Source organism: Carassius gibelio, chromosome B13, assembly GCF_023724105.1.
Source record: "Carassius gibelio isolate Cgi1373 ecotype wild population from Czech Republic chromosome B13, carGib1.2-hapl.c, whole genome shotgun sequence".
Lineage (NCBI taxonomy): Eukaryota > Metazoa > Chordata > Actinopteri > Cypriniformes > Cyprinidae > Carassius > Carassius gibelio.
The window spans coordinates 21,253,499-21,307,011 of NC_068408.1; the positions used below are offsets into that span (position 1 = coordinate 21,253,499).

The window sequence follows — 53,513 nt, forward strand, 5'->3', positions numbered from 1 at the left end:
TGAGTTCCCACCAGACTACATAATTATGTAATGTTAGATAATTAACATAACGATTCAGGTGAAGTTGGAGTGGTGGAAGGCGTTATTTTGTGTCCTTGTGTTGTGATGGACAGGATCACATGAAAATGCTCGTCCCAAACAAAATCCCCATTATTCCTTGCCATTTTGGGAACAATGGGATTATAAACTACACAAAACACTGCAATAATAGTTTCTAAGAAAACATTTCTCTGAGCTAAATGGTGTAAATATGAATAGATAAAACAAAGGAGATTTAATGGATGAAGAACACACACTCAGCAGTTATCTAATATCAATCTTTATTTAAACCAAACAAATGAACAAACAAAAATGTGTACATATAAAGAGCAAGCGTAATATTAAAATATCAATTAATTTTGATAAAGTTTGACGATGAAATGAAGGCAATTGAGTGCAAATCTTTAATAGAAATCTAAAATTAAAATAAAATAAAATAAAAAATTCTGATCGGGGTTTTCCAGAAGATGCTGGTTAATCATGTAATTTCCAGTTATTCTTTAAAAAAGTACTTAAAGTCACAACTGTCACTGCATGCCAATACAAAAAGATCAGAAATCCTGATGGAGACACCTCATATGATAGTGTTGGGAAGTGTTTTATGGCAAACTCATAAGATACTTCAAAATATAGACTATAAACAACACCAAGGCATTTTCACTATAAGAATTTAGAAATTGTGAAAATATCAGTAGGGTAATGTATATTGTGAAGTGGTTCAAGAATCACGTTAATATTACTACAACGTCTAAACTATTACTGTTAAAGTAGATATCATCATGTAAAAATGTACATGAAAAGGTAAGTGTCGTTTGCCTATATGTGCAATACTCGCAGACACAATATCAGAGTTTGCCTTCCCAGTATTTTCCAGCATGATATGGTGTATCAATCATGCCTGATGTACAAACGGTTTAGAATAAGTTCTATAATACTCAAGGATAAGTGTCTGTTTAAATTCCTAGCCCTAAGAAAGAAAATAGTAATAGCACGCAATCCTTGTTTTAGTAGACACAACTAATTATAGCCAGAAGTTACACTTTATAATAGGCAGTCTCCATCTGTAGTCCAGTGCGGGACTCTAGCTCCAGCAGTTGTGCTTTGAAAATATTGTGTATGTGCACAAACGCCTCTAATAATTTAAAGTCTGCAGAAAGTCAGACAGGGCTTGGAGATATTAGGAAGTCCTTGTCCCCAGGCTGATTGACAGGCAGACATGTTTGAAGTTCAGTAGCAGTCATTCCTCACAAGCCTCAGCCAGATGGTGAGAAGAGAGAGTTTTCAGCCGCAGAGCGTGTAATGAATAATTTTCACATGAATGAGAGATTCACAGTGGTCACTGCAATCTTTTTAGAATATGCATTCACAGGCTTCTGGGCTATATCAAAGTGGAGGGCATGATAACAAATCAATACAACTCTCTCTAGATTTGAAATGGATCATCAAAGCATCCAAAACCACTGAGTATGTTGTGCTCATTACACGGTTCTCATTACACGGCCAATAAACATAAACAGTAAATATACATAAATATTTGACACAGAAAGCTGCGATTTAACTTTCTGAGCTCAAATATTTATGTGGACCTGGCAATCAGTTTCCCACATTGCTGTGCTTGTTTAAATCTGTATCACTTTGTGATATTTACATCTCACACATTACATTAATTTTATATTTTACATCCATTTATTTGATAAGTATCTGAGTATTAAGTGAAGTAACCTAATCAGCTGTCAATAAAGCTAAATATTAGAGCAATACTGGTTAGCTGACTGTACCTTACTTACTTGAGATCCAGGAACTGTGTGTTTTTTTTAATACATTTATATTGAATTATATTCTGTACATTCATATTCTCAGATGAATTGCGCTCATAGGATCCATTTTTGTTGTGCCATTGAAATTCTACTCATTTTCAGTATATTCTCAGACATAGAGGATACTTTCTGCATCATGAAAGAAAAACTAGGCCTTCAAGTCTGAAGGCAATGTAAGATTGCTAAAGCCCCTTTCCAAAGATAAAATGTGTCATGAGTCTGATCTTAAAAAGTACAGAAGACTTTCAAAAGTCTTTTTAAAGCCATGAATGTGTTATAAAGGGTGTTCAGATATCGCATTGTGTTGCTCGTCAGTATTTGTGTCTTTCTAAGTGTGAAAATTTTGTGAGAACCAAGACTTGTGATAATGGCAGACTTGTGACAACGTATTTGTTGAATTTCAGTCACGCTCAGCTGCCCCTGATGTTTCCAGGCTGCTGCACTTGACTTCATCTGAGGGAGGGGAATGCATGCAAGTCATTTATAAAAATAACTTCTCTAAACTGAATCACATATAAGCAGAATTCAGGCAGCATATATTCAGATGGTACTCTTGAGATTATTGCTCATTGCAGTGTTATTAAAATGAATTATTATAAAATTATTATAAAATTATTAAAATGAATTATTCTCTCACACACCTGTACTCTGGCTGTGTGATATCTGGGTTTGGCTGGAAGGGTCTGTGCTTCTCAGGTCATCTGGGGGCCAACGTAACTCTCCGCTCTCCACCTCTCCCTCTGTGGGCTCCACTACGATGGAGGGCACTCGCTTGAACACCTTGGGGTGGCGTTCCTGTGTATCTGGGAAAATCTGAAAATAAATGAGGGTAGATTTTGATTGTCATGTTGAATGTTCCATTTACAGTAAGTTTATTGACTTAAAGGAACAGTACAGCCCAATACTTTAACTATATTATCACATTCACCTACATTTGGGTCTAAGCCTGCATGACTTTCTCTTTTTTTCCATGCAACACAAAATGGAATGAAGAATAACTAGGGTGTTTTCATTAAATTAAACTGAAAGTGAACCAGGGCTGTCAAGCAACAAAGTGACGAAATAACACCAACAACTATTATTGTATTTGTCACACCAAGCTATTGTATGACTTCAGAAGACTTGGAATATAGCAGAAAATAAAATAGACATTACACACACACACACACTGTATGTATATATATATATTTGAAGCTGAAGGTGAAATGACCAGTGAAAAGATTAGATACCAACCTGAAAGGAAACGCCTTGGTCTTCTAGACTGTGTTCTGGGTTGTTCATTATATCTGTCATTCTAATGGGGAAACAAAACACAAATCAACCTAAAATGCAATTTTCACTTCATTATTTATATACTTAGTTTTCACTGAAATATACAAATAAAGACCTACAGATGATTCAAATAAGAAGACTGAAGTATTTTTGGCGACCAAAATGTATATAGACAGAAATTATATAGAGCCTAAACTACAGTTTAAAAGTTGGCATCATTAAAATAATGTGTTTAAAGCCTCTTTTGCTCACTAACACTGCATTTATTTAATAATAATAAATATATATAAAGATATTAATATTGGAAAATATTATTATAATTTAAAAGCAGCTTACTTCTATTTGAATATATGTTAAAATGTAATTTATTACTATGATGCAAAGTCAGATTTTTAGCATTCAGTGTCATAAGATCCTTCAGAAATATGATCCTTTTGATCAATTTAATATGACCTTGCAGAATAAACTAAAATCTTACGGACCCCGCTAAACCCTCAATGGTTTATAACACGTGCACAGCAATAAACATCAGCAACACTGAAGGAACAGGTCACCTCAATACTAACAAAATAACATTTCATTCCAGTCTATTTTTCTTCCATGAAACACAAAAGGAGATCTTTCCATGTTTTGCTCATCGTGATCATTAATTTTGTGTTTCATAGAAAGAGAAGAACACACGGTGGAACCAGGTGAGTAAATAATGAGATTATTTTAATTGTGCCTAAACTATTCCATTAACAAAAAAGACACACTGATCTAAATTCGTGCTCCAACAAGTCAGTTGCAGCATTTGCATGTTTGTTTAAGTCTGTGATCCCTGAAAAAAATCCCTTCCTGACTCTTGTTCAGACTGTCATGGTTTTAACAGCATGCACACAACCAAACACGCCACCTAAACTTTGCTCCAGGCTGCGGTGTGACAGTGACAACACTGGTGTGTGCAGGTGGGAATGCAAATGTGAAGCTTGGTAAAATAATGAAACAGGCCTCCATCATACTCATTCAGCTGATGGTGGTCTGAAGGACTCGACCCTGTTTGCAGTCTGTTGAACACACAGAAGTCATAGTCGAATGCTGAAGGATAATAAAACTGTGAACACATAAGCCGACACACTAGCACACCCACGCTCACGCACACTCACAAATCCCGTTCAATTATTCAACAGTTAAAGACTAGATAGTACAAAGGCCTATTAAAACTATTCGTGTTATTTTGACAATGAGACCCAAATTGATCAAATTGGAGTGCCCAGTGTGGTTATCATTAACTGAAAATAGTTTTTATTACTTGAAATAAATTTGAAATAAACAAAACCTTAATATTAGATGAAAAACTTAATGGTTCAGAGCTTAAACTCAGAGCTAAAAAATGTTGTGACTAACTGAAATAAAATAAGTTTAAGGTGAAGTAATAAAATGAGTAAAACTGAAATAGTAACTAAAGCTACAGTATATAGAAATGTTTGCTCACACAACAAAATAGTAAAAAATTACAAAAGCACATTTTTTTAAAACAAACTAAAATTAAGATGACTACATAAATATGAATCAAAGTACTACAATAGTATTACAAATTAAACAATGTTAAAACAACACTATGAAAAGCAGATATAAATTAGAGAAGTCATTAACTGTAGAGAAAAAGAGGAACCTTTTGCACTGATGGGCAAGCTCTGAGTGAACTGTGAAGATGTTCTTGCTAAAGTTTGTTTCTGGCTATATAACAGCATTTTAAAGTTTTTAGATGAGAATGGAAGTAAAGAGAAAGTGTGAAAGAGAATATTTAACAGATTTCTGTGGAGTGGAAAGATGTTACCAGGGAAGCGCTATTAGGAGCATGCTGAGTCTAATTGTTTGAGTGGTATTTTGCAAAGAATGGTGAGGCTGTTGAATGCAGTGTGTTTTATGTCTATATTATGGTGTCATTAGAACAACACTGATAGATACTCTTAATGCTGTCCTTTAATTATGGCTTTGTTAGGGTGCATATTAAGGCAGCTCAACTCACTGCCTTTAAAACAGACAAACATGCCATAAAGCATATTACAATGTTCCTTGATCACTTCACCAGTTGTAAATGTTTTAAATCCTGAAAGCCTCTCTTTTCCTTCATGACTGTAATCTTTCATGAATAATAAAAATAAAACAGTCACTCTAAGTGAACTCACAAAAGGCCTAGACATGATTTGGCATGTATGGTGACGTCTGTGCTTTGCAAAAAATCATCTGGCAACCAGAGGCCTTTGGCACTGTATTACAATTATTTCAAAGTAATTCTTGTAAATTCCGCCCTTGCTTATGGGCATTGATACAAGCGCACACACACATTTGTTTCTGTGAACTGTGGGGACTTTCCATAGGCTTCTATTACTGACCAAACTATATTTTCTATCCCCTAACTCTAAACCTACCCCTTACAGAAAACCTGTTTGCATTGTTAAACTTTCATATAAACACAATTTAATTTAAAAAAATACAAAAATCCATTGTGTCAAAAAAATCAGGTTTTACTATACTTGTGGGGACATTTGGTCCCCACAACGTAGCATAATGAACACACGTGTGTACACACACATACACTCTAGACCTCATGCATCAAGGTAAATTAGACTAGACCTAACATACAACAACCAAGAGGTGTGGAGATTGTTGTGGGAAATATGATGCCATATTTATATTTTATGGTCAGTCCATGACTTTATTCAAAATACAGTGCCTTTTATTTTTTGAGCTATTATGTTTACATATTTTTTATATTTCCATATATATTTATAAACAAGCAAATAGACTTGACTTTTTTTTTAACCAATTTAGCCATAATTATACATTAAGTGTCATGGCACTTTTATGAATAAGTTGTTTACAATACAAAACCATAGTAACAGGACTGAATATTTAAAATCGCCCCCTACTGACAATCCTCATCCTTAAAGAGTTCAAATCCTTGGATGACTGTCATTATGTCAGAGCTATTAATTTATTTTGATGAAATTGGACATCATTGTGATAATTATTAGAGTTTAGTTAGAATGCAACAGTGTTGATGCATAAACTGGGGGAAAATTTGAATCAAATCTAACAAATATATAATTAGAAAACATTAGCTTTTCTTTTAATATTCATTTGATAATACAATAAAGAGAAGTGAGAAGTTAAGGGCTGGGACAGACCAAAAGGAATTTACTTGAAGAAAAACAACAGGTGAACATGTCTATTACAACACATATTTAAAAGTTAACTCATGTTTTCTCTGTTACAGTAGAGTAATTCATTTTGGGACACACAAAGCTCCCATATAATACAATTATTTTAAGGTTTCATATAGCCTATTTTAAGTGTGACTAATATGTAACTCCATCAAGGCAAATGCATATACAAAATCTTAAAAAAAAAAAAAAAGCTGCCACATTGAATAGTCGCAGATATATTAATCAATACAACAGCCATATAAGCCATTAAAAGGATGTAGACACTAATTAATGATTCAGTTCTTCTGTAAATTTGTTGTCGAATCTTAAGTGTTTAAACAATTGACATTATATAATATGATTTTAATAATACTCTAAGCTATTTTGTTTTCACCCTTCATACTAAAACTATAACGGACCACAAATTTTATATATGACATACCTTTATTCTGTCCGCTTCTGTTCTTGAAGCCCGAGAAATGTTATTATATTGAGTATATCCTCCAGTTAAACTCGTACAGCTTCCGTTTTCATCAGTCCGTCCAGATCGAGCGCGCATCTGACCTGCAGCGGAAACTTACTGTTGAATGCTGTCATAGTGCTTGTGCTCATCCTGCCAACGTCATTCATTTACATGTTGAGAGCTGCACACATGCAACATCAATCGCCCAACGATTGGTTATGAGAAGCACGCATCCACGTCGTCATCACAGCTTGCTTGTTCATGTAATTTTGGCATCTCATATTCCAGATGATGATTATTACGCAAGTGTTTGGGTGAGTTCAGAGACATGTACCACTGAAGCTGATTATTAGAAGCGACAGAGTACACAGAAAAGGCTTAAAACTTCCTCAGAAAGATGCTTAGCCTATACTTCATGTTACTGGTTGATGATGTTATAGTAAAGCTATAGCGTGCTTTAATGCATATTAGAGCAAGGATGGTTAAAGAAAGGTGAACACTAGAAATCTCACGTTGTTGGTTATAGATCGCTAATGCCCCCTGCTGCTGGAAGTAATTATTGACCATTACTACCCCCCCTCCCCCCACCATGGTGTTTGTTTGTTTAAATATATTACGTTTTCTTTGATCTTTAACGAGTTTTTGCTAATATTCCAAGAAGTAAATTGTGCCTTTGTTAAGATTTGTTTGAAATTACTTTAAATAGAAATTGCTGAAAATACACAATATTACAAAATATTATAGTTTTTTATGCTCTATTTAGTATTTTTTTATGAAAATCTGTGTATTATGAAAATACGCCCACAATTATTTAACTTGTTTTTAACCGTGTATTATCAGTCATATTTGGTCGTTTCCATCATAAATGCCGAAAAAGAAGAGAAAAAAACAAGTATAATAATATTGTTTGTTCCATAAGATGGAATAAATGTGATTTTGTGCTTTTGTCCCCTGACTCAAAATGTGTACCCCTTACAAATGAGTGTAATAAACAGAACTTTTAATTATTAGTAAGAATCTGACTATTACATAACTACTGTAGCACAGAATACATCATTGTGTAAATCCAATATCTGAGCAACCACAAGAATGCACACAGATTAAAGGGCATTGCCTCTCCAGGAGAACACACTGTATATCACTCAGTGGCAATGGACACAGTGTTTCCTTTTTTTTTTACCCTAAAGTACTAGGAGTCTAACTGTGCATAGTCCCCCTTCCCCAGTACTTATAAAAACAACTACTATAGAAATATTCACAGACTCAATAAATGAGCTTGTGGTGAAAATTATGTATTTCTAGGCAAGTGCATGCAATGGGTTCCCTAACAGGCACAGGCTTACCATTAACAGAAATAAAGTTACAGAGCCATGCCACATTCAGCAAAAAAAGTGTACCCTCTTGTAACGTGTAACTATTTCTTGGCTCTCTAGTGATCTGTTTTAAGTATTATTATGTATAGTAGCCTATTACAGTAGCCTAATTACTAATGCAAGGAAATCGCATTTCCTATAAGAATTTGTAAAGACCATGGGGTCTGTCTCTCAGACTGCTCAAAATGCTTTATTATTTCTGTTCACATTCACACAATAAATCAGAGACATGGAGCATTATTCCACTTTTTATTTATTGTGCAGCAACCAGATAAAGTGTTTCTCTTAACATTAATTTGATTACTTTGACTATATATGTTAAAAGAAAAGAAGAAGAGGAAAATTATTTGTATTTTAAAATATGCATTGTGTGTCTTGCAATCCATTGATTCCATCATACCATAGGTGCAAATGCTTTTGGGTGATTAAAACATATTTACATAATATTTTCTATTTTTTTCTCAAGGCTGCAGGAACAGATTTTATAGGCGATTATATATTTTCCACAAAATAAATAACCTTAAAGAAACATGTGCCTCAATATGTGATACAGTCAACAGTCTTTAATAGCCACATCAATTTTATAATTAATTTTATTTGTGAATATATCTGTTTAATGGTGTTCGCTTGATTACCAAGTTTGTACTATAAACAATATTCCCAAGATATCATTTTTACAATAAAGCACACTGACAACCCACACAGCTATTATTCCGTTTACATACATATTTTTTTTCCAGTGGGTATAGATATTTTAAAAGTCTTTTAAGCTTAAAATCTCTGTTAGCTAAACAATACTTTGTGATAAGTATCAGCGCTCTTTTGCTTAACAGCATTACAATGCAGCTGGCTTATATGATTATTTAAGAGAGCACTGAAACATACATTCAAAAGCATAAAATCTAACCATCAAGATCTCATGTTCATTTCCCATTCTCATCAGTAGAGGAATCCATATGTCTTAGAGATGTTTCAGAGCTCACTACCATGACTTCTTCACTGTCAAAAAACCTCATTTTCTCAATTTGTACCGTATCTTTTAGTCTACGAATTGAGGAAGCCGTCTCATCAGAAATGGGTTCTGCAGAATCTCCTTCAAATACACGTGTTCTCTGTGTCACAAGTATTTTCTCTTTGTCATCATGTAAAGTTTCTTTCACCACATGCCTTTCCACCAATGTGCGCGTCCCACTTTGCACTCTGGTTTCCTCCACTGTCAACACTGAGTCTGAGCCTAGTGTTACTTGTAAAGGCGAGGTGTAAATTTCATGCACGTCTAAATTAGTAAAGATTGAGGCTTGCTGTGTTTCTGGTATAGCTTGTATGTTCGATGTGATGACGTGAATTTCCCCTGACATCTGTTTCAGAGTGTCCAATGAGGCTGAGGACATATCAGATGAGAAAGGGATGTTGACTTTCTCTGGCTGGTGAGGCTCCATTGATATCAGTTCACATCTGGCTGTGGAAGTAACAACATCGCTTTGTAAATCATTGAGCCCAATGGTGGCAGTGGGTTCAGCATATTTCACTTTAACTTTTGTAGGTGAGGACTGTGACAGACCAATCTGCTCAGTGGTTACTGCAGAACTGATATCTGCAAAAGCTTCAGATGACTTCAGTGACAGTGTCGGGCTGAGGTTGTCCTCCACAGCCTCACTGAGCGAGTTCTTCTCAGGTTCCTCGTGTTCTTTGCTTGATTCTTTCACAACATCCTCAAGCTTCTCAACCTCTTCAGGCGGTTGGATTATTTCTTTCTCAACTGTTTTTGACGTTTTGGTTGGAGAAGAAAATGAGAACTTGAACCAGCTCCCTTTCTCAGTTTTTGCTTGTTCTTTGCTAACAGTTGCTTTCTGCTCTGCTGAAGCCTCCAGATGAATTTCACTTTCTTCAATCTTAGCGTCAACCAGCTTATCACTTTCATCTGAAGACTGGCTGAATCCTAATTTTGGAAATTTAAATTTATACTTTGATTTCTCCGGAGTTCCTTTGTCCTTATGTTTTGCTGCTTCCTCAGCTTTTGCCCCATCCTCCTGATCTTGCTTAACAGATGGTTTGTCTTTTTGTGCTTCCGTTTCCTCTATTGTTGGAACATTAAATTCAACTTCAAAGCCCCTGAGAACATCCTCAAGTGTAGGCATTGTAAATTTAGGTGATTTTCCAGCCCCTTGATTATCATCTTTGGGTTCTATTTTAGCATCTGGAGCACTCACTTTGGTGGTAGTGTCACCTTCTCCTTCCTGAGATTTTGTTCTTGAAATGCTGATCTTTGGCATTTTTATAGTAGGAAGCTTGAATTTACTTGGGGAACTTTTGTCCCCATCCAGTTTTTTAGTAGTAGCCTCTGTAGGCTGTTCAGTGGTATCTTTAATTTCACCCTCTCTATTTGTTTCTTTAGACACTTGTACAGGCTTGTCTTCAGTATTTAGGTCAGTGTCTGGTACATCTACTTCTGAAACTTTCACTTTTGCATCAGATTTTTTTTGAGCCGAAGTTCCAAATTTTGGCATTTTAAAAGTAGGCAATTTGAATTTACTCGGAGAACCTGAAACAACTGCATCATCTTTCAACTCTATCTCTACCTCTTTTTTTCCAAGGCTGGAACTTCCCTCTAAAGCCATGTCTGCTTTTGGGAGACTTGCATCTTCTGCTGCGACCTTTATTTCTGGTGCAGGGATCCCAATTTCAGGTGTTTCTGTCTTTACATCTTTTGAAGTCAAAGTCACCTCAGGACCTTTTACTTTGGGTAACGAAATCCCAAATTTGGGAAGTTTAAATTGAATTTCCTGTCCTTCTTGATTAAGTTCTTTTTCTTTTATATTAATATCAATAGACGGGGTTTCAATCTCTGCAGTTTTGCCTTTGATGTCACATGATACATCAACCTTTGATGTCTCTATCTCATAATCTACAGAACTAACATTAATTTCCTTGGTTTTAGAATCACCCTTTGCTGCATCACTAGGGACCTTTGGAGTGGAAACTCCAAATTTGGGTAACTTTATTGTTTGGAGTTTGTATTTTGTTGGAGAGCCAAATTGTGGACTTGTTATTTCAGTTTTGCCCTCTGTCTCACTTTCTCCTATTTCTCTAGTGCCCTCTGGCAAGGATGTATCTGCTGCCATTTCACTGGCTTGAATATCTTGGGCCTTGCCATCTGATTTTGAAAATCCAATTTTTGGAAATCCAAAGCTTGTTTTCTTCATTTTTATACTAAGTCCCCTAGAACTTATATCTGTTAAATCTGCAGGTTCCTCAACCACAACATCTTTTACTGTAACAGATTCTTTAACATCAATTTGAGAAACCTCTGCTTTTGAAACACTTATGTCAATTTCTGGACATTTCGATGCTGGTAGAGAAATTCCAAACTGTGGTAGTTTAATTTTACTTTCTTCTACTTCAAGTTCAGCACCTTTAGTCTCCACATCCACTTCCACTGATCCTTTGGGTAACTTTAGCTCTTTCTTATCTATAGATAGTATATCCCCTGACATTTTCACTTCTGTTTCGGTCAGAGCTTTCTTAAATCCTTGGTCACCATCGGAACCTTTAATTGTTGGAAGAGCAATTCCAAATTTTGGAAGCTTAAATTTTCCCTCTTGTGGATCTTTATTATCTCCCTTAATGTTTATGTCAATGGACGGACTTTCAACTGTTGGTCCTTTCATTTCAACACTTAATACTTCTCCTGAAGTGTCAAACTTCTGATCAGGAAGGCTTACTTCAGGAACATTGATGTCAATGTTTGCTGTAGGTATATCAACTCTGTCCTTTGATGCTTTGGTTCCAAATTTTGGGAAATTGATTGTTGGAAATTTAAATCTTGTTGGAGAGCCAAAAGTTTCCTCCTTCAAATCAGGTTCTTTTTCTGATAATTTAATGTCTGTAGATTGCTCTGAAACATCAACATTTACCACTGATGTGCCCATGTCAGCTTTGGGTAGACTCACATCGATTTCAGGAGCTTTAAGATCTGGTTTTGAAAATCTTGATTTGGGGAGTTTCACTTTCAGCCCCTTGGAGTCAACTTCAACTTGATCTGTTTTCCCCTCAATGGACACATTTTGAATTTCAACACTGGGCTGTTGTACATTTACCTTTTCTTTGCATACAAGGTCAGTCTCTAAGTGTATTTCTTTTCCTTCGATCTCTACCCCCTTTACTTTTGGCATGCCAATTCCAAATTTTGGCAGCTTGAACTTACTTCCCATCCCATCAACATCAATTTCTTTAACCTTAATGTCGACATCAACCAATGCCCCTTTAATGTCTCTGTTTGTTTCTGTGTCAGTGGTTTGTAACTCAACTTTTTCTGGGAGACTGATTTCAGGTTCTTTGATATCTACTTCAACTGCTGGAATATCAGCTGTAGCTTTTGGACGTTTGAGTCCAAACTCTGGTAGGTTGATTGAGGGCAGCTTAAATTTTGTTGTATCTCCTTGTTTCACTTCATCTGTTATGGTAATTTCTGCATCTAGGTCTTTAATAGGTATGTTGCCCTGTTGCATAGACATATCTACCTTTGGCTGACTGACATCCACATCTTGCTCTTTAATATCTGGCTTTGAAAAACCAAATTTTGGAAGTGTAAAGCTTGGCTTCTTCAATTTCACATCAAGCCCTTTCAAGTCAACTTCACCCATATCTGCTTTGCCTTCAATGGATATGTCTTGAATGTCAACATTAGGTTGGGGTAGTATTATTTTTCCTTCTGCTAGATGAACATCAGTTTCTGTAATTCTGGCATGTATTTCTGTCTCTACTTCTTTGACATCTAAGTCAATTTTTGGTATTTGACCTGACACCTTGATGTCTGGTTCATGAGCAGTGATTCCAATTCCTTTAATGTCCTTATCTGCTGATGGTAAACCTACTGTACATTTTGAAGTTTTGACTCCAAATTTTGGTAAGTGCATTTCTGGTAGTTTAAATTTGGTTGGGGAACTAACAATTGTTAGATCTTTTTGTTCAGCCTCTCCTCCAGAAAGTGTAACTTCTGCTGTTTGTACATTTACAGGTACATTGACCTCTTGTATGGACAATTCAGCCTTTGGTGCACTGACATTAACCTCTGGAGTTGAAGTGTCTGGTTTAGAAAACCCAAACTTGGGAAATGAAAAGCTTCGTCTTTTCACTTTTACTTGGAGTCCTTTGGAGTCAACTTCAGGCATGTCTGCACTCCCTTCAACTTCAGTTTCAGCTTTGGGAGGCTGTATTTCTAATTTCATATCAGGTTTAGAAATGTCAGTTTTTATGGTTGTTCCTTCTAATTCTGGATTTGTCACATTAATATCTAATGCTACTTTTGATGACTTAACACCAAATTTCGGGAAGCTTAAAGACGGGAGTTTAAACTTTGTTGGGGATCCAAAAATTGTTGAACCTTTTTGGTCAGACTCCATCTTTGACACTTTAATATCCACATTTGCTTCTTCTAGGTCCATAGTGCCTTCGGGTATGGAGATATCAGTTTCTTGAAAACTTACATCAACTTCAGGGGCTTTTAAATTTGGTTTTGAAACTTCAAATTCAGTTGTAGTCTTCATCTGCATATCTAGACCTTTAGAATCTTGTTCTGTTAGGTGAACCATCCCATCAGTTGTTATCTCAGGTTTTATTACATCAATTTGTTGTACTTCAGTTGTATAATCTAAATTTGATGTACTTAAATCAATCCCTTTTACTCTAGGAAGGCCAATACCGAACTTTGGCATCTTAAACTTTCCCCCCTGTACTCCAAGTTCAGTATCCTCAACATTCAAGTCCACACTTACAGTTTGACCCTCTGTGGCTAGATGAGGTCCCTTTATATCTACTGATGGGGCTTCACCTGATATTTTAATTTGTGTATCTGGACCACTCACTTCAGTTCCTTTAGTAGCTATATCTAAAACTGGCATAGATTTCTCTTCCATTGAAGCTTGTCCTCCAATCATTGGGATATTGATTGAGGGGAGTTGAAATTTTGTTGTGGCACCAAGTGTTGTTGTTTCTTTTTGATCATCCTCAACATTTGATGCAGAGATATTCATGATTTGTTCTTTTATATTCACATCACCTTCTGATTTACAGGTATCAACTTGTGCAAGTCTGACATCAATCTCTGGGGCCTTAATATCTGGTTTAGATAATCCAAATTTTGGAAGTGAAAAGCCTGGTCTACTTATTTTCAGACTTGGGTCTTTTAAATCAACCTCTTGATCAAATTTGCTTTCTAGTTCGGCTTGTGATACTTCTGTTTTAGCTGCTGGTTCCCCAAGTTTTACCTCTGGTAAGGAAATATAGCCTTCTGCCTTTGATGTTTTGGCCTCTGTAAGTGACAGGGTGTAATGATCTCCACTATCTACCTTTGGCTGATCAACACTGATTGAGGGTTTCTTCAACTCTTGACCAGGGACACTATAGTCATTTTTTATGTCTGATGGTTCTACTGATGTGGATTCATCTTCAGTCTCCAAAGTAATTCCCTCACCCCTTAAATCCATTATTTCAGCTTTTACTTTGGCAGATGAACTTCCAAATTTGGGTAGTTTGAAAGTAGGAAGTTTGAACTTGAACTGTGACCCTCTTGTGGTTGAATCATCTTTTAACATCTCTGTTTGAATTTTCAAGTCAGACTTAAGATTCAAATCCATTTCACCAACTTCCATAGATAAATCTCCCCTCTCAACCTTAATCTCTGGTGCTTTAATGTCTTGTTCAGAAAATTCATATTCTGAGCTTGGCATTTTCGTCATTACCTCCATTTCCACAGATGCCCCTGGTTTGTTTGCTGTTCCCTCAGCGCTCTCCTTGTCATATTTTAGTGAAACCTTTGGTTTTTCCACATCTGTTTTTGATGCACCCTTTTTAAATTCTGGTCCCTTTAGCTTTGGAAATGAAAATTCAAATTTAGGCATCATAAATCTACCCCCTTGACTACCAGGATCAGTGTCTTTGGGTTTTATTTCAGCATCCACTGGTAAGGTTTCGAAAGCTGATTTAGATGGTTCTTTATCTTGCATTCCTGAATCTTTATCTTGTGATACAACTACTGATGCTGCCTTTATTTCAGACTGTGCATCATCCTCAGCTTTTGTAGTAGATTCTTCCCCAGTCTTTGAAATGGAAGTATCAAATTTAGGGAGAGAAATAGCTGGAAGCTTGAATTTAGATGGAGAACCAGAAGTACTTTTGTTTTTTAACTGGACTTCAACCTCTGGAGCAGGAAGTGTCACTTCAGTCTCTTTGATCTCAGTGTCAAGCACAGATATTCCTTCTTTTTGAAGACTGGTGTCAGCATCAGGGATCTTAGTGTCAGATTTGGAAAAGCCAAATTTTGGAAAATACATTTTACGTTTCTTAAGTTTGAATTCACTCTCAATTTCTTTAGTCTCCAGGATGACTTCATCTAGTGAACCTGAAGGAAGTTTGACTTCCACCTCAGGTGTCTTGGCTTGCACTTTCAAATCTTCTATAGCTGTCTCTTGATCAAGACCATGGCCTACAAGGCTTATCTTAACCTCTGGTTTAGAAAATGCATGAACTGGAGACAATAATTTTTCAGTGTGTGCATCAATGGCCTTGTCTACCTCTTGGGTAGATACATCAACTTCAGGTTTGTAAACACTGAGAACAATATGTGGGGTTTTCATTTCAGGTAATGTTGGCAGTTCTGCAGATAATTCAGTTTCTGGGACATTAATTTCCATTGTAGGTTCATCTTTGGTGACTTCAGGCATTTGACTGTCAGAGATTGCATCTACTGATTTTGGAAATGAGACCCCAAATTTGGGGAATTTAATTGTAGGAAGTTTAAATTTGGTTGGAGATCTTGGATCTTTCTCAACCTGGACAGACTCTGCATTTGATTCTTTGGGGTCTATAATTGATTCTTCTTTGTTCATACTATCAGCCGACTTGTGGGCTTCAACCTTTGGAAGGTTAATGTCAAATTTAGGCAGTGTAACGGTAACCTCTTGTTCTTTGACCTTTGGTTCTTTAACCTTAACATCTACACTAACAAACTGACCTTCTTTAGTTTCAAATAAATCCTTGACATCACCTGATGGTGCATCATCTTTGAGTTTCAGGCTTATTTGTTTTTCTGGAAGGCTTAGATCAGGTTCTTCAATATCTATATCTACAACTGGCATGTCTTTTACTACCTTAGATGATTTTCCACCAAACTTTGGTAGGCTGAGAGAGGGAAGTTTAAACTTTACTTGTTTACCACTACTTGTTTGATCTTCCTGGTCAGCCTCATCCTTTGAAATTGTTAAATTCACACCAGGCTCTCTTGTTTCCACAGAACCTTCCAGAATTGATAAATCAACCTGTGGAAGACTGACATCAACAGCTGCAGCTTTGATGTCTTGTTTTGAAAACGCACTGGCTGTAATCTCTCCAGCGTCATGGTCAGTCAGACTTGCATCAATATCTGGTTTGGAAAATTGAATTTCTTCAGATGATTTTATTTCTTTTTTCTGAAAACCTTTCATTTCTATCTTAGCCTCAGGCAGAGACAAGTCAACTTCAGGTTTGGATACACTGAGAGTCATTTCCGGGCCTTTCTTGTCAGAGAGTGCTGCTGATTCTACAGATAGTTTAGCTTCTGGCAATTTAACATCCATGGTAGTCTCCTCTGTTCTGACATCAGGCATTTGAATATCGACCTCAACATCAGTTGGCTTGGGAAATGAGACTCCAAATTTGGGAAGATTAATTGTGGGAAGTTTACATTTTGTGGGAGAATCAGTTGAATCCTTGAACTCAGCCTCTATATCTGTGGTCTTACTTTCAACTTCTATTTCTGTCCCACCAGTATCATGTGAAGAGCCCTGTGTGGCTGGTAGAGTTATGTCAGCATCAGCTACTTTAGTATCTGATTTAGAGAATCCAAATTTGGGAAAGGATATTTTCCGTTTCTTCATTTTAGACTCTGCTTCTTTTATTTCAGCTTGTGGGAGTTCAGGTAGCTCCACTTCACTTTTTCTGCTAACCTTGCTGGTTTTTTCAAAATCATCTGGTAACATACTACCTTCTTCTTTCTTCTCTTTTGTCATTGAAATACCAAACTTTATCAGTCTAAATCCACTTTCCTCTTGATCATCCTCAACAGCTTCAACAGCCTGAGGCTTTGAGAGCACTGTTTCCTCCTGCTTTGATTTTCCATCTGCCTTAGGGATTTTTATTTTTGGAACAGAAACACCTATGCTTGGCATTTTTAATTTACTCCAATTTTTGTCTGTTTCTGGATCAGTCTCAGATGTTTTCTTCTCCGAATCTAATACAACTTCTGTTATGTCACTTTCTTGCACTGTAACATCATCTTTTGTAGTGACTTCAGCTGTTCCTTTCATAGATTTCATTCCAATTTTGGGCATTTTAAATTTAGGCAGTTTCTTTTTTTGTGGTGAGGAATCTGTGTCTTTGCTTTTGATTTCTGCCTTCAGTTCCACTTCAACATTTTGTTCTGAGGTTTCCTTAACAAATGCAGTGCAAACGTCATGATGGAGCATTTGCTCACCCTCTATATCATGTGCTTTTTTAGTTTCATCAAATGTTGCTTCTTCAGAAGATCTTTTGATGTCTTCTTCAAGAGTTATTTTTCCATCACTTTTAGATGATGTGGCCTTTATTGGTAATTCAATCGCAATACCTGGGAAGCGAATGTCAGGTGTCATTATTCCAAAACTTGGCATTGATACCTTTGATTTCCTTGATTTCTTTTCATGCACATTTTTGTCAGCTTTGATATCAGTATCAGTATAGTCTTTCACAGCCTTATCTTGAGTGTCTGTATCTTTAGTTATTATGATTTTTTGTGGTAGAACTGATTGTTCAATGGCTTCCATTCCTGGTATTTCAATGTCTTCACGCTTTGGAAGTTTGAATTTTACATCTGGAGGTGTACTTATCTTATCACCCCTCGCTGACTTTTTGCCAAGTTTGGGTTGGTGGTCCTCAAGTTTAATTTTTGATTGGTCTGTTTTGCTCTCAGTTATAACCATTTCATCAAGATGAAATTGTTCAATATTTGGTAATACAAAAGCTTGATCTTTTGTAGCAGCAGGAGAAAGTCTTTGCCTTTCTTTATCCATTGTGTCAGGGAACTTAATGTTTATTTCTGTGCTCATGCTTGAAATTTTGCAAGGGGATCCTTTAGGTGTCATCCCAGTCTTATCCGTCTTCATTTCCATAAATGTGATCTCTCTCTGTACAAGGACTCCAGTGATGTCTCTCTCAGGTAATTTGAAGGCAGGGAATTTTGATACTGCTTCTTTTACATCCTCAACATTAAACTCTTCTGCTTCCCCCCGAGATTTCTTTTTTTCAGCTTTTGAAATATTTATTATCTTCTCAACTTTTTGTTCTTTAATTCTAGGAGATTTAACCTTGGCTTTTGATCCTTTGTCCTCCATGCCAGGAATCTCAATTTCCTCTCGTTTCAGGAGAGGTACTTTGGTTGGTTTTCTCTGTTTTGCAGTTATTGATTCTTGATGGTCGAATTCAGGGGCATCTAGTTTAGGCAGTTTAAAAGTTGATTCAATGTCAGTGCTACCTCCAGTACTCCTGCTTCTTTCCACATCCAGAGCATGTGATTTTGGCTGGGATATAACAGGTGTTGGTGTGATTGGTTTCTTTGTGTCTCTTGAGGACACACCCTCACTTTTTTGAATATCAAAGGTGAAAGTGTCTGATGTAAAGTCTATTCTGTTTACTGCATTTGAAAAATGGCTCTTTGATGTGGCTATGTCTGCCAGTGGTCCTCTAGTTCGAATTCCATAACTTTCTGTTTCTAGAATGTTTCTTTCTTTCTTTTCCTTTTCGCTACCAATTCTTGGTGATTTGCTTATCAGTCCTACCTCTGGCATGTCAAGAGAAACATCAACTTTAGGTATGGTCACAACTGCTTTTCCTGACTCTTGAGTTGTTTGTGAAATCTCTTTATCGCTTGGTTTGCTATCAGAATCAACTTGATGTCCTGCTGGTTCAGTTTTTGGTATTACATTTGGACTGTCCAAAATATTGTCGAATGTTGATGGATCCAAAGTTTTCATTCCACTTGTGGAGGATTTTAATTGGCTCTCTGTTTTTATTTCATATGTATCCTTTCCTGGAATGCTAACCCTTTCTTTTCCATCATCTCCCAGAGAGACTGTAATATCAGTAGTCTTTAATGTGGTATCCACACTGATGAGCTCAAACTTATGCAGTGATTCAGTTGCTGGTAAAGTCGTGAATGTATTTTCATTTATTGTTTTAGCTGAGTCAGCTTCATTCAGTATTTTAGGACTCTCTATCGCATTAGTCACTGGCACTTTCTCTTCCACTATTTTCATAATAATTTGATTATCCAAGCCCTCCATATCATCTGCTGCAAGCGCCTCTTCGTTTTCTTGGGTTTCTTCAACAGATTTGCTCCTGCGGCCTACCATCTGCTTCTTAAGTTTCATTTTGTGCGTCTTTTTCTTGTCTTTTCCATCTGGGGATTTTAGTGGAGACTTAAGTGGAGACTCTGTGTCACTTGTTGGTGGACTTATCTCTAATTTTCTCTGTTCCTCTGCTTCTGATGTGCTGTGAGATCTTTTAAAATTCCGACCTTTGCTGAAGGTAGGAAATTTGGGCCAAGAGATGCGATCATGTTGCTTTTTTGTCTTTTTTCGACCTCTCATCTCTGGTCCTCTTCCTTCTTCTTCTTGCTCAGCCTCCTCACCCTACAAACATTGATGAAGCAGATATAATGTCAATGAAACCTCTGAAAAAGCTTGGCTGTATTTAAGAATATAATGAACAGTATTTTAATTACAATGGTTGTATCTGGCCTCATTGTCTCAGCATCTTCTTTGGTTCTTGGAGGTGGTTTCCGTTTTAGACAGAATGCCACTTTATATGGTTGAGTATGCTCAAGAATCTGGAGGGCTTCTTCATATGACACATTATCAAAATATACTGTAGCACTAAGTATTTGATCTCCTGAAAGTCCAGATGGAAGAACATAAATGAGGTTGCAAGTGAAAAAATGGAGGAAAAAGAAATTTAGCTGTATTCTTGTTTCAGAAATATTCTGGAATGTGCTATAATAAAATTCTCACCTTCTTTCACAGTTAAATGCTTTGAGGCAGGTGACTCTGGTTTTACTTCCTTGATGAAGATGCCGTCCCGTCCTCCACTTACAATCAAACCCTCAGCACAAACTTCTTTCACTGTTTTCACTATGATTTCTGACTGATCACTTTGCATATCCTGAAACAGAATGCAAGTAATTTAGAAACTGATTCATGTTTTCTCAATATTTACGTTCCTGTATTACACTATATAGAACTTTAGGTGTGCCTGACCTCTGTTGGATACATCTTTGCAGAGGAACGCTTGTCAAACAGTGAGCCGAGACCAGTCCTTTTGCTTTTTTTGGAACTCTTGGCGGGTGAGTCATAGAAGTCACCTTCAGCCTGACAAAACAGCATGTGATATATTAAATAGATAATAGTTTGATGATCAAATACAGCATTATACAATTCTGAATAAGGGTTATTATACTGTACATAAATAATATAAGAATCTAAAGTAGCGCTCACTTGTTTTGCGTATTTCTCTGTGGTTGGGAATTCCTCAACAGGAGAGGAACCCTGAGGACGAGGTCTTTCCCTCTCTAAATCTTCAGACTCCTCACATACCTATTATATCAAACACAAGTGAAAGATTAATTAAACATTTAACTAATTTAAAACAGAGAGAAAAGTGTGTATGTTGTATATTTGCTGAATGTGCTTTACTTGAGTGATACTCACTAAATCTTCATCTGTGTCTTGTTCTGGTCCCTTCAGCCTGCGCCCTTCTCCTATTGGGATAAAGAAAAAAAAAATAAAGCAGAATACGCACTTAAGGGTCAAGGTTTGTGAATGCATAGGTTTTACATCTGGCTGCTAAGTGAAAAGCTCACACTATATTTGAATTTGATGTAGGTACATTTTGTTTTCTGTATGTACTGTATGACCAAAATTTTTAAATCCATCCTAAATGTAGAGCCTGTTAGTAATTTATGCAATATATATTTTCTTTATTTGCTGTTTTATAGCTTGTACTTATTGGAGAGTCAGTGAGTGATCTGCTGTATTTTGCCAAACCAAAACTTTTTTATTGACAAAAAAGTCTAAGGCAAAATTTCTGTTTGCAATATTTCCTCACAGATATTCCCACAGGATCCAGAAAGTCTACCTGCTTCTGTTGCTTCCTGTAAATTGAGGCACTCTATTGATCTTAAGGGGTCGGTTTACACTGCCAGCATTAAGACCAACATGGAAACGATATTGGTCCAAAAAAGACAGTGTAAATAATATTGTTATAAATGTCTGCAGATGTGGTATTATTCTAAAAATATTAAAAATATACTCATTTACGGTATAAAGAAATTATTTCCTAACATCATTTTTTAATAGAATTTTAATAATATTATGCAATAGACCGAAATACTTATGTGATACCAGCAGCAACAATGCTTTCATGACCTCTTTTCTTCTGAGAAAGGCATACATTTCCAGCTTCCCATAACAAAATGCACTTAAGGGATCATTTAGGTACAAAAACATTTTCCATAAGCCTTACTCTACCCAGGACATTAACCTGCACTTTCCTTCAAGCACTTATCCAGGCCTCATGTCTAAATGGCATTGAAGCACACTGGAGATCTATGTACAGTATGCATGGTGCATGTAGGTGTTTTTTTTTTTTTTTTTTTTACAATTTCTAATGATCAGACACTAAACATGTGAGTGCACCAATGTATAGACAGCTGGGCAAAAGCAGAGCTATATGTTAATTATCCAGAGTGGAAATAAGTCAAGTAAACAGACTTATTAAAGGGAGGAGAAAACTCTTCCCAAATGTGTTTTGTTGGTGTCAAAGACTTAGAGAACAATCTGACTCAATGGTATTTTGGTAAAAATTAATATGCCATTCATCTATCATTCTGTCATCATGCAGATACCAGCATTGACATGTTAGATGACACACCCTCAATATAAAAAAAAAAAAAAAAAAAATTACGTTTTGTCGACAACACTTAGGCTCTTTAAACCCTGATTTCAAACACAGGTAAAGCAATGACTGAAAGGTGTTAAGCACCCCTTTTGCTTGGTGCAAAGTAACCAGAACCTTGGGTTATGAAGCCATTCTATTTTTAATAATAACGCAATAGAAACTGTTAATTAAACAGGTCATATACTGTGTTTCTTTTCTCAATGATATTGGCAAAACAAATGTTTTTGTCATGATTCTGCCCTCGTGTCCTTGATTTTTCCTAGTCTTGAGGCAGGATCATGACAGACCCGTGTTTTGTGTACAAGCACATGGCCTTGTCTTTGGGCCATGTGCTTGTGTTGTCTCGTTCCCTTGTCTCGTTCCCCGCCCCCCTTGTTATCCTAGTCTTGTCGTGATTGTCCTATCTGTGCCACCTGTCGTGTCTTGATTAGTTCCCCTATTTAGATCTCCTAGTGTGCGCTGTCTTTCGTCGGTTCATTGTTCCTCATTTGTGATTATTTACCAGATTGTGAGTGTCTCTAGATGTGTCTGTATCCCTGAAGTCCTTATATAACCTTGAGTGTTTGTTTGTAGTAGTGTTTAAGAGTTTGTTTATCATGTCAATCCTGTCCTGTTAAGTTGTTTAGTTTCTGGCCTAGCTGTTGTTTTCCCCCTCGTGGGTTTTTGTTTTCCCTTTTTGTTAAATAAATCCTGTGTTTAGTTACTTCCTGTCTGCACCTGAGTTCCTCCTCGCCAAACCCTGACAGTTTTAAGTAACCTGGTGTTCATAGGAGAGCTCAGGGGTGATTGTAACAGTCAGTTTCTAACTGAGGGTTTTGGTTTTAACATACAGTATATAAAGAACAAGCAGAAAAATGAAATATCTGTGGTTTTGAGGTTTGATATGTTGTGGTGCAGATCAACAAGTTTCAACTAAGTGTCTTTTCTGGCTGCTATTGAAGCTAAACAGCCTTAAGATTTTTTATTTTTTTTTTTCACAGTGAATATAACAGGCCCAAACAACAGGCCTTACTTTCTTCAAAAAATTTTTTTTTATTATATATATTTTAATGCTTTCAGGGTCCACATCCCTGGTATAATGAGGATGTTTGTTATGTGGCATATGCAATAATTACTGATATTGCTATTGCTTATATACAGTACTTATTGTTTTTAAAACATGCTGTTTATTTCAGTATGTTTCTGAAATATCTGGAAGTACAAACACTAAAAAGATATGAAAATAGCCTAGATCACAGAATTATGACAAAATTGAATTTAAAACTATAAAACAGTGTTGTGCAATTTTGTATCTAAAAACATCATGTTGCTGCATTGTAGTTACAATGATGCAAAATTCCTCTCCAGGTAAATAAAGGTTAACAATTACAGGTTTGCACCTGATCTGCGGTTACTTGCAGAAATACATGTTTTGCATTACTGTTTTCCAGATAGTAATTCACCTAGTGCATGGCGTGCATTGACAAAACAGTTTGTGGGTATTGTTAGTTTTAGTGGAAAAGATGAAGGGCCCAGCTCTTTTTATTTGTAGGTATGAGACAACCCTGTTTCAGGGCTGTGGTTCAAACTCCTGCTAATGTTATTGTGCTGAAGAACAAACATCTGAATGTGTAACACTGCTTGCACACATTCACAAATGAATATAAATGAGATGTCTTGATATTTTGAAGCAAAGGAATCAGGGCAAAGATTTTGTTGTAAGGTGATTTATGTCCCTCTGTTCTCCGGTGGATGTTGTCTGCATTTGTTTAGTTTAGTTTTGAGTTGAAGGAAATAGTTATGACATTAGTATACAGTGGGAAAAAAATGCAGAATGAAGACAAGATCTCATGCAGTTTATTCATTGTGGTTTTCACCAAAATAAATAAATAAAGACGGCTTTAATGAATAGATCAGTTGATTAAATACAAAGCTGTCAATCACATGATGTTTGTGCAGTATGTGGTTGACTGTGTGTTTCAATACCAGTCCCAAAATTCCTTTTAAACCCACATAATTATAATTTAGCTTAATTGTTGTTATAAAATTATCATGCAACTGATTTAGCAAGCAACAGAACATATACTGTAAAAAAAGTATTTAAGTTCCTCTACTTATAAAGTACAGAAAGTACATGAACACAGATTCTCTTTATAATTTTATGATCCTATGTTATGAAGGACAACACAAAATTGAATTTATTCAAGGTTGTTATATTTAATGCATGTTGTTATCATCATGACTAAATCTACTAACTAGTGTATATTGAGTTAAATACGCGTCTCATTGTGGACAGTCAAGCATATTATAACATTGAAATTTTAGCTTTGTTTATAATATTAAAGTTTATCATATTTAATTTTTCAAGCTTTCTGTAAAGCAAAAAATTAATATGAAGGTTGTGCATATGTTGTCCATTTCAGTTTATTCCTATTCTTGTGGATGTGGACTTGTTGATTAAACAAATGCATCATCAGATTTGAACATTGAGCCTTTAGAATATTGTTCAGAGGCGTGGACACTCACGAGTACATAACATCATCGGCAAACTGAACTATATTTTATTGATGATGTTTGTGTAGATTTTATGCTTGTGTATGCAAATATTCCACTAAAATATGTCATCAAAATTGCTGAAATCACATTTTATAGTACATAAGTTTCCCATTATGTTGAAGTGTAGAAAAGATCTGCATGAAGTTTCCTCAAAAATTATCATTTTATGTTTTACAGGAAAACTAACAACAGTTAGTTACATTTATGATTCATCTTTTTAAAAATGCTAAATTAAATAAATCCAAACCTTTAACACAGTTCTCTAACTAACTCTAACTATACTCTAAATTATTGCAAATGCTGTAGTATGTTATATCATATTTCATTATGTTACAACATAAGTTGTAAAAATCCTGGAATTTCCCAACTGCTGATCTCCTGTATGTAAGCACATCTCCCGTGACCAAGATTACAGGCATTAGAGGTTGTTTTCTGCTCCTATGGCCATACGAGGCCCAGTGCTCTGCTCCTTCAGCACACTAATATGGTTAATTAGCTGCCCAGCAAGATACAGGGAGCAGGAACATCAATTCTGGCCTGCACTCATAACATCATACACAAGCCTCTTTCAGAGTCAAGCGGGAAAGACTTGTTTGTATTCAAAATATAATTGAATTTCAGAGCCGGAGAGGGAAAATAAACTGAAAACAGAATTGGATTTTCTTCCATATTAAGAACATGGGACCAAGTCCCCTCATGTTTCCAATCAATCAGCAGCAATAATCGATGTGTTTTCTGTGTGTGCCAAAGAGATGATGGCTTTAAAATGAAAAGTAAAAAAAAAAAAAGACAAAAATAAAAAATTATAATACCATTTACTAAACTCATGTCATTCCTAAACTGTATGTTTCATAAATAACAAGTTTTTTTAGCTATTTATTTTATTTATTTGATAACAGTTTCATTAAAGCCTTAATGTGTAATGCATTATTAGAGCAGTTTTAATGCATTTATTATGCATTGTAATGCACCTTAAAATACATTGTATGATCTTAAGAATAATTATAACCATAGTTGTAATACATTATAATACTAATCTATTCACTGTTACACCTGCATAATAATGCATATAATGATGAATAATAAAACATGAAAAACTAAACTTCAAATGTTATAACACATTTAACATTGTTTTCAATTATTTATAAAAAAAGATACAATGCATTATAATGTACATTATGAATATTTTTTAGAATGTGCTATACATAAAGGCTTTAATTAAAGTGTTAGCATTTATTTGTTTGTTTACAATGCCTTTAAATAACTCTTAATATTCTCACAGTTAAAAAAAAATACAATATGACATGTACACAATACACAAAAGCTGTTCTTAATTTTTTTCAGTAATGTTCAACTTCAGTCAATTCCGTGAAACCAAACCATGAAAGATGCAAATTCTCTCAAATTCATAATTTATTCATTAGCAGGGGGGCATTAGTGAGATGCTAATAGCTATAACTATTTTTAAGAGCGGACTAAGTGGGTAAAATCAATAAGTATTTTATGGCCTGCTGATGCACTAATATTCTAGAGCTTCTCTATAAATGTGATTTTTAAACTTTTTTTTACTATAAACTTACCTGTATTGTAATGTCTTGTTCAATATAGAGTCATAATGTTTTTTTCTGTATAAGGTAATGCACAGTTTTTACAGGTTTTTATTTCTCTTCTTTTTCCATTGTGCATGTATCAGCTGGCCTATGCACTAATAATTCAGAGGATTCATTCTCATCCACGTCTTGCTCATCATGCTCAGTTGGTGTACTCTGGCCATTATCCAAGTCTCATAAGTCTACATCCTTCACAATGACCTTGAGCCGTGCCCACCAGCGTTTATACTGCCCTACAGAGCCAAACCACAAAGACACCAACTAAAGAGAAAAGTTTTGATTGAATTATCACACTCTGAGAATGTGAGCATAGCAAAGCCAAACACATTTGTCACAGGACAGACTTGATTTGGCTTAAAAACTCAATTTCGACAAAATATACGGTTACTGTGCTTTGCTTATGTATAGCAGTTTAAAATAATGTCGTTTTTAAGTATATTCTCCTGGCACGATAGTCTTGTAAAGTATTCATCTCAGTGTGATCATAATTACATAATTTTCTCAGTTAGCGGAGACTGTGTTGATGAAGTCTCACAAATATTTAGCATCATGGAAACGCTGCATAGCAAGTTCATGTCTGTATAAAACCAGAGCACAAAAACACATTTTGTTTAATTCAATCCTGCCATTCTTGGTTATTTATCTAGTAATTAAGCTGTCATGAAGCCATTGTATTGTGAGATGTATTGGTTGCTCATTGCAGCTTGTAAGATGTCTAGAATATAACTCTTGACTCATTTAGGTCACTCCAAGTGTTTGTTTGTAGAACTAAAGAGGTTCAAGTTCATCTGAAGGTCAAAGAAAAAGAAAACTTTAGATAAAGCTGCTAGTTGAATTAGATGAGACAAGGTGACGAAATGACTTGAGCTGTTTCAAAGTCCTTTGATAATGAAGACAAAAAGAGCACCAACAAATTACTGAATGAAACAACCAAAGACAGCTATAAAACATTAGAAGGCACATAAGATGAATACATATAAGTGTATTTCCAAATATTTGTATATAATTTTGTATTATCTGATTGTTGGTTTACTAATATATCATTTTGTTGTGGAGATATATATTACACATACAGTATATGTGTTTATTAAAGACATTCTTATATATATATATTCTGTTTTTTATTAAACATAGAAATAATTAAAATAAACATATTAAGGAAAACATTTATAAAGATTCTATCAACTTTCATATATCCTTGTAAACAATACTATCCAAATTCGGCAATGCCTAAACGCTCCAAAACCGCACTCTCAACACTGTAAACAAACACACTGCAGATACTGTTGATAAAATACTGCATAACTCTGTTGACACACCTACAGCTAGATAGCCACGCCCCCTTTACTGCAGACACACCCAGATCACCCACAGTGCAGCGTCATCCCAGCAGAGAAATGCAGTGATGCTTGTCAACAAGCTCAGCACCAGTGTCCCACTAACACACACATGCACAGCCCAACTGCATGATTATATTGTCCTGCCACCGGAGGTGCTGAGTGTGGAGATAAAAATAGCACAGAGCATGCAGAGTAAGACCGACACAGAGAGAGAAGGAAAGCTAAAGAGAGAGAGAAAGAGCAAAATAAAGAGTGATGCGCACCCGCAGCTGATGCTTGCCAGTTGGGAAACGCCAGGTGAAAACAGTCACACATGGTGGCTGTCTACTGGGGATCTTGTCCAGGCTGTCAGTACTAGTTTCAGAAGCCTCGCTCTCTTCCTCCAAGGCTGAAGAACCTGCTGCTTCCTTTTCCTCTCAGTCAGTCACTCCAGGTGCAGAGGACAAAATCAAGTCGGAGCCGGTGAACGGTGACATGCGAGGGAGGGACAGAGAGTGCTCCATCCACACTAGTTCGTACTTCACAGGAGTGAGGCTGCACACTCTTCCCTGCCAGAATAAACTCTGTCTTTCTAGCACGCTAAAACAATTAAAGGGGATATGGCTGACTTGGGACGGGGGCTGGCCTAAATAATGCAAATTCCTCCTTCTAAGCATCTAACTCCACCCTTCTGATCACGTTTGACCAATCGCTGCAGAGGTGCTCTGGACCGTCCGACTGCTGATTGGTTCACAACGCAAGAAAAACATTCCAGCTTTATAGGCATGAGGCAGAGATGCATAATTGGATTTGACACCACACAGTACATGTTTTCATGTCTGCTGGGTGACAGAAGGGGAACTGAAGATGCAGTTTGTCAGGTGACTAGACTAATGTGTTTAAGAACAGCTGTGTACCACCTGAGCTGGCTGACACTGACTAACTTCTGATATGTAGTTTTGGCTGATAGTGTTATGTGACATGTTTGGGGGAATGTCTGGTTTCTGCAAGACTCTGTTCTTCTGAGGATGGCCACTAAGACCATGGCTAAATGATTTATGATTTCATGTCTAAGAATAAAAAATGACCTCAGAATGGTACCAGACTGTGACGTCAACCTGAGACAAGTTCAGTGCACCACCCCTCAGACTACAGCAGTCGTATTTATGGCTTTTGTGGATCTAAATCAAACCGGTTTAAAGTTAATTTACCTGTTTTTTTGTTGCACACTGCACATGTGTAGTGCTGTGATATATGTTATGTAGTACATGTACATCCAATTTGCAAACGTGTGTTTATTTATGCTCATGTCTCAAACAGGTAAGTGGAAAATGTGATTATACTAGGTATGTCCCATAATGCTCTTCTGACTTGCATGTCAGCTTTTTTGTTGGCATCAAGGCAGACAAGATAATTATACTCACAGTAGCACCGATAACAGAATTGCAGTGGCTTTCTCTGGTTTGGACTGTGCTGATTGGGACACATGCTTATGTTTTGTACAGAATACATGTAATACACTTGTAAATGAATAAGACAATCAGATTGCTATGTTTAAGGTTCATATAAACAGAAGTTTCAGAATTAGAAAACGGACAGGATTCATTTTGATGAATGCATGCAAACGTATACCTAAAGTCTCAGACAAAAGACAGAAATCTCTTTAAGAATTCAAACATTTATCATCAAATGCTTCTGAGACCAAACTATCTAATATATACTGACCATCTACATTGTAAAACAAGATTTTGTTGTTGTTTCTTTCTTTGTTTTTTTTGTTTAATGAAATTTGAGAAGAAACGTCTATCTCTTTTAGTTCATCGTCTGTATATTCTGGTTCAAAAATGTAAGGCTGCGGGTGCGGATGTAGGTGCAGTGCATTCAGGTTCTACGTTGGCAAAACTATTTTAATGATACCCTTACTACCTTTCTGGGCCTTGATAATGTCAATTACGTTGCTGTCTAAGCAGGGTAAGAAAGCTCTCGCATTTCATCAAAAATATCTTACTTTGTGCTCCAAAGATGCAAAAAGCAATTGAATTCTTGTCTGAATGTCAGATTTATTTACTTACCAGCATCCTGCCTTATTCTTAATGAATGAAATTACTATTTAATAATTCAGCAGGATTATTTTATAATAATAATCCAATAATCTTTGGTATTATTCATACTCAAAACCGTTTGATTCCCATTTAAAGAGGTTTTCTATACATTTTAGTAAAGGTATTACTGTAGCAACAACAAAAGCATAAAGCTTCAGGCATGTTCACATTGCTGATTATATGTGATACATTACTAATTTATCAGTAAAATATTGTGTATGACAAATTAAGTTTGAGTATTTATGTATTGACATACAGTATGTTCCCTATGCATGTATGTATCCTCTTGATGTTCATTCTTATACCTAAGGCCTTGTAAACAGAAGGATCTCTGTTTCATATTCAGTGCAGATATCCATCTCTTTTTGTGTCTGCATCTGAGACATGGAGTGCCAGGATGATACTGCATTAGCCCCTGGCTGCTGCCCAAGAAACTCCACACCAAAATCAATTTAGGCACTTGAGAAAAACAGAATGTGCCCTGCCACCACCTTTGCCTACGCTTCTGCCTCCAAGCTTCTGCAAAGACCTACCCTCTTCTGCCATTATGCACCACAAATTCTGTCAACATTCAAAAGGTAATTAATCCTTCATATGATTTATATAGATATTAATATGCATTTGCTGCCACATTTCCAGTGCTATGAACTAAACTTCTGCTCAAAGAATGGAAAGTTTGAGTATTGGAGGAATCGAAAACAGGAGCAACCTGTTGCTTTGGCTCAATTGACTCTACTGTATGCTTTTAACAATGACAGACACCATTTTTTATCCAACATGAATGAAAACAGTGCTAAATAGCGACTACCCTGTGATTAAAAGTAGTGCTATACGTTTGGCTGCCTGTACCAGGAAGTGGATTGGTATCTTTTTTCCAGTTAGTCTAAAACTCTTGGCGCCACCTCTCCAACAGGACAGTAAATTGATCTAACAAAGTCTCCAGTTCTGGGTCATCCTGTTTGAGGAATGAGTTTTCAAAATTTGCATTCGAAATGTCTATCTGTAGACAGTCTTCTGCATTAAGAAGCTGTAGTTTATCATGGAGAGTATTCAGTGCACGTACAGTAAGAGTCAGTTTGAGAAGTTTTATCCCTCCAAGAAAAAATGCTCTCTTTTCTCAAAGTGACCTCAAAAATAAATTTTGTAAAACACTTTTAAAAACTTGATGTGCCCCAAACTACTCGTCTCAATCTGACAATGAAAACAAAAATTTAAGGCATAAATAATTGTTTTGAGATTTTTAATGTGTGAACTGTGAGGATAGGAAGGTCAGAGTAATTTCCCAAGAATTTAAAGACATGTTTTGATGTTGTAAATTATAGTACATGAATGACATGAAAGTGGAGGGAAGGAGAGAGGGTTTTTTTCATCCAATTTGATATTCTTACAGTATTAAATTCATGTATTATGCTTTGTGAAAGAACACTTACCATACTCATACTTGTTATTTAAAAAATTATACTTTTGAAGAATGTTCTTAAGTGTGAACTGAATTTAATGAACTGAATGTTAATTCAATTAAAATGTATTATAGTTTCATTTTAAAATAAAATTCAATTAGTTGAACTGTAGAGCTCTGTTGAGTAGAACGTAAGTATATTTTTCATTTTTAATATGATTAATTACAATTACTCAGGTGCTAGCAATTTGAAGCTAGCTTTGAAAGCATAAGATCCCACCCTGCCTGCAAATCACTCTCCAAATCCACACCTCCCCCAAAATACATGAACACGCACAGGCAGACCAGAAGATAACCAGGAACATGATGAGAGACGCCATTGGTGGAGCGACACTACAACGCTGTCAGATTACGTCTCATTCACAGGTGAGAAACATCGACTAGTCAATTAGTCAACTTTAATGTTCTGCCATGACGCTCTAATCCTGAAGTCAACTACTTGACTGTCCTAAAGAGGGCGCAACAGGTTAAGAAATCTTTGAAGTCCACACGTACGCTCTGTTTCCAGACAGTTAATATGACAAATAAATGCTTATTTCTAAAGCGCTCCACAAGACCTTTGATTATACTGTTAGGATGCTTGAAATTCTACGTGAGAATGCATGTTTTAAACAGTTTATTGTTCAGGTAAGTTAATCGGGTAAGCTAATCTAATGCGCTGCTGCACTGTAACACACATAGGCTACAAACAGTGGCTCGTACATCACACACACAGAATCATTCAGTAGCGTGGCACGGAAATGATATAATGACCCAAAGGACTGATAAAAATTAGCTGTTATAGGAGCAATATCCATGCAGTGTCATATTCATATTCATATTCCATAGTTGCACACAAGGTGTTCAAATCTTTGCTCAAGGCTTATTTTTTCAATATTAGCGTCATCGCCAACTAGTCGACATCGACTCAACTTTCATCACATAAATGTTCCGAGTGTTAAATCAAGAGTACCATAACATCACAAGTTAATTCAGTGTAAAATATAGATTTTGACCACATGCAGTAATGATAATCATCAAATAGTGATGATTTAATCTTACTCCAAATCCACACATTCAGTATTTCTAACATATGAAGGGAAATTGTGAATTAATTCTAAGTACGGTACATCAGGAACTGATTGGACTGTGAAGAGCAAGTGTTATATTGTATAATGAAGATGAGTATTTGGAGAGGAAGAGTTGAAAAAAGTATAGGTGCTTTCAGCATCTTCCAGCAGTACATGCTGCTGTTTCTGTATGAAACTAATACCCTGTTACTGCATTTGTATGACCCGGCATGTTTTTGCCGAATCTGCAACTCCTCAAGGAAGCACTGAGAGTATGAGCTCTGATGGGCTGCATGCAGCATCCCATCCCACAAGAGACCATGTGATCTGTGAGATACTTTGAGAACAATCATGCATTGCACTGTAGTTGCACTGAGTCTAAAATATGTGTTTTGTTTTGTAAAATATGTGTTTTCAGTTGAGAATCGTATTTGATACATCAGGCTCATATAGTATGATATAAGAGAATTGAGCTACTTGAGGAGATTTATCCAGAGACCCAGACTGGGCAAAAATATGCAATTTGGTGAAGTTGCTAATATTTATAGGGTCAAAAAGTAAGATGATATGTTTGTAAATCAATTAGATCTTTTATAACAGTGTAGCAGAATACTTACATAAAATGCATGTAAATATCTGTTGTCACTCTATATTTCCCAATAATATTTTTTGGAAAGATGATATTTAAACTCTTAGTTTATGGCCCAAGCTCTGGAGGTCAATATATGTAATGTAATGCAGCACAATACAATGATGATTGTAAGATGAAATAAGGATTCAACAAAAGCCTGATGTATCATCTTTATTCTCACATTTTTACATGATTTCCAACTTCTAATTGTTAGTAATTAAGTTAGTTGTAGTTGTTAAGTTTAGATATGGGGTAAGGTTAAGGGATCCATGATCATGCAGAATAAGGCATGTGCTTTATTATAAGTACTAATAAACAGCCAATATTCTAGTAATATGCATGCTAATAAGCAAGTAGTTATAAGTGAATACTGTTCCCTAATCTAAAGTGTTACAAATTTTAAGTTATAATAAAAGGTATAGGCCTTTTATTTGCTAAAACAGTTTTAAGTATCAGTCTAATTGCATGATGTAGATTGTGTACAACAGGTTTTGGTCATGTTGATAATTTAAAGGCCTTAGAAATTAGCATTTGAAATATGATACAGTAGGCTTTATTAAAAGTCATAGGCCTGTTTAAGCCTACGTCATACTCCACTGATCTAATTTATTCCTCATGTGACTTTAGTGTGGCAATTTAATACTTCTACACCTAAATTCCATCAGAAATATGTGTGAGGTAAAACAAACAAACAAAAAATGTTCTGGCCTAATAACTGACAAAAACATACCCTTACTGTCCTGTGCCTGCACTGATAGTTAAAAAAAATGTATGAATCAATCCACTGTTGACTCTTTTTCCTTGAACTTTGAGGACAAGGTTGGGATTCTTGAAATATTTGGTTTGTTTTGGAAATTAGAGCCAGAGAGAGGGCAATTGTTAAATCAAAAAACAATTGAATCATATTAATGAGGGTTTTCTTAAGGTAATTCCAAATGTGCATCAGAATACAGTGATGTATAATGTGTACGAAAAAATATATTTAACTGAGCACAATAAGTCCATTCATTACTGTCTCCCAGACATACCATGGGAAATGTTTCATTTTTAAAAAAAGTTCGCAGTGATCCAGAGGACAACCGAACACTATACTGAGGAAAAAGTGTAGTAGAAAATGCATGATAAATGTTAGGCTAATGATTACTACAGTGTTGTAAATTAGCTAATTATAATTCATTTGAGAGCTAAGTGAATTGCTGAGGGAAAACAGATAGATGTTTGCTTGGGGGAAACCCAGGAGGTTATGTGATGTGTTATTCACTGTAACCAGATGAGCCCATGTGTTTTGAAGAGAATTCACAATGATGTCTGAATTCTTCAAGTCATGTGATCTGGCTACATTTAACTTTCTCACAGGTGTTGATATTAAACAGCATATTTATATTAAGTATTTTCACCGAGGAACTTTTCTTTAATGACATTTAAATTATTGATAAACAGCAGAGTCTGACAAATTATTTCTGGTCGAGAATGACCTGCAGTTGAATGTTTACATCCTTTACTTCCCCTCTACAATTCAAAGACTTGCTTTGCATTAAAAAAATATTTCACCCAAAAACAACAAGACAAAACAAAAATAAATGTTTACTCATCCTCAGGACCATTCAAGATGTAGAGTTTGGTTCTTCATTAGAACAGATTTGAATAAATTTAGCATTACATCAGAATGCTGTCAGAATGAAGAGTTCAAACAGCTGATAAAAACATCACAATAATCCACACCACTCCACTCCAGTCCATCAGTTAATGTCTTGTGAAGTAAAAAGCTTCTAATCTACTTAAAGGGGGGGTGAAATGCTATTTCATGCATACTGAGTTTTTTACACTGTTAAAGAGTTGGATTCCCATTCTAAACATGGACAAAGTTTCAAAAATTAAGTTGTATGTTTTTTCGAGTATGGCTCTGTGTGACGTTAGATGGAGCGGAATTTCCTTATATGGGTCCTAAGGCACTTCTGCCGGAAGAGCGCGCGCTCCCGTATAGCACAACACTGAGAGGCTGAGCACAGCCTGATCAGAGCAAGAGCGTCGCGAAATGTCACAAAAGAAGTGTGTTTTTGGTTGCCAGGGCAAGACAACCCTGCACAGATTACCAAAAGAGAAACAGCATTAAGGGACCAGTGGATGGAGTTTATTTTTACAGAGCATCAACGGAGTTGTGCAAGTGTTTGTGTTTGTTCCCCTGCATTTCGAAGATGCTTGTTTTAAAAACAAGGCCCAATTTGACGCAGGATTTGCACATTGTTTATTTCTTAAGGATAATGCAGTCCCAATGAAAAAGGGTCACGATCGTGTGTTGGAACCGCAGGCGGTGAGTAAAACTGCTTCAAATATCTCTGTGTTGTTAACTTAGCTATCGGCGCGTAAGCACATCAAGTAAACAACATGTGATGTTGTCATCAAATTGCACTTTCCACATGTACAGCTTAAAAAAAAAAAAAAAAAAGACGACATAAGGTGGAACTTAGTCATTTTCCAAAACCGCTCAGCAAATATATAGTTTCAGTATATACCACATAGAGACGCCTTTGCTGATGCTGCTCTTGTTAAATTTCAGCCTCTGGATCTGATTCTGGATCATAAATATACGCTGAATCTGACTGTTAGCAATGGTTTGTTTTGGTTGGTTTTGTCCTCACGGTAATGTCACAGCTTCCAAACGCTCTCAACGCAAAAGCTTACTGGCGCTCGTGATTCTTTAGCTCCGCCCACACGTCACGCCTCCAGCCGGTCGTGTTTTTCCGGGAAAAATCGGTACAGACTATCTTTCTTTTATGAATATAATAAAACTAAAGACTTTTTGGATTTATGAAGGATGCAGTACTACTCTATAGGTACTCAAGATTAACAGGATATTGAGTGAAAACGAGCATTTCACCCCCCCTTTAACAGACATTTTAACTTAAAACCGGTGCCAAAATATTAGTTCAAAAGCCCATCCCATTGTCCTTTTATATTAAAATCCAACATATTTTAACTTGTAAACAGTGCTTGATCTGTGTATATTTCTCTCCTGATGCAGACAAGATCACTTTTTAATTGGTTAAATCAATATTAAGGATAGAGAATCAAGGATTTGACATTAAAAACATCTTAATGATGGATTTGTTTATTATAAATGCATCTTTTTTTGCTTCCCTAGATGTTCATTGATGGACTGGAGTTGTGTGGATTACTCGTGGATCATTGTGATGTTTTTATCAGCTGTTTGGACTCTTATTCTGACGGCACCCATTCACTGCAGAGGATCCATTGGTGAGCAAGTGATGCAATGGAAAATTTCTGAAAATCTGTTCCCATGGAAAAAACAAACTTATCTACATTTCGGATAAACTTTCCAGGTAATTTTTATTTTTGGCTGAACTATTCCTATTGGAAATAAAAACAAAGCCACAAGGAACACTCATTACTCATTCAAGAGCATCGATTGATGCCTTTATACCTGTCTCCCTTCACAGTGAAAGAATTCAATTGTCTGCATGCTTATATCATTCATTGCTTTTAGACTGAGCAGAGACGAGACATGGTGGAGACATGGTGAGGGATACACGCAAGGATGAAGAAGAGACAAGATATTATGCTGTTCACTGATGATATTTTGAATGTTTTTTGAAGCTCTCTTGCATCTTATTTGTACATTTTATGCATTTTAATCCTATATTTCTCATGTTTTGCTGAGTCACATCAGTGCAGAATTGCATATCATCCAAAAATAATTTTGGTGCCAGGCCTGCATTTGTATGCATATTTATTATGAATGAAACATTCTGCAGCCTCTATTTAATAAGTAAGACTTAAACTCAGAAATGATTCATTTTACAGTATAGCAGTTAATACAGTACAGTGCATTCAATTTATGGCTCTATACTGTAAATTGAATGGTGTCATAACTCACTAATAAAAAAAAAAGAAAATGTCATAACTCTCATCAAAACAAATAACCACCAGTACTTCTAGTAAAGTATAAGCACAGTGTTATTTTCTATGCAAAATGGTTTTAGTCTCACTAGAAAAGGAACAATGATGCACAAGAACTGAAGGGGTTTGTTCTTGTGTCACAGTTTATGCTATTGACCATATTTGATGTGCTTTGTGTATGTGTGTTGATCAATGTTTTTATGTTATGTTATGTCTCTTTTGAAGACTCGTGATATACTGTGCAGTTCATTTAGATTACTTTTACTTTATAATGTTTAGATGGAATGGACTTTCAGTGGAGGACAGAAATCTCTCAAGTGTCTTTGAACATATTTTTATTTGTGTTAGGAAGACGAACAAAAGTCTTGTGGGTTTGGATTGACATGAGGGTCAGTAAACATAACACAAGTTTTGGATGGACTATCCCTTTAAAAAAAGCATGTTGAAAAAATAAAAATCTGCATGGCAATGATTATCCTTAAAGGAAAAGTTCTCCCAAAAATGAAAATTCTGTAATCATTTACTCACCCTCATGTTGTTCCAAACCTGCATGAGTTGTTTTCTTATGTGGAATATAAAACAAGATATTTTGAATATTACTGGTAATCAAACAGTTGGTGGTTGCCATTGACTTCCATAGTATTTTTTTCCTACTATGAATGTCAATGGGATCCACTGTTTGATTACCATCAATCTTCAAAATATCTTTTTTTATTTTATTAACATAAGAAAGCAACTCCTACAGGTCTGGAACGACATGATGGTGAGTAAATGACAGAATTTTTGGTTGAACTATCCCTTTAACAATGAGGATAACAAATGACAAACATGAACAAACTCATGAACAAACATGAACAATGCTAGCTGACATTCATACTGGAGTAAGGCAACATCCCACCGGATACTGGCTGAAGATGACAAAGCTGCAGCCAAACTAAAGCAACCTCTGAACTGAATCAGTGCCTGTGAGACCCAGACTCAACTCAAACAGTGGGTTGTGATTGTGAGCTTCTCAAAGCTGGAATTTATGGCAGTATTGCCATTTAAAGACCACTTGTATCCAAGGCCAACGAGCAAAGATGTGTAACCTGATATAAAAAGCACAATACCTTGATTTCAGAACAATATATCAAGAGTTTCATGAACACTAAATGCCAACAACTTTCCCACCAGCTCCAGACACGACTGCTTCATTATGAGGCATTTTGATTGTGATTCGCAGCTCTTTCAGCTCTTTCTTGGCAGTGCAGTAACCCAGTGCACCAGGACATTTAACTTTATGCATCTCTAGTGCAGTGCACTTATCTTGGTCTTTTCAGTAACATGAATAAACTGCAAAATAATATTTATTATTTTAATGAACTGCCCATAAGTTTTACACTAAATTGATTTTAAAATGCTTTAAAATGCCTTACAATTATATCACCACACTATTCATATCTGATGCATGATGAAATCACGTGACAACAATGAAGTGTGCTGCTGAATCAAACAGCTTACATTTCCATAGATTACACATTAACAAACCTGATTAGGCCACATTAATGGATCTTCAAAATGATTTAGGCTAATTTGAGTCACTCCACTGTGTGAATCACTCAGTCAGATTCAGAAAACACATAAGTAAAGGCATACACTGTTTATAAATCATTTTAAACAAACTCACAAAGTTGGTTAAGTTATGGAGCGTTTAAAAAAAAACAATATCTATTGGGTGACTCAGCAGCATCTTGTTTTTTCTTTTTTTTTTTTTTTTTTGATCAGGCAACAGGGATTTAATTTATACTGTATGATCGCCCTCTAGTGGAAAAACACCAACAGTTCATCACGTGGTCAATGCAGGAAGACATGAACGCAAACTACTATCAATGAAGAGTAACAAGAGCAAACAAATGTATAAATATATAAAAATGGTTATTTGTACAATATAAATCATCCTTCTGCTGGTATGTTTTAATTTAATTTAATTATAAGACAGCGATTAATGTAAATACTATTTCGATAAATAGTGACCAAGTAAAGAAGTTTAAAGTATAATGTAATCATTTTTTTGTTAACCTTGTGTTAATTTGGGGCTTTTTGGCCCATTTCCCTCCAGCTCTTCCACAGCAGCAAGCCTTGGCTCTTTCCCTTGGTGACCAGAAATTGAGGTAGTTTACAGCCATTAAACTGGCCTACTCCAGCATCCTTGCCCATAGCAATCAGCATAGTCACATTTCCTGATTGGGAAAACAACACTGATCAATGGAAATAAAGTGGTACAAAACTCATGAAGAAAGCGGTCTGAATTGTATTGTATAATTAACATTTTAAAAAGATCTCAAAAGAGCTGGGAGATTGGTTGTTACCTGTGCGATATGAGGTTAAACATTTTCCTTTCAGACTGTTTATGATATTAGTGGCAGCAACCGCAGCATGGAGTCCAGCATGATACGCCAACTTGGGTTCACTGACATTGGTGCAGTCACCCACAGCATACACATTGTCAAAGCCTTCTACTTGCAGGTGCTTGTTCACCTTCAGAGCACCACTCTCTGTCATACATGCAGCTGAAATATGAGAATATATATATATATATATATATATACACATGCACAGAGAGTGAGAACGAGAGAGTGGGTGAAGAATCAATGTGGATATATAAGGGCACTACTGTAAGTCAATAAACAAGTGTGTGATATCAAACATCATACATATAACATTCTCTAAGCTTTGCAACTGCATAAGTACCAGGGTTCTGTGCTATTAAGAAAAGTTTTGAGAATGCTGAAACCATTCTGATATTTGATAATAATAAAGTACAATTAAACGGAAGTGTAGTTTTTAATAACACATGATCATTCTGTATGCATTATTAGCCCTATGTTATCATGCACACAAAATACGGTGTAGTCTAGAAAACATGCACATATACTAAAAATCAGTTTATGAATTTCATTTGCATATATTTTGTTTAATAAAATACCAATTTTACGGACTATGAAGAATGAACTCTTTTTTTTTTCTCCTAGAAATTCTTTATTAAGAATTTTGTAAAGACATTTGTCTAAATATATAACAGTTGAAATAAAAACATTAAGGGGATAAATATAATAATAATTATTATATAAGTTCTTTTGTTGTGTGACTGTTCGTTTCTTTGAACTGTAATTCAGTTAATTCAATTGGAGATGTAACCAATTATTACTAGGATTAGATATCATCTCATCACAAAAGATATACATATAAAAATCACTTACTCAGACTGGACCTGTATGCTTCAGAGTTGATTTTATTTCCTGTGCAGCAGATGACTAGATCAGCAGTGACCTGCTCATTTTTATTGGTCTTGATCTCCATGTCTTTCCGACACACATTTAATTCCAGCTCATCAAGGTTTGTCACTTTCCGCCCTGCATTCAGGAACATAGGGAAAGTTAGAAATCAAGCACAATTAATTAGAAGTTACATGCGGTCTTAAGCATAGTGCATGTTGTTATATTTTGCATAGTCTAATCCAGATTGTAACATTTTTCATTTCCCTATATTAAATGTAAGGAATATTGTACAATCAGTCAGTCACTGCAATAAACCTCACACACCCAGACATAGTACATAACTACTTAATTAAATAAATCAATATGTGGACATGAAATACTGATTTCAGCTGTTAGCTGTATATTATATTAAAGCATTCATTAAGAAAAATATCCATTAAAATGTAAAATAATAATAATAATTGCATTGATATTACATTAATATTAACACTGAAGTTTTCGACAGCTGTTACCCTAGGAGTTGCATTTGAAAAAAAAAAACTGCTAATAGTATTTTTTATATTGGAGTGCAATTAGCAACTCCAAATAATAATCATCCAATTTCAGCTAATGGTTTTGTTGCTTGTGTTTAAAAATGCAGCGGTTGCCAGTTTGACACGATATGTTTTCCTTTGAGTTCAAATTTTAGAAGTCAAATCATATTAATTCATATTGTTTACTGTAATTCCCTAGATATGTGACCCACATCAGGCATTAGGAATATAATGCAGATGCTAAGCAACCCCAACACGCACAATCATTACCTAGCAAAAGCTCCACCCCCTTATCCAGCAGAACCTGTTTGGCTTGTTCTTTGACAGAAGGCAAAAGATCAGGATCAGCCACCTCCTCACGCGGGTGGATCAGAATCACCTAGATGAAAAAAAAATGTAAGCTCACAATTTGGAATAAGAGTGCAATGTCTATTTTTGAGTGAATGCAGAACTTCACCTTCTTGTCAGTAAATTCAGTCCTGATCTCAGCAGCCATTTCAACGCCGGTGGTTCCACCACCAATAACTACGACCGTGTTTGCTTCCTGGATCTGAAACGTTGGATGAATCTTTAAATAGTTCTAGCTTTTAACAGTCAAGTCTGTGTTGTCAGTTAAGATCATATCACACTGTGGTTATGTTACAGCTCATTAATAATAATAACACAACTCACCTCTTTGACAAAGTCCTCATACTTCTGAATGGCTGCTTGGTAGGTGTCCACAGAATTGTGTTTGCCTGGGAAATGTCCGCTTGTTCCAGTGCACAGAATGAGGTGTGAATAACGTACTTGCTGTAGATTAATATTAGCACTTATTAAAGATCACGTATGCATCATATTTTGTTTTCTTCTGCTGTAACATTAGAATATGTCTTACCTTTCCATTGTCGAGCACAACTGTCTGCGTTTCTGAGTCTATCTGTATGACACGGCCTTGGAGGAAATTCAGTCCAAATGTCTCTTTGTATGGTATGAATGTCTGCTTCGCAAAACCTAGATGAATATACAAAAAACTGCATTGTTGTATTATTCTAACTGTTTTTTGTTTTTTTTTCCCACTTTATTTTGATTTTTTTTTTTCACATAAACAGAGTACATCACACAATTACAGATACCATTGGAATATCACATAAATGTAATCAATTCCGTCTCTTTTGTTCATAGAAAGAACCAAATAGCAAATAGAGACAGAATAAAGTTAATTCTAAGTTATAAAAAAAGGAATAATAAAAAGGAAATATACAATTATGGATCCGTCATATGATGCAACTTACGTCCAAACAGCATTCAGCATGAGAGAATAAAACAATGACATAAGTATAAACAATAAGCAAGAACAGCAACATAAACCAAAAAGTAAAAAGTAAAAAAAAAAAAAAAAAAAAAAAAAAAAAAAGGAGAGATGATGAAATAAATAAAAAAAATGAGAAGCCATATAAAGCTTGGTCATCCAAAGACATATTCAGGTTAATCTTGCGTGTAAGAAGATTCTTTACTGCCAGAGGGGATATAGACAGGTGTTTAAAACCATTTCACTTCCCTACACAATCTAGAAAAGGGCCCCAAATTTTATAAAAGTTGTCAGAAGACCCCTTTATTGTATGCCTAATTTTTTCTAGTTTGATAAAATGAAAGATATCATTAATCCATGAAGAATGAGTGGGAGGTGTAGGTGATTTCCAATTTATTAAAATTAGGCATCTCGCCAGAAGAGTAACAAAAGCTACAAAATCAGTCTTATATTTGGGCATGTCAAGTGAAAGAGAAAGAGTACCAAATAGAGCTGTGACAGGCAAAGGTTGGACATAAATTCTAAGAACTTCAGATAATGTTTTAAAGATCAAAGACCAATATTTGTGTAGAGATGGACAAGACCAAAACATATGCGCAGTAGATGCAGGGGCTTGATGACAGCGATCACACATGGGATCTACCTCAGGATATATTTTAGAAAGTCTAACTTTGGTCCAGTGGCTGCGATGAAGGATTTTACACTGCATCAGACCCTGTCTGGCACAGAATGATGAGGAGTGCACACGACTTAGAATCTTTTCCCATTGTTCTTCTGGAATATTTTCTCCTATGTCTTCCTCCCACTGAGATTTAATAGATGCAAGTGAGCTTTCACGTAAGGAGCAGATTTCTTCATAAAAATGTGAGATCATACCCTTCATAACATGAATAGGTTTGAGGAAGGAGTCAATGGGAGTAACACTAGGGAGACTAGGAAACTGAGGGTGCGTGTCCCGAACAAAACTACGAACTTGCAAATATCTAAAAAAATTGTGTTTGGGCATTGCACAGTTTTCCCGTAATTGCTGGAAAGACGCAAATACATTATCTATATAAAAATCCTTAAATGTTATAATACCTAATGCCGACCACTGAGAAAAAGTCCTATCCATTAATGATGGTAAGAAAGCAAAATTTGCTGCTATAGGTGCAGAAATAGAAGAGGTTTGTAAACCAAAGAGGAGTCTGAATTGCCTCCAGATTCTCAATGTAGTTTTAACGATAATATTTTTGGTGTAGGGAGAAGATGAGCATTTAATGGGAGCATGTACTAAGGCTGCTAGCGAAGTAGGCATACATGAGGTAGCTTCCATGGTAAGCCATACAAATGAATCATGTGAAAAATCTTGATTTAACCAGTATTGCATGACCCTAAGATTTGTAGCCCAGTAATAAAACTGAAAGTTAGGTAAAGCCATTCCCCCAAGTATTTTGGGTCTCTGAAGAAAAGCCTTACGAATTCTGGGGATCTTTTTATTCCAAATAAAACCCAAAATTATAGAATCAATTTGACGAAAAAAGTGTTGAGGAAGGAAAATGGGTATGCACTGAAAATAATAAGAGAATTTTGGAAGAATATTCATTTTAACAGAGTTGATTCTTCCAGCCAAGGACAGGGGAAGCAGTGACCAGCGCTCAAAATCTTTCTCCATCTGTAGAAGCAACTTAGAAAAGTTAAATTTAAAAAGGTCTTTAAATGTATCTGTGATGCAAACTCCAAGATAGGTAAATCTATGATGAGAGATCTTAAATGGAAAATTATGTAAAGGGTAATTCCTAGCAGCAGAGTTCAGTGGAAAAATCTCGCTCTTGCTTAGATTTAATTTATAACCAGAAATTGAACCAAAGGACTTTAAGACACCAAGTTCTAACTGTTTATTTCATTACACTAGGCATCTTAATATTAGCATACCAGCCTGAACTGAGGCACGCAGCGCTGCAACGTTGTGATGAAACGCATCCAGGATGTCAATAAGCATGAAGGGCACTCCGTGATGTTTAAGGTGTTGAGCAGCTGCAATGCCACCAAAACCACCGCCGACAATCACCACATGGACATTCTCATCAATGGACACCTGACCACCCATAATGCTTCACTACTGCGGAGAGAGAGAAAAAACTATTACAATGTCTTAAACTAAATTCAAAAATCTGTTTGATTCTACTAAAATAAGCACACACACACACACACACACACACACACATACAAACATACATATAACAATCTATCAAAAGCTAATGTCTTGTGCTAATTATTTAAAAAAATAAATAAAGTAAAACAGTTATAATGAGGAAGTAATATTACTATTTAAAACTACCACTTCTATTGTAATATATTTTGAAAAAGTATTTTATTCCTTTAATGGCAAGTCTACATTCTTTTAACACCTATTACAATAATCCTTTAGATATCAAAACAGTTGAGCTGCCTAATACTTTCATGTAGGGCTGCCCCCAAATAGTCGACTAAACGTTAGTCGATATGAAGAGGGCTTGGTCGAATACATTTTCATTAGTTGGTTAGTCGCAAAAAAAAAAAAAAAATCACGTGAAAAAATTACGCAATCAGGGGCTGCGCAGACATCAAAGCAACGAGAGATCAACGAGATCTCGTGCCTCGCGGTATACCAAAGCGCACTTGATGAGAAGGAGCATGCAAGAGAAGGATGAACTAAAAATGTACTTGGCAGATAAAACAAAGGTCGATTCGGGACCATTGGCATGGTGGCAAAAAAATTAACATCGATATCCAAAGCTCGCTAAAGCAGCTAAACGCCTCCACTGTATCCCTTCCACATCCACTCCATCAGAGCGCATCTTTTCAGAGGCCGGCTTCATTGTGAACAAGTCGAGAAGCTCCCTTCTTCTCAACAATGTAGACAAGCTGGTGTTCCTCTCACATAATATGCAAAAAAAAATAAAATCGAATTGAAAGCTTAGGTAAGAATGCTTAATTTCCTTTTTGTAGTGTTTCTGTTTGCTATCTGTTAGGCTATATATATATAAAAAAACGGGTATTTTTATAACGGTTGGGCTATACAAATAAATAAGTACATATTATTTTTATTTATTCATTTTCATAAAATGCAGAAGTTGTTTTTTATTCTGTAAAAAAAATTAGTCTGATGTTTGCAATTTGACTCGTCGTCTTAATGGCAGTTTGCGGCTTTGCTCTGATATTTTTTATTTGTATTATTGTTCTTTAAATTATTTGTTCCACATTTTGTCTTAAATATAGTTGTTCTAAACAATTTAATCAAATACTTAGGCTGTTGATTCATTTGCCGCCTTCTTTTTTATTCTAAGTTTTGGCGTTGTGCGATGTGCCATGTGCATTTAATTGTTCGTTTTTGTTAATTATCCTTTTGAACAATATAAAAATTATATTAATTTTCCAGTGTAATTTTATACCAAACAGCGTTTTTGTTACAGTATTTATTTTTTATTTATTTTTGCCTTGTTTTGTACTAGGCCTAAGTTGCTAATACGTTTATTTAATTTATTTTAAAGAATGAATTTTAGTTTATTTTATTCAAACTGTTTTTTTTTTTTTGACATGTAACTGTTACAGTTTGTATTTTTGTTAATAAATTATTAAAATGCACAGGCAGTGTGATTGCTGTTTTTATGTTAATTAGTCTATAACGTTCCAGCCAATGATTTATGTGTCCGTAAGCGCTGTATACTTTAAACGCTTTACTATTCTGTTTTAAGCGCTTCATTTTCATTTTGAATGCGCTAATATCATGCTTAGCATATTCTGTCATATGGAAGTGTTAAACTTCAACCTGGACTATACCTTTCCTTGTATATACGCAAGTTTTTTATATTAATATCATAAATTAACGATTATTCGACTAATTGCTAAAATGGAGGTGTGTTAGTCGACTAGGAATATCTTTAGTAGGGGGCAGCCCTACTTTCATGGCAACCAAAATGTTTTTTCAGGATGAAAGTTAGAAAGAACATAAATGTTGCTACTGTAACTTTAAATCAATTGAATGCATCCGTGAAAAGCATCTTTTTTTTTTATTCTGTCAGTAAACATTTTAAACTTATACATATACAGGTATATTCCCACACATATGCATTATGGTTGTGAATCTTTGGATAGCAAATTTATGTAAAGCATTTTGTCACACCAGGAGCATAACTGTCAAATCTACTGCTGGACAATAATCAATCATTTGTAATCTATAATTTCTAAATCTAAATTTCTGCACAGAATAAAGTAGAAAATACACTTTAAAGTTTTTCCACTGCAATAAATGATATGTCAATTAGCACTGCAAGATTGATAAATTGGTTGTGTTTTTGTCTTAATGTTTCATCAGTTTATTCTGCTTTTTATTCAGCTTAGCTGCAGATAAACCTGGCACGTCGCCTATGAGAGCGGGATCACTTCTCTTTCAGTGCGAAAACTTCTTTATCTCTTTTTCATAAAGTAAAAATGCTATAGTATTTAACTTTTCCTCTCCATCATCGAATTATGATTCTAAGAGAAAACGCCCCCTTATGTGATTTTGCATGTCTAAAGCAACGACCGCTACTTTCATGATTCTGATTATCAAATCGGTTCAACAACACTGTTAAAACACATTTATCATTCGATGGAATTGTGTGTATGCTTTAGACCAGGGGTGTCTGGTTTCGTGCTGAAAATTGATAGTCTGCCGAAAACTGATTGCCGTCTGTAATCACTTTTTGTCAAGTGTAAAACTACATTTTATGGGTTTTACCGACCATTTAAAAGGCATTTTCTAAGTAAAACAGACTGTATGAGGTTTAATCTGTCAAATAAAACCATTTAATGCAATCAAGTCCTTTAACTCACGCAGTCCTTTTTACCTGTGTAGAAATACAGTCTATGAAAAATACCCATAAAATGCCGTTTTACACTTGCCAAAAAAGTGATTACAGACTCTACTTATTGAATAACTTACTGTTCTTTCTGTCTCAAATCACTTTTTGGCAAGTAGGCCGAACGTCGTTGGTAAGATGCCGAGAGCCATTGAAAACTCCAGAAAAGTACAACTACTTCACTTTAGCATTAGCCACGAGTTCAGTCATCAGCTGCTCAAGAAATGTGTCTGTGAGACAAACTGAGCACGAGCACAATCTTGTGACAGTCACAGGCGGTATAGTGGAGCGCGTGAAGGAGAGATGCGAGGGCACAAACACTGTTCAAGGTCTCCATTAATTCGTGCTTGAAGTAATGTAAAGTGTATATATTTTGAAAGCATTTAATCACTATAGAAATCACGATTCATTTGATTCTTAGCGTTTTAAATCGATTTCTGTCCGAGATCGGTGATTGACGAATCAAAAATCATGTGTCAAGATCATATGTATCGTCAGGGTTTGTAATCGACGCATCGATAAAACGAGTGAATCGTTACAGCCCTCATATGGATACATATGCATGAAGAAATGCCCATTTAAATACTTCAAAGTCTTTTACCAATGTTTGTCCAAAAAGACGAGTGTAGGGTGAAGTCAGCTAAAACGGGCCACGTTTTGGTAAATGACTTATAAAACCATCAAATAAGCTATGCATGAGATCTAATGAGTACCAGGGTTCTGTGCTATTAAGAAAAGTTTTGAGAATGCTGAAACCATTCTCATATTTCAAAATAATAAAGTACAGTTAAATATGTATACATTTTTTAAATGTCAAAAGTATAACTGTTTAAAAATTATGATAGAGTATCAGTGGGTATCTTCTTGAGCTATGGCACAACATTCAGGTAAAATGGGCCAGCCGTTCAGGTAAAATGGGCAAATTAAAAAGAGAACAACAATTATAATTTCGGCTGAAATCATTTTATTTTTAACAGTAAATTGACACTATCGTCTTTAGTGTGCCATAGTAAAAAAAATTATATTTTTACTATTTAATATTGGCTCCAAGCTTTTGAAGGGTATTGTGTATAATGTTACGAAAGCTTTTTATTTCATATAAATGCTGATCTTTGGATCATCAAAGAATCCTGAAAACAATTACTCAACTAAATAAAAAAAAGTTTATTGAAGAGCAAATCAGAATATTAGAATGATTTCTGAAGAATCATGTGTCTAGAGGTATGATGCTGAAAATTCAGCTTTGATCACAGGAATAAATTACATTTTAAAATATATTCAAATGGAAAACAGTTTTTTTAAATGGCAAAAATATTTCAACGTAAAAAAAAAAAGTAAAATCTCACTGTTCAAAAACCTTTGACTGGTAATTTGTGTGCTTGTATTTATTTATTTTTTAAGACTAGATTTTGTATGTATACATATCTCGGCCAATAAAGCTATTTTCACCCTCAATTTCTATGTAAAAATGTGTGTATGCAGCCTATTTTAGCTGAAAATTGTGGCCCATTTTAGCTTAACCAGCCATTTCTACCTAAAATGAATTTTTTCAAAAAAACTAGTTTATTTCTTAAATTAAATGGTTTTATTTTAAATAGCATGTCAAAACAGTGTTCATAAACATTTGCTTTGTCGGTAAGAATATGTATAATTGCTTTAGTATCCTTATTGGTAATGAATGAAATTTACTAGGTCAGGCTCACTTACCTTACAATATCTCTGACAAGTTTAATATAACACTCTGCCCTGCCTGCCTTAAGAAACTCAGACCAACATAAATTATTGTTACATGTCAGCAAGTCTTGAAGCACCAATGCAAGATGAGTTATTGTGACTGACTATACATATTTTAAGAGATATGACGCTACAACCTTATTTGGCCCATTTTTACAATAAGGAAACATTAACGAGAAATGTCTTCAACATAAACAAAGTGGACTGCATCGATGTGCTCATATAATGCAATATTCATATATTCGTCTGCAACATAGCGCTATATTACAATAGAAAGTTCATACCTAAGCTCGTAATCTTTTGCATGCAGCGTAAAAGTTATTTGTGTACTTACCAAATAATGTGTGGAGGTCTGTGCTTATGTAAGGATCTGTACACTGCTGCTCTTCAAGGCGGATATGTGTGTTCAGCTCTTTGTTTATGGAGGTGCATTATATCCAATGGTAGCACGCACAGTGTGGTGGTGGGCGGGGCTTTTCTGACTGAGCTGCATCATAGCCAATGGTTAGCGCTCGAGTGGGCGTGTCTGTTTTGTTGCGTGAGTGGTGAAATCACTACTTTCTTTTCCTCTTACATATTACTTCTGCTCTCGTAAATCTGATAACAGGTCATATTAAGAAATAAATAACTGAAACACAAACAAATAATGCAGATCATATTTACACAAACAAATAAATAATGTAGATCATATTTCTACCGAAATGCCGTCAAACTGCAGTTAACATTGTCACCGATGATTCACATTGAAAGGTCAGAAGTCGAGCTGAGTCACGATGACAAACACGGATAGATTTTCTTTAACTGATCGATCTCATCTTTTTACTACGAATTAATTTTTAATACATTATTATTATTATTATTGTGTAAAATCAGATTGATATTGTCTTTCAATGCAAAATAAAATAAATAAAATATTATCACGGGCCAGAGTTTCGAGAAAGCACCTGCTCACTAAAAAAGAGCCAACGCTGTGCCCTTTAGCCTGAATCTGGATGTCACTATTACAAAGGGCAATGATTATTATATAATTAATGAATGGCTAATTCTCATTTTTGAATCACGTTTTTTGCTCCAAAATGAATTCCAAATAATTATTAAAAACGTTTGTTAGAAAAATATTATTTAAACATAATATTGATAATAAATGAAAGTACATTAATATATATATATATATATATATATATATATATATATATATATATATATATATATATATATATATATATATATATATATATTGCCGGTTTTCGATAGAAAACTAGAATAGTAAACTATTTTAAAGGATATTTTGGCGCACTTCCACAACAGACTGTGTTAAATGATTAGGTCCTTAAAAAAAAACATTTTCATTATTTATTGACTCATGTTGTTCCAAACTTTTTTATTAGTCTAGATGGAAATAGGGGTCCACGCGCACCCCCCGGCTTTTTTTATGCCACCTGATTTTTTGAAATCCTTAAAGTGTCTATTTTCATAATCTGCCAGGTGCCAAGCTGAAATAATGTCCCGAAGGGTTCTTTTTTAACCCTTTGCTGCACCCGACCGGAACCCGAAAAATCTAAAAGTGATATAGAAAGTGGCATAACATTAGAAGTAAACAACATACAGAGACAAATGAACACATTTTACCATACAATTCTGACCCCAGGAATTTAATGGAATGGTTATTTTTGACATTTGACAACATATTGACCTTATTTCTGGACAAAAATAGCAAAAAATGGCCAAAGATGTGTAGAGGATCAACTATTTTTTCGTTTTCTCAAGCGCATAGGGTGTTTTTTTTTCTCCCAACATATTATTTCTTTATCATTCAAGTGTCTATTTTAAGATTAAATTGGGTACCAAGCTGAAATAATGTCCAAAATGCTTTATTTTTAACCCTTTGCACCAAACCTGAAAAATCTAAATATGATTTAAAGTGGCATAACTTTTGATGTAAACAACTCACAGAGACAAATGGACACATTTTTCAATACAATTCTGACCCCAGAAATTGTTATTTGTCATGTTTTATAACATCTTGAACATCTGTGGTCAAAAAGAGCAAAAAAAGTTCATTTGACAGTATTTTTATTATACTTAACAGCCTGAAATAGGGTTTATTTTAACCTTTTACTTCACCTATCCTGAACCTAAAGATATTTAAAATAGTTTTACTTTTGAAGTTAACAAAACAAAGCAAATTAACTTAAATAAATAAAATAATAAAATAAATAAAAAACTACAGAAAAAATCCAAAAAGGTCCAAAAAAGTTGACTGAGCATAAACTGCAAGTTTTTGATTTTTGGGGCTTTGCAGTTGGTGGTCATCGGTTGGTACCTGTAGAACACCATCTCCCACTGCTCTCTCTTTTGGAAAAATTTCAGTAAGTATTTGAAACTATAATTAAGATATGCCTTTGTAGTCATAACTTAAAGTGATTTTTCAACAGTTTTTACTGTAATCACAGGCTTTTGGAAATCAAATCTGTATTCTTGACTAGCAGTGTTGGTAGCTTAGTTGGGTGGGGGATATGAGATATGAAGACGTCAGTTCACCATACCACATGAGGGATATTTGTGAACAGATTCCATTGAAATTAGAGGACTTTTCTTTGGATACAATTGGCTATTACCAATATTGCTATAAAAGCTTTACAGGGAAAATAAATCGTTTACAAGTGTCAAAGGCTTCTATATCTGGTGAATCATTATCATTGAAAAGGGACTCTCTGCGCCATTTCAATTCACTATCAGTTCAATCTGAAGGAGCTCCAAGAAGGTGTTCCTTCTTGTTTCCCAATCAGTGCATTTTCTTTGACAAAGCAAACTCCAAGTTCAAGGGAAAGACTGAAGAGCTTACAAAGTTTCAGAGTTGGAAACACAAGGAACCAGGCTGGAAAGTTATTGAACCTAGGGCACAGGAATTAAAGAAAGAGGCTCTTTATCGCAAGGTACAGGGCAAGGACCTTTTTGCAATGGAAGCTAAGTATCATCCATCATGCAGAAACAACTTCAACACAGAGTACCAAACAACGCCAGCGGCGTCAAACACACACACACGCATGCAAGCACGCGAGATTCGCAGTAGGAGCAGAGATGGTGAGTCAGGAGGATGAAAAGTTGGCATTTTCAAGGTGGAGATATAAGTACTAATTCAAATTAATTTTGGTCAAAAGCAAGAACGTGCATTTAATGTGTAAATGTAATTTGTGACATGCATCTACAAAGCTAGTTGCCAAAAACACTTTTCTTACAAAGATAATACTTGAAGTGCAGGATAAAACTCTTGCTGTCTGTTGACGTCCAATAAATATTGAAAGTTATGTATGAACACCTGTCTGTTCTACTCATTTTCACTGACTTGTGGAAACTGCTCCAAAAAAAAAAAATAATAATAATAATTCTTTGACATAGGCTATAGCAACTTTTTTTTTTTTTTTTTTTTTTTTACAGTAACGCAAATAGTTACTTTCCCTGGTAACGAGTTACTTTTATTAAGTCAATTCAGTTACTAACTCAGTTACTTTTTGGAACAAGTAGGGAGTAACTATAACTAATTACTTTTTTAAAGTAACGTTCCCAACACTGCTCATTTCTCATATCCCCCACCCAACTACCAACACTGCTAGTCAAGAATACAGATTTGATTTCCGAAAGCCTGTGATTATAGTAAAAAATGATTGAAAAATCACTTTAAGTTATGACTACAAATATCTTAATTATAGTTTCAAATACTTACTGAAATTTTTCCAAAAGAGAGAGCAGTGGGAGATGGTGTTCTACAGGTACCAACCGATGACCACCAACTGCAAAGCCCCAAAAATCAAAAACTTGCAGTTTATGCTCAGTCAACTTTTTTGGACCTTTTTGGATTTTTTCTGTAGTTGTTTATTTATTTTATTATTTTATTTATTTAAGTTAATTTGCTTTGTTTTGTTAACTTCAAAAGTAAAACTATTTTAAATATCTTTAGGTTCAGGATAGGTGAAGTAAAAGGTTAAAATAAACCCTTCAGGCTGTTAAGTATAATAAAAACGCTGTCAAATGAACTTTTTTTGCTCTTTTTGACCACAGATGGTCAAGATGTTATAAAACATGACAAATACCAATTTCTGGGGTCAGAATTGTATTGAAAAATGTGTCCATTTGTCTCTGTGAGTTGTTTACATCAAAAGTTATGCCACTTTAAATCATATTTAGATTTTTCAGGTTTGGTGCAAAGGGTTAAAAATAAAGCATTTTGGACATTATTTCAGCTTGGGACCCAATTTAATCTTAAAATAGACACTTGAATGATAAAGAAATAATATGTTGTGGAAAAAAAACACCCTATGCGCTTGAGAAAACGAAAAAATAGTTGATCCTCTACACATCTTTGGCCATTTTTTGCTATTTTTGTCCAGAAATAAGGTCAATATGTTGTCAAATGTCAAAAATAACCATTCCATTAAATTCCTGGGGTCAGAATTGTATGGTAAAATGTGTTCATTTGTCTCTGTATGTTGTTTACTTCTAATGTTATGCCACTTTCTATATCACTTTTAGATTTTTCGGGTTCCGGTCGGGTGCAGCAAAGGGTTAAAAAAGAACCCTTCGGGACATTATTTCAGCTTGGCACCTGGCAGATTATGAAAATAGACACTTTAAGGATTTCAAAAAATCAGGTGGCATAAAAAAAGCCGGGGGGTGCGCGTGGACCCCTATTTCCATCTAGACTATATGGAAAATACAAAAGCAGCTGGAACAGCTGACAACCTTTCAGTCACCATCCAATTTACAGCACCTTTGGCTATAGAATAAAAGTGAATGGTGACTGATTCTGTCATTAGACTTAACACCCATTTTGTGTTGCACAGAAAGAAAGAAAAAACACGTTTGGAACAGCGTGCACTTTGCTTTAATTTAAGCAGTTTATGTATAAATGAAAATGAAAATGAAAGCTGAGCCTGTGGATTCAAATGAAGCCGTCATTTCACGTGTCTACCGATGGGTGGCGCTATAATAAAAGCCCAGTCTGAGACATAAATGAGCTGTGAAGATAAGAGAGACTG

General features: G+C 35.4%; 3 protein-coding genes and 1 long non-coding RNA gene across 4 annotated transcripts; all 4 read right to left on the reverse strand.

Moving 5' to 3' along the window:
• Nucleotides 1-303: 303 nt before the first annotated feature.
• On the reverse strand, nucleotides 304-6,929 carry si:ch73-49p17.1 (protein LBH). Its single transcript, XM_052573470.1, has 4 exons — nucleotides 6,762-6,929; nucleotides 3,090-3,150; nucleotides 2,498-2,669; nucleotides 304-2,309 (listed from the first exon to the last, which is right to left on the reverse strand). The coding sequence occupies exons 2-4, from the start codon at nucleotides 3,147-3,149 to the stop codon at nucleotides 2,257-2,259; spliced, it is 285 nt and encodes a 94-aa protein (XP_052429430.1). The 5' UTR covers nucleotide 3,150; nucleotides 6,762-6,929; the 3' UTR covers nucleotides 304-2,256.
• A 1,461-nt stretch (nucleotides 6,930-8,390) lies between these two features.
• LOC127970485 (protein AHNAK2) lies at nucleotides 8,391-20,493 on the reverse strand. The gene is made up of 4 exons (XM_052573079.1): nucleotides 20,479-20,493; nucleotides 20,233-20,383; nucleotides 19,947-20,113; nucleotides 8,391-19,854 (listed from the first exon to the last, which is right to left on the reverse strand). Exons 1-4 carry the CDS (start codon nucleotides 20,491-20,493, stop codon nucleotides 9,079-9,081), a joined length of 11,109 nt encoding a protein of 3,702 aa, XP_052429039.1. The 3' UTR covers nucleotides 8,391-9,078.
• A 16-nt stretch (nucleotides 20,494-20,509) lies between these two features.
• Nucleotides 20,510-20,979, reverse strand: LOC127969757 (uncharacterized). Its single transcript, XR_008156340.1, has 3 exons — nucleotides 20,929-20,979; nucleotides 20,716-20,814; nucleotides 20,510-20,589 (listed from the first exon to the last, which is right to left on the reverse strand). It is a non-coding gene; the product is annotated as an uncharacterized LOC127969757 (long non-coding RNA).
• A 16,139-nt stretch (nucleotides 20,980-37,118) lies between these two features.
• Nucleotides 37,119-48,919, reverse strand: aifm2 (apoptosis inducing factor mitochondria associated 2). The gene is made up of 9 exons (XM_052573383.1): nucleotides 48,812-48,919; nucleotides 43,796-43,982; nucleotides 41,468-41,583; nucleotides 41,263-41,382; nucleotides 41,048-41,140; nucleotides 40,861-40,969; nucleotides 40,040-40,192; nucleotides 39,149-39,349; nucleotides 37,119-39,019 (listed from the first exon to the last, which is right to left on the reverse strand). Exons 2-9 carry the CDS (start codon nucleotides 43,968-43,970, stop codon nucleotides 38,865-38,867), a joined length of 1,122 nt encoding a protein of 373 aa, XP_052429343.1. The 5' UTR covers nucleotides 43,971-43,982; nucleotides 48,812-48,919; the 3' UTR covers nucleotides 37,119-38,864.
• Between the last annotated feature and the right edge of the window lie 4,594 nt (nucleotides 48,920-53,513).

Coding starts and splice junctions, on each gene's coding strand:
- si:ch73-49p17.1 (XM_052573470.1), bottom strand. CDS start 3,149: ATGACAGATATAATGAACAACCCAGAACACAGTCTAGAAGACCAAGGC. Junction 2,670..3,089: donor ACCAAGGCGTTTCCTTTCAG/GTTGGTATCTAA, acceptor ATTTATTTTCAG/ATTTTCCCAGATACACAGGA. Junction 2,310..2,497: donor ATCACACAGCCAGAGTACAG/GTGTGTGAGAGA, acceptor CCCCTCCCTCAG/ATGAAGTCAAGTGCAGCAGC.
- LOC127970485 (XM_052573079.1), bottom strand. Junction 20,114..20,232: donor GCATTTAACTGTGAAAGAAG/GTGAGAATTTTA, acceptor CTGGACTTTCAG/GAGATCAAATACTTAGTGCT. Junction 19,855..19,946: donor TGAGGCCAGATACAACCATT/GTAATTAAAATA, acceptor CAATGTTTGTAG/GGTGAGGAGGCTGAGCAAGA.
- aifm2 (XM_052573383.1), bottom strand. CDS start 43,970: ATGGGTGGTCAGGTGTCCATTGATGAGAATGTCCATGTGGTGATTGTC. Junction 41,584..43,795: donor GCGTGCCTCAGTTCAGGCTG/GTATGCTAATAT, acceptor ATATTCATCTAG/GTTTTGCGAAGCAGACATTC. Junction 41,141..41,262: donor ATGAGGACTTTGTCAAAGAG/GTGAGTTGTGTT, acceptor CCAACGTTTCAG/ATCCAGGAAGCAAACACGGT.